The 72,089-nt window shown below is 37.9% G+C and overlaps 4 protein-coding genes and 1 long non-coding RNA gene across 6 annotated transcripts; all 5 read left to right on the forward strand.

Annotated features, from left to right (window-relative positions):
- Positions 1-1,589: 1,589 nt before the first annotated feature.
- On the forward strand, positions 1,590-6,309 carry LOC145047819 (Protein kinase superfamily protein). The gene is made up of 6 exons (XM_078996185.1): positions 1,590-2,027; positions 3,116-3,228; positions 3,334-3,544; positions 4,434-4,671; positions 5,178-5,328; positions 5,786-6,309. The coding sequence occupies exons 1-6, from the start codon at positions 1,940-1,942 to the stop codon at positions 6,155-6,157; spliced, it is 1,173 nt and encodes a 390-aa protein (XP_078852311.1). The 5' UTR covers positions 1,590-1,939; the 3' UTR covers positions 6,158-6,309.
- A 631-nt stretch (positions 6,310-6,940) lies between these two features.
- Positions 6,941-7,387, forward strand: LOC145046673 (uncharacterized). Its single transcript, XM_078994954.1, has one exon. It carries the CDS (start codon positions 6,941-6,943, stop codon positions 7,385-7,387), a length of 447 nt encoding a protein of 148 aa, XP_078851080.1.
- A 31,965-nt stretch (positions 7,388-39,352) lies between these two features.
- LOC145047820 (uncharacterized) lies at positions 39,353-41,204 on the forward strand. 2 transcript variants are annotated; one of them, XR_013682461.1, is made up of 2 exons: positions 39,353-39,945; positions 40,202-41,204. It is a non-coding gene; the product is annotated as an uncharacterized LOC145047820 (long non-coding RNA). The 2 variants fall into 2 exon arrangements; XR_013682460.1 differs by having other exon boundaries at positions 40,223-41,204.
- A 1,941-nt stretch (positions 41,205-43,145) lies between these two features.
- LOC145046674 (vacuolar-sorting receptor 1-like) lies at positions 43,146-44,721 on the forward strand. The gene is made up of 4 exons (XM_078994955.1): positions 43,146-43,446; positions 43,542-44,237; positions 44,320-44,408; positions 44,503-44,721. The coding sequence occupies exons 1-4, from the start codon at positions 43,146-43,148 to the stop codon at positions 44,719-44,721; spliced, it is 1,305 nt and encodes a 434-aa protein (XP_078851081.1).
- Positions 44,722-56,508: 11,787 nt separating this feature from the next.
- LOC145047821 (laccase-4-like) lies at positions 56,509-59,171 on the forward strand. The gene is made up of 5 exons (XM_078996186.1): positions 56,509-56,668; positions 57,038-57,189; positions 57,390-57,634; positions 57,725-57,853; positions 57,956-59,171. Exons 1-5 carry the CDS (start codon positions 56,579-56,581, stop codon positions 59,014-59,016), a joined length of 1,677 nt encoding a protein of 558 aa, XP_078852312.1. The 5' UTR covers positions 56,509-56,578; the 3' UTR covers positions 59,017-59,171.
- Positions 59,172-72,089: the final 12,918 nt, after the last annotated feature.

Raw genomic sequence — 72,089 nt, forward strand, 5'->3', positions numbered from 1 at the left:
TAGGGTTCAAAATGGAGGTTGAGAGGTGAGAAGAGTTAGAGGTCATAAGGTTTTTAAATAGGGTCCAAACCCTAAAAATTAGGGTTTGTCTCCTGCTTGTGTACGCCCAACGTACATGCACGTACAATCACCATACGTGAGAGGCTCCCGATCACATGCAAGGTTCCTAAGCCCGACGTACCTGACTCATACACCCAACGTAAGGACCAATTTGCCAATAAAATTATTTTTTTATAGTACATGTGTTTAATTTTCATAAGATAAAATCTGTTTTCGCGTTTTCGCAGGATATTTATATTTTCGCATGAACTTACTTCTATATATATATATATATATATATATATATATATATATATATATATATATATATATATATATATATATATATATATATATATATATATATATATATGGATGCATTTTGCTTTTTGCATAGGGCCTTTAGAATCAATGTACTGACTTCGATGAATCTAATAGAGGTAGGGATGAGCATATGGACCGAGGAACCGGTCGGAACCGGAACCAGCACTGGAACCGGAACCCGATGGAACCGGTCGGGCCGGGACCGGGATATTATTTTTGTGAATTTTTGGAACCGGGAATCGGTAGGAACCGGAACCGGTAGAACTGGCAAAAACCGGTAGAACCGGCAAGAACCGGAACCGTATGATGCTATTTTTCAAGGATCGGTTCCAATATTTGAAGACACGACAAGAACCGGTAGGAACCGTGAACCGGTAGAACCGTTGGGCCGGTTCGGTTCTTGATTTTGGCCGAAGCCGGTTCCCGGTTCCAGTCCGGTTCGGTCCTTTTGCTCATCCCTAAATAGAGGTTTCCCCCTCTGCTGGCATGAGGAGTGACGATTTCACTGTGATGACAGATTGTTTTGAAAATGGATTATTGCAACGTGAGAAAACACAAAAAAAACATGCATGAGTAATCAACATGTATTAATGGCATTTGTTTTTATACTTTTGGTTTCTTTGTACTAAAGGTTATAAAGTTTTCCAATAGAGTTAAACTGGTTATGTATAGTAATGTTGTGATCCCTAATATCCATAGACGTAGATTATAAAAGAATTAATTTTTTTATTTGGAAAGATTAGCAACAAAACTTGTTGACTGTATGGCGTTTGCCTTTAATATATGTTTTAATATGATTTTTAATAACGTGTTGTTGACATATGAAAAAATTTGTGATGTTAAAAAGTCAATATTTCTATGTATTTTTTGATGTTAAGACTTGGCCGAGTCATTATATGAATTTTTCTAATTTTATAACATTACTAGTTATCTTTTCTTCCATGTTGGTCGTAATACAGATGAATGGGATACAAAAGTTGGCTTTCAACCTTATATTTTCACAAAAAGAAAAAGATTTTGTTGAAAAATTCAAAGTTTTCTCGTGTGAAAATAGTTCCCGAGTGCTTGATTCTAAGACCATATAACGTTCCACTTAAATTTTACCCACAAAAAAGAAACATAATCACAAGTCAAAAAGCAAAACATTAAAAAGACAAAGGGAAAAGTAACCAGTCCCTTTCATAATTAATCCTTCTTCTTCGTTAGGTGACCATTCCTACTTTGTGTTACCATATCTAATTCAAGATCGCTTTCCCCTCTCATTATCAAATTCCCCTTCCCATAAGAAACCGCTTCCTATTCGTTTGTATCAATAATTCATCATTAAAAAACTGTCCCATTGTTTCATCCTACTTGAATACTCTTTCATGGCTCCTTTTGCCGTTTCATGTATTCTGTGCACAAGATCTTTCATGTCTTCTTGATCGATCGTCTGTTTTTTACTGTAACTTCGTTGACTCTTGTAATTGGTATAAAACTATAACCAGTTATGGCATACCCATGTCTTAATTTGTAGATCAATTGTGGGTTTTGTTGAAGAATCGATGTTGCAAGTTAAGAATTTAGTGGAAATCAGATGTGGGTGATTCGTAGTGGAGCAATGCGTATGGGTTGTTTCGGTGCTTTTGATGCATGTAAAGCAAGAAATAAAAAGCTTCCAGATGGTAAGATTATTTCACTCTCTTTTTTTTTTGTAATATTTTTTTTATTCATATAATTATACAAATACACAACATGTATAGATATGTTTTTGTCTCTGTGTTAGTTTGTTTGCTTGCATATGATTATATCTTGAGCTTTTAGCCTTTTAGTGGTATTTATCGTAACTGGAAACAATAGTTTGTATATACTAATATTTATTGATATGTGGCGTCTTATTTTCATATATTTGTATTAGAATATTGTTTTGAAAAAATCATTGAATTATAATAACCTTTCGTCCAAATAGAAAGCAATTTCAGCGTCATAAGATACTTTTACAGATAATATTCTAATTGGAAAAAATGAAAATAAAATGTTATAATTGAATAGATTTTCCGAACTATATACTCTTGGTTAATCCCCGGTGGTTAATCTTCGAAATATTTATTAACAATCTCTATTTTATTAAAATCTATTATAAAAAAGCTAAAAATTCATTCTAATAGTTTTAACTTTTACAAAGCCTTTTTCTTTTATCCTCATCTATCTTTAATGTCTCTAAAAGCCTTTCATGTAATTTTTCGTTTTCCATCACATGTTAAATTTCTCAAATTAATATTATGTTATTATTTGTAAGGGCAAAATGTACTCAACATAGAAGAAATAAGTGGCTGAAAACCTCCACAAAATCTCACCTCTCCAAGGATAAAAAAATACTATCATTGAAAATGTTCTAAGTAAGAAAAAAAATTAAAAATATGATGTTCTATGTATTTAATAAAATAGATTATTTACTAAAAATAATAAAATTTTGATATTTGAATACAAAGTAAGGTTTCAAATAAAATGTTATTATTTGTAAGGGCAAAATGTACTCTAACATAGAAGATATAAGTGGCTGAAAACCTCCACAAAATCTCACCTCTCCAACGGTAAAAAAATAATACCATTGAAAATGCTCTAAGTAAGAAAAAAATAAAAAATATGATGTTATAATAGAAATAAATGAAAGCAGAATGCTATAATATTTTTTTAGCATTTAACGAGCCCTTCTATGAAGAATTTCCGTTTTATGTGCTTGCTAATGTTAAGCTGTTTTTTGGTTGGTTAGATATTTCTACTGACAACGTTAAACAGTTCTCATATAATTCATTGAGATCGGCTACAAGGGACTTTCATCCATCAAATAGAATTGGTGGAGGTGGTTTTGGAGTTGTTTATAAGGTAAAATCCCGCTAACATACACACTCCTGAATTTCCTATGATTTACTAATATTTGATAATTTCTAAATTAGTTTAATAAAATTAATTTAAATGTTTATATTGTAGGGGATTTTGAGGGACGACACTCATATTGCAGTCAAGTCGCTTTCTGCTGAATCAAAACAAGGGACACTTGAATTCTTGACAGAGATCAAAACGATTTCAGGCATCCGACATCCAAATCTTGTTCAACTTATAGGTTGTTGTGTGGAGGATGGTCACCGAATTTTGGTATATGAGTACCTCAAAAACAACAGTCTTGCTAGTGCTTTACATGGTATTGTAATTCTTTCTACTAAGATCATGTTACTTTTTTTCTTTCTAATTAAGTGGTGTCCAAGATAAATGATGTTTCAATAATATCTTGGGATTATGACGACAACTTGAGAATGGAAGGAAAAAAAAAAAAAAAAAAAAGAGGAAAGCTTTCATTTACTAAGTTTGGACTTAAGGTGGAAAGTTTTATCTATTAAGTCGTTCTTTTTTGTATTAAGTAAAAAAACACCATATATGGCTTATCGGATTAAGGTTATATTTATTTTCTTCCCCCCCCCCCCCCCCCCAAAGTGTCATCTAGACTAACGTCGTTTAAAATTATTTGAAAAAATGATTGCACATTTGTGATCAACTCAAGTCTTAGACATTCAAACTTAACTTGTTTATTCCATACGGACAAAGGCCCTATTTATAGGCTCAAAAGAGCCGGTTACATAATTGAGTTGCTATCGTCTAATTGCAATACGACATACATATTTACAATATAGCCCCCCTAAACTATTGAGGGTTACACACTTTATTTCATATCCTAAACACTACTTTATATCACATTTTCTACCAACAATAATGACTGCACACTTGAGACTTAATGGGAAAGGTCTTCTTTCCATAACGTTATTTATGAAAGTAAAAAGTAAAGGAAAGAAAATTATAAAAAGTTTGGACTTAATGGGAAAGGTCTTCTTTTCATAACTTTATTTATTAAATCGTTCTTCTTGCATTAAGTGAAAAAGAAACAAATTGGTATAGTTTAGTGGATCAAGTTTTTTTTCTATACTAAGTCAAAAAGAAATATGCATATATAACCAACCAGATTAAATTTTTTCTTGAGTCCATCAAGTGAAAAGAAACAACACCTAACTTTCGTATTTTGTCTGGTTCAATGATAGGCTCAAGAGGCAAACACTTGGACCTTGATTGGGCTACACGAGCTCATATATGCAAGGGCACTGCATCAGGTCTTGCATTTCTCCACGAGGAAGCGGAACCACATATTGTCCATAGAGACATAAAGGCAAGTAATGTACTTCTTGATGGAAGTTTTGATCCCAAAATAGGAGATTTTGGACTCGCAAAACTTTTCCCCGACAATGTCACTCACGTTAGCACTCGAGTTGCTGGAACAGTGTAAGAAATGTTCAACCACATTCTCGTTTTCTTTTCAATAAATTGCATGAAATATCAATTAGCAACGCACTTTACTCTTTTTTTTGTGTATATAGTCAGTATACTTTATCTCTTACCCATAATAACAATGTACTTAAATCTTTTTCCCATAATAGCAACATACACATGTTTTTCACTGATAATATCAATATGTAACTCACAACAACATATGTATAATTTCGTTACAGATATAACAACTAACAATTTCTTACCCATAATAGAAACGCACACATAATTCTTTACTAATTATAGCATTATGTACCAGATAAGTACAATGTTCATATTAGTAATGACATGTATGTATGTTGCTTTTATAGGTAAAAGGTAAAGTACGTTGATATTATCGGTAAAGAAATGTAAAAACACTGTTATCATAGGTGAAAATAAAGTACATTGACCATATTGGTAGCGAGAGTAAAGTACATTGATTTGAGTTTTTTCTTACTGCTTGGATCTGATTTTAATAGGGGATACTTGGCTCCAGAGTACGCTTTATTGGGTCAACTTACAAAGAAAGTGGATGTATATAGTTTTGGAGTACTTATGCTTGAAATTATAAGTGGTAGAAGTAATAGTAAGGCGGCCTTTGGCGAGGATCTCCTGGGTCTCGTTGAGTGGGTATATTTTTTGACTACTATGAAAGTTAAAACACAATACAATACATATTTAAAACATATAATTCACACACACACACATACACACATAAACTATGTTGGTTATAATTTCTAATTGTCTAATATATAAAATTATAGTAATAAAAGGATACAATTAAGTTAGTAAAAAGCTAATAAATAAAAGGGTTGTATTTTAAAATATGTAAAAAGTATAACATATACATTTATGGTGTTATGGTTTGGAACGGGTCTTAATGATGATTTATCAATGTATTGTGAATTGTGATAGAAAGACTATGAAAATTAATGTATGACAAATAATATAAAATGAAAAGAGTTATTCGTATAACAACAGAAGGTCAAATATGAACTTTCTATTTCTGACACGGAGGCAACATGTGTCAAGAAATGTTAGTTTTTATTACATAGTTGTGGGTATCAAAATCTCTCTTATTTTGTAGGCATGGAAGCTAAAAGACGAAGAAAGACTTCTAGACATTGTGGACCCTGACCTAACAGAATGTCCAGATGACGAAATTATGCGATTTATTATAATTGCACTCTTTTGTACACAAGCGGTTTCAAACCAAAGACCATCAATGAGGCAAGTAGTTGAGATGCTCACCAAAAAAGTCAACCTCAACATTAGATTGTTGACCGAACCGGGGATATACAAGCCAAATTCATCATCTAGTCGTTCTAAAGGTGGTGTGTCACAAGCAACAACAAAAAGTGGAGCATTTAATGGTCAGAAATCAGTAAATCCTTTTATAACTACTTCACCACATGTTAGTAATTCTTTCAGTAGTATGTCACAAATGTTTCCTAGATAATCATTATATTCAAATTACTTAAACCAAAGGGTTTCTTAGGTTATGTATCATAGCTTTGTAGTTGTTTTTCCATATAGCGAGATCACAAGTCACTTTAAGATGTAAATGTAACACTTTCGTATAAGAAGTATGTGTTTGTATGTTGAAGGTCATCACTAGCCCAATAGAATCATGTTATTGTCTAGAAGAAGTTAGCATGTTCTAGAATGATCTGGAAGATTCTAGAACATTATGGAATACTATGGAGGAGTGTTGAAGATGCCGGAAGATTCTAGAATACTCTAGAACGAGATGGAAGACCCTGGAAGGCTATGGAACATTCTAGAACACTATGGAAGACACAAGAATGTCTATACTTATCTAGGACATTATAAAACATTCTAGAAACATATAAAAGCTTGTAATATATATAGAATATGGTAGATAGTTCTAGAATAGCCATGAATGTATGTAGATCTAGAAACTTCCTATAAGGAGGTGGAAACACCTATAAATAGGTGTGGAGCTCATTTGCTCCAAACAATCCCAACATCCAAGTATCCTAGAAAGCCTCAAAGAAAGCAAAGTGTGTAGTAGTCTCACAAAGTGTAAGTTCTTCTTAAGTGTCATAATAAAAGTCTTGTTGTTTCCCACACAAAGAGTCGTGTTCAACAATCTGGTATCAAAGCAAGGTTTCTTGATAGTGAGAACGAGTGATTCTCGTTGTATCGTGAGTAGTTTGTGACTCTGCAAGTTTAGTATCAAAACTAGCTTGTTTGGTATTACCGAGGTACTGCCAACACGATGGGTGATCTCCAAGTCATCGGAGGAATCAAGAAACTCAACAACAACAACTACCAAACATGGGAAACATGTATGAAGTCCTACTTACAAGGACAAGATCTATGGGAGGTCGTTGGTGGAAGCGAAACTACGCCACCAGAGGAAGACGTTAATGGTGCTTTACGCAAATGGAAAATCAAAGCAGGCAAAGCAATGTTTGCCTTGAAGACCACAATTGAAGAAGAGATGTTGGAGCATATTCGGGATGAGAACACCCCGAAAGAAGCTTGGGGCACGTTTGTGACGCTTTTCTCAAAGAAGAATGATACAAGACTACAACTTTTGGAGAACGAGCTATTATCAATCTCACAACGTGACATGACGATTGCTCAATATTTCCACAAGGTCAAGTCGATATGTCGGGAGATTACTGAACTAGATCCACAATCCGTCATTGCAGAAGCTTGAATGAAGAGAATCATTATCCATGGACTGAGGCCGGAATATAGAAGCTTTGTTACTGTTGTACAAGGATGGCCCGCTCAACCATCACTTGTAGAGTTTGAGAATTTGTTGGCCAGCCAAGAAGCTATGGCTAAGCAAATGGGAGGCATCACGCTGAAGAGTGAAGAAGAAGCACTCTACACAAGTAAAAGTCGGAGGAATTTCAAGCCACCTTCTAAAGAAGGATACAAAAATGCTGACAAAGGGAAGAGTCAGCAAGGAACCTCACAACCATGGAGATCTCAAAAGACCGACAATAAGAGTTCTCGGGGGAGGAGGTTCGAAGGCAACTGCAACAATTGTGGAAAGTGGGGCCACATGTACAAGGATTGTTGGTCAAAGAAAAAGTCTGTGGAAAGCAATATAGTAACTTCCAAAAAGGAAGTAGAGGATGAATGGGATGCTGAGGCACTATGTGCTATAGAAGATAATAAGACTAAAAGAGGAAGGCTAATGTTCGTGGATGTTAGGGTAAATGGAGGATACACCAAGGCTTTAGTAGATACAGGTGCATCCCATAATTTCCTTGCTAAAGATGAAGCTAAGAAGTTGGGCATCAAGTACACCAAAATGCCAGGCCGTTTGAAAGTCGTCAACTCTTTATCCAAGCCTATCATTGGTGTTGCATATGGAGTACCTCTTAAGATAGCAGAATGGGAAGGCACCATAGACTTGACAGTGGTGCATATGGATGACTATCGTATGGTATTGGGAATGGATTTTTTAGAAAATGTACGACCCTGGTCATTTGAGAGAGATGATACCATGCGTATCACCAAGGTTCAATAATTCACATTGTAACCTTGAAGAGAAATATGATTGGATCCCGCATGCTATCAACTATGCAACTCGACAAAGGTCTCAAGAAGAGTGAGACAGAGTTTATGACAACCTTGAAGGAGGAAGTTATTCCTTTGAAGATGGACATTCCAAAGGAGAATAAGAACATGACGTCACCAGAGTTGCATAAAAAGTCTCATCTTAGACGAAAAATGGAACATGTGATGGAGAAACTGGATAAGGCGAAAAAGAAGAAAAACACATTAATTCGTAAGAGCAAAGTAGAATTTCTCAACAGAGCAACATGTAAACGAGATGAGCAGATCAATAAGGGATCACGTCATAACATGTTAATATTGTGGGAATTTTCCAAAGCTTGTAAAAGGGACAACTCACATGCTTACAAGTTTCTCAAAGGGAGGCATAAGAAACTACACAAGACAGTTCAACAAAGTCAGGAACAATATTATGCTACAAGAAAATGCAACCACGAATGTCGTTGTCAACTATGGAAACAATATACGAAGCAACGACTGCAACAACTAAGGAAAAACAAAACATGTGGAAGAGAAAAAGTTCTCAAGGAAGAAGTCAATATGAAACATATCAAGACTAATGACCAAGTAGCAAATGGAGTTCATAAAGGGTTAAGTACTGACAAATATGAGGGCTTTAATTATCAGCTCAACATGGTACAACGAATAGGGGCTAGTGCTGAGGGGGAGTGTTGAAGGTCATCACTAGCCCAATAGAATCATGTTATTGTCTAGAAGAAGTTAGCATGTTCTAGAATGATCTGGAAGATTCTAGAACATTATGGAATACTATGGAGGAGTGTTGAAGATGCCGGAAGATTCTAGAATACTCTAGAACGAGATGGAAGACCCTGGAAGGCTATGGAACATTCTAGAACACTATGGAAGACACAAGAATGTCTATACTTATCTAGGACATTATAAAACATTCTAGAAACATATAAAAGCTTGTAATATATATAGAATATGGTAGATAGTTCTAGAATAGCCATGAATGTATGTAGATCTAGAAACTTCCTATAAGGAGGTGGAAACACCTATAAATAGGTGTGGAGCTCATTTGCTCCAAACAATCCCAACATCCAAGTATCCTAGAAAGCCTCAAAGAAAGCAAAGTGTGTAGTAGTCTCACAAAGTGTAAGTTCTTCTTAAGTGTCATAATAAAAGTCTTGTTGTTTCCCACACAAAGAGTCGTGTTCAACATTGTAGTGATGTAAATTGTAACACCCTTTGTATGAGAAATTTGAAATAGTCATTTAAAATAAAAAGTTCCAAAGTATTTTGTATTTTAATAAAACAATTTGTAGAAAAAAGATCGCAAATGATCAAGTCCTTAATATATTAAAGGTTCAAAGTGTTATGGCATACAACATGGTTACCATAAAATCAATTGAAAATTGTCTTTAAAGTAAACATTAACAATACATCCCAGTTCTAAATAAATTCTTCTAAATGTATAAATGATAAATTTGTTATTAAGTCTTTGATTAAGCCTCCTAAATTGAATACATGTAAATAAAGTATGTATGGTTTGAGAAGGTTAATGATCATTACTGGGGTTAGACATTGTTATGAGTAAGGAAGTTGCACATTCCATACACAATATCGCCTATCTCTTAGTATACACTAGCAACAAGAGAAGTCAAGATTGGTGCCCGTAAATCTACACAAAAAAAAAAAAAAAAAAAAAAAAAAAAAAAAAAAAACATTTTACCCAAATAGAATTGTGAACTCCCAAAAAGTTTTCAAAACTTAAAGGCTAGTATAAGTTCAATTTAAGGAAAAAGATGTAGTGTTTTACTTATGATGATTTAGGTGTATTGTAAGTTGTAAAAAATTTCATTAAAGGTGCTACAATATTACCTATAAAATGTCTTATTTTAACTATGTTGATTTATGTTTGTAGAAGGGGCAAGGGAAAAAGTTGTTTTGAAAGGTATTTTAAGAGTTCAATTCGAAGGTTGTTTTAAAAGTTGTTTGAAAGTTGAAATTACACATGTTAATTAGTATGGTATAACTCGGATGTAACTCACTAGGCATCCTAGCCAAACAAACTATGTTCACATATGGCACGAGTTGCAAGTGATTCGTGATTAGTAGAAAGTTGTCAAGGTAATTAGAGACTATTTGCAAAATATAGTTGAGGCCTTGGAAATAGATATAATTTACAACATTATTTTTAGGTATAAAGAATTTGAGATTACAATTTATTTATTTAAAAAGTTCGAATAAGATATTTCCAAATAGTCCTTCAAGGGGTGATATATATATATATATATATATATATATATATATATATATATATATATATATAAATATGAAAATACAAATAATTTGCAAAAATACAAAGAACCACTTATAAATTTACACATCATTCTTATTATCTTTTAATTATAAAACATTACAATAATGGTATAGGGTCAAATTCGTCAATTATGAAAGAAAAAAAATATTGGATTGGGTGTCTTAGCCCATAACTATAATTGGTATAAACTTGAATTGATAGTAGCACAGTCCTTTTGGGTTGCCCTCAAACCTAGTAATTGAATAAGATAACTTTTAGAGAGAAATACTAATTTATTAATTTATGATATTATTAATAAATTAATTAGAAATCAATATAAATAAGTTGTTAATATATTATGAGAATAATGTATTAACTAGAAATGATAATATTTAATTAAGAATTAATCATAAATTAATTGGAATTAATTTTAGGATTAATTGGATTAGTTAAAAGTATAGGGGTTAAAGTGTCGTTGTTCAATAATTGAACAAGAGGCATTCTAGAACCTTTAAAAGGCTTTTGACGTTTTCTGTAAGGATTTAGAGGACCTAGAATTATCCTTAGAGGATAATTAGGAAGCTGAATAATTACCAAAATGAAATAATATTATTTTATTTCTTTTAGGGTTATCTAGGGTTTCCTTGTTACACTATAAATAGGACCCTTATGATACAAATTCTGGTCATGACTTCCATAGAAGGGTTAGGCCAAAATTCTTACCTCTCTCTCTCTCTCTCTCTCTCCTTGGTTGCTAGGGTTTGGGTGTGGACCATTAGAGACACGACACTTGTGGTGCTTGCTTCCAAAAGTTCCTCAAGAAGGTTTTGATTAGTTAGTTACTACAATAACTAAAAGGTATGTAAACCCTACTTTGTTTTTGTTATATTCGAAATTACCTAGGGTTTATAGATTTTTGTTGTTCAATAGAATATTACTTCAATAGTGTTATGACATAGATCTTTAACTTGCATGCACCCTTAAGTGTTAAGGATTTATCCACGTTAATACATGTAAAACCCAACAAAAACTGCCCACCCTCTTTTTAAATCGGTTTCTCAATCTTTTAACCACTTAATTGTAACTTGTTTATTTCAATTAACTCTTACATATAAATTTTGGGGCGTTTAAAATACAGTGGATTTTCATTCTTTCTCGTTTGAATTACACTCCTAGAACCTAAAAATTATCTCATTTAAATGATTGATTGTCACTCATACTAAAACACCTCTACAATGAAACATAAACTTCTCAAAAAATTATGTAAGTGAATTACACATTGAAACTAAATCAGCAAAAATATATTAAAATCTTTTGGATTCAAAATTTTTATCAGAAAAACACACATAAAAAGCATTTTGATTCAGAGTTTTAACAAATAAACACACACATTACCAACTTCTATTCACATAAATTAATCGAATATTCATCACATATGTTAATAGCTCCCCGGCATGAACATGTAAACTATGGAAGTAACAACATGGTGAAAAGTGAAAACAAGTGTTATTTAAAAGGTAAGACTTCATTTAAAACCTCAAAGTTGATAAAGTCATGAGGCCAATTTGTGTGGTGCTGCTTGGATAGTTCCAAGCCAATAGACAATAAATTCAACAGGTTAATGTTGATGGTCAATGCTAACCAAGTAATCAGGAGAATAAAAGGGCACGTGGGCTACCTGCCCAGTAAAAAATCCGTTGAAAGAAAGGTGCATTTTGTATATTTCAATACTGTTTTCTTCTTTCTATTGAAAATGTTACTAACTTTGAAATCTAAGTTTCAAAGTGTTTGTTTATGCAGGCTGCTGCATTAAAAGGCGAGACACTCAGGAGTGGGGGCGGTTGTTGAATACGTAGTGTTGTCAATGTTTGATTGATTAATTGAAATGAAAATTATATAAGAGGAAGATAAATGTGTAATTTATAAAAATCTTTGAAGTAAATCAAGTTCGAAGTTAACTTATAGGATCATTGGACAATTAGAATTTATTATATGATACAAAATGACGTAGTATAATGAGTTTGGGTACCTGAGCTTATATACCCTTGAGGGTATATTCACTTTTTCCATATATATATATATATATATATATATATATATATATATATATATATATAATATAACTACAACAAAGAACAACAACATAATCAACCAGTGGAGGCTCACATAGTGTTAGTGTTAGATGAGACACGATTCATCCCATAGTTGAATAACCTTTAGCTATAAGCCCCAAGCCTATAATTGTCAATCTTAAGTGTGCGTGGAATATATGTATCGATTTATACGGAGTTGACACCTCCACCTGCAGTTGCTAGCTACAACACGACAACAGTCGGTGCATGCATAACTTTCTAAAAACGGACGACATCTAATTAAATGTTGGGAATTTGGGAGGATGACAACAACATTATGTTCACCTTTCAAACCAAATGTGTTGTACCTTTCAAACCAAATGTGTTGTACCCCGAAGGAAATGAGCAAAACCTCGGTGATGCAACAAGATGCCTATGTGTTATATTATTTTACTTTGCTCTCGTAATGTATTGTACCTTGAGCACCTATTTATCCTAAATTACCTAATTAATAAAAAGTAACGTTTGCATAATATTTGTGTACTATTCGATATTTTTGTATCCATGATCCAACATCTTAACGTTGCACAACCCAACATTTTCGCCACTGACCGAACGTGTGACATGTGTCCATCCGGCAATTATTTTATGATGTGTATATATTATTAGCAATGTTATTATTATTGTATCCTAACCATGTTAAAAATTCTTCAAAAAAACTTACAGTTTTATATATATATATATATATATATATATATATATATATATATATATATATATATATATATATATGTTTTTACTTTTTACCAACGATAAGGATAGATAAGAATATGTAATTTTGTCTATAAAGAATAAATTATTGAAATTATCCACCTGGTTTGATAAAATTACGAGTTCGGCCCCTAATTTATTTTCTTTTTTAAGCTAGACCATCTCTAACATACCATTTTGTTGCGTTTTTAATCATTTGTAGAGATAAAAAGTGTATGTTGCCTTTTGTATTTCATTTTTCAGTTTTTTATTATGTAATAATTAAAGAAAATAGAAAAAACAATTAAGTAATAAATACATGAGTCTCATTTCTAACCCTACCACAACTAACTCAACCTCTCATCTCTCACCTTATCTCTTACTCTCTCATCTTAGTTGAAGAAATAGAACCCTAAATCTATATCTCATCTCACCACCACTAGAGTGCCATCGGAGCCATTGGAATACCGTCGGAATCCACCGAAAACACCCATGGACCGATATCCACAATGCATTTCTCTATATCCTCGTTGCTTCTCTCCACTCTGTCTTGAAAATCGTCACGACCGCCATCGTTGGTACTGTAAAGGGTTTCCTGTTGACTTCACCTATAGATTTCTATTACGTCAACGCTTCTCTCTACCCCTCACCAACTTCATCTTCATCGGTGATAGATATGCTAGAAGGAGATATATATGAATACGATGGAAAAGGCAATGTCTCTAGCAACGTATCCGACAACTTTTCTGCCAACGGATCCAACAAAGTCTTCGACAATGGTTCTGGAAGACATATCCAAGATAATTAAGAAGTAGATCAGAAGAGAAAGGAAGAACAACCTAATGTAAAACAGCCCAAGGTTCTGATTCACGTCGTTGGGTGGCCTTCTACTTCAATTACTCCGGCAACGATGGCTTGAGATTTTCGTGTGAGAAGGTAGTAGATGGAAAATAGGGGAAATGGGGTTCGAGCAGCGGAGAGTCAGAGGAAGGTGGTTCTAGAAAGATGAGAAACATAACGAAGTGGTTATCAACAGTGGTAAGTGGTTTTTGGTGTTTTTAGGTGGTTTCCAACGGTGGTGGGTGGTTTCCAATCAAAGTGGATAATAAGGATGGCAAAAGAAACTGAACCCGGTGGTGAAAACTGAAAATCGACATATTAGGGTCGGGTTTGGGGTCGGTTAATTGGGGACAGGATCTGGTATGTTCTTACAAAATTTTTGCAGTTTAGTTATGGGATGGTAAACATAATACCTGCCCCGATTACCCGAAACCGAAACTTGTTATCTGAAACTGTTCATATATATATATATATATATATATATATATATATATATATATATATATATATATATATATATATATATATATATATATATATATATATATCATTGAGTTATCTTTTTTATTGTGAACGATTTGAAGATAATTTCTGGAGATAACTTCTTGTTTTATTTGTGATGTTAGTGTTTTGCTATTTTTTATTCATAGTACTTAGAGTAATAGTGATATTATGATTTATGAATACTAGTGTCTTTATTGTTTTTTTACCACTAATAACCACTTATGTATGACAACAAGTATGTCTCCTCTTAAAGGTTTTGTACAGTATCAAAATTGTTATGGATATGAATTTATTCTTGCATCACTAAGTCTAATGGTTTTGTATTCTCATTGCATGAAAATTATTCTTAAATTGAATGTTGAACGGGGATCTCTCACTACTAGAAAATAAGGCATAATCGATAGTTTTTTAGCGACGGAAAAAATCTGTCGGAAACAACAATGGAATACTGACGGACAGTGAATTAGGATATTAGTGATGGTATTTCGACGGTTTGGTAACAAAATCAACTTTGTCAGTAATCGGTTACAATATATCGACGGTTTACCGACGAAAATCAACAACTTTGCAATTTTGTTGCTAATTTGTTGGTAAAACATTTTTTTAATAATAATAATAATAATAATAATAATAATAATAATACTAATATTATTATTATTATTATTATTATTATTAAAATTCTTCATCCTTAACTACACAGTAAATTTGCTAAGGATGGGAAAAAATGGTCCTTTATTTATATCAATATGTTCATTTATGTTTATTTTTTGGTTTGTGGTCCTTTTCTGTCAATGTCTATATTTTAATGGCTACGTGTTGTTTTACTTTGCTTCACCGTTTTGTTGGCCAATCACGTTCGGATTAGTGTTCTTCTTCACCGTTTTTGTTACCATACAATACAATAAACCTACCGCCTTCATCTCGATCCTTCTTCAACCATCTGTGTGTGAGTGTTTCTTTGTAGACGCGATCCAACACCGCCATCTTCACCGTCTTCGTCTTGTGTTCAATGAGAGGACACGTATCCAAGACACGTGTTATATTTCTATGCTTTTCTACTAACCATCACCGCTTTCTCTTCTCCAAACCTCCTTCTATATCCCTTCTATAAACTATAATTCACCGATGTTCAACCCACGTTCACCGATTCACCGATCTTTTCCGCTTAAGAACCCAACCTAGTTTGGGTGTTTTCCGATTCTCACTGCGTTCTCACTTACGCATTTCTCTCTTTACTGTCTTCTCGCCTAACCGACAATCGATTCCCACTCAAACTTATGTTGTCGCTGTGGATTTCCGGATTTCGAAGCTACAATTGAAGTAAATTATTTCTCTCTTTTTTTCCCCATATTTTGCTCTATATTGTTAAAGAAAGTTGTAAATTGGCTCCAACGATACTCATGTCCATATATGACATTCGAATCTCTGCTGATCACCAATACATGCCTTCCGAATCATATCCAAAAATCAAGTTGCTTATGCGAGAATCAGCGAGAGGCCATGGAATCCAAATGAAGACTGTAACTATGTTGTTGCTGCTTGTGGTCAGTCACGGCGATGGAGATAAGGAGATTATTGCGTCTTCCTGTGTGAAAAAACTTGGGAAAAATTGAATTCTGATTTGCACATGCCTGAGAGTGTTACAGTTCCTACCTTTAGAGTGGTGTATACATTCACCACTAAAAGATACAGTTTTAACCTTATCTAAACTGTAAATTGCTTTCATTGATTGTTGTTCTGGTTTTATTTTTAAATAAAACTTTCACCTATTAGTGTTTACTTACTGTATTATGTTATAATTTGAATTATTGAATTGGTGGAGATGTAGGTAGGATTCGAGATGCTAAATCAGGAACTAAAGTAGTGTCTATTTGCCTTGCCTACCAGGTGTTGGATAGATTGCTTTTACAGTTAATTGTTGGTTAATCGTATTTGAAAATGAACCACCATACGTATAAGGCGTTTGAAGCCACCTCCTACCTTTTCCTAATTTCCTCATTCAATTCATACTTACAATTTCATTGAAAAGTCATACTTACATATGTTTTAATGTTTATTGTAATTTGAAAATAGGTACTAACTCCACTTGAGAAATTTAGTGCAGGTTGAATGTCCTTATATATGATTTGGCTAAAATATATATTCCGTTCATCATTCATGCATACAATGAACACCTTACACTAGTTGGTGGCTATTGATGAGATGATGAAGTGAGCAAAGGCATCAACTTTCCATCTCCCTTTCTTCACTTGGAAAACAAGTAATTATATTAGCATTTTACATACAACTACAACTGGATTTTTATTAAGCTCGTAGTTTCAGAAAATCGTTTTGGTTGCTTAAAAATGTCTAAAGTAACCTTTTGCTTACAAAATACAAGGGGAAGAGGAATTAAAACGCATGTAAGTATTTTCTTTATCCTTTTAGGATATATATTTTTGTATTAATCTTCATCTGCACCAACTGATATTAATTAAAACTTGGGGACCAATTCAAAATTATTGAGGTATAAGTGTATCACAAATGGATTTCTACAAATCCTTATGATCCAGCTTCAACAGGATATTGGTATACCCTATTAAATAAATTAGTATACATTATTAAATTATAAAAAATGATAATTCACTATAAACTATAATGAAAAACATCTTTTTTTGGATACAGGGACACGCATCTAGTGAACATATTGACAAAATGTAGCATAGAACATGAATGGTTCACAATCATTGTAAGCATGTTTTCCTTTATTGTTTGTTTAATTGTATAAAACATTCCTATTCTATTGTATTTTTTAAAACGTATTATAGACAAAGCATCTTTATTAACCATGCATTTTTAATTTGGCATAGGAACTTCAACAGATGAAAGGAACATTAAATACAAGATCGTTTTTGGATTTCAACTGATATTATTTTCGTGGAGATTTATACAGAGATTATTAACGACAAAGTTCTTTTTCAAGAAAAACAGCAAACAGTGACCAGCTAGGACCTACCAAGGTTATTTTAGTCTTTTCTCAACTCTTATTTGTTATTTCTCAAACATACACACACACACACACAAAGACACACATTATGCATAATTTTTGAATTTGTGATTTTTTGTTGATTTTATGAAATAGTTGAGACTTTTGAACAATATTTGAAATGATTGTGAGTTTTGAACAGTATCCTAAATGATTGTAATAATTTTAAGAATCGTAATCAATACCTTATCTAAAATAACAATGTCATTATTAACTTTTCATGATTTTTACCTATGTAGGAAAAGGTTGGGAAGAAGATCAATAAACCTCATACTTGAGAGATGAGAGATCAAAAAAGAGCTAATCAGGTAACACATCCATTATTTTTTGGTAGGGAAAATGACTTATTAAGGTAACTAACTATTTCAGTTGTCGATATATAGGTAATGTTCCTTTTTTTGTACACATTAAGGTAATTAACTTGTTCTGTTTGTTCACATTTAGATAATATGACCGGCTATCACCTGTTTCTGTTTATGTAGCATCCACCTGACATTTGACTTGAATACGTTGCACCTACGTTGAAACGACCCAAAAATTTCGTTTTTTTTTTCAATATAACCAAAACCATAATCTGAGTGTCATATCATAAAACCATACGTGATGTATCCCAAACATAATAAAAACACTGTGCGGAAAACTGTATCATACTATGTCAAATCAAAACAAACTAAATCAATTACCAGGATAAAAGCTAAAGCTGTGGTGTGTGCGATGTTATCACCCCGAGCTCTTCCCTTTGCTTGCGGAAGTACCTGAAACCAAAACTGAAACTGTAAGCACGAAGCTTAGTGAGCTCCCCCAAGCTACCACATACCATACAATATATAAATAAGCACATACTGGGCCTTGCCCACTGCATCAGACCGAGGTCTGGAACTAGCTGCATCGGACCGAAGTCCGGAACTGACTGGGACCTTGTCCCCTGCATCGGACCAAAGTCCGGAACTAACTGCATCGGACCGAAGTTCGGAACTGACTGGGACCTTGTCCCCTGCATCGGACCAAAGTCCGGAACTAACTGCATCGGACCGAAGTCCGGAACTGACTGGGACCTTGTCCCCTGCATCGGACCGAAGTCTGGGACTAGTTGCATCGGACCGAAGTCCGGAACTAACTGCATCGGACCGAAGTCCGGAACTGATTGGGCATAGCATAGCATAGCAAAACATATCATAACACACATGATCATAAACTCATATACTGCATACTACGTCAGGCTGTAGCCCATAACACGTAACACATAACTCCTGTCTGAGCCACGAAGGCATCAAACAAACTAACAACTGCATCGGACCAAAGTCCGGAAACTACTGCTACTAAACGGGCCGGCATTGTGGCCTTAGACCCGTTCCTACTGGAAGGAAACTCACCTCGTAAACTGGATGTTGAGTGTATGACTCTGGAATCTAATTGCTGCTGCTCCGGTATCTCCCTGGCTACAAGTCCATAAACACACTCAATCAAATACTAAACATTGCACTTGGGTAAAATGACTCTTTTACCCTTGGTCACAGTCAACTCTCATTTGACCTGACTAGCCGAGTTGGGCCGCCAACTCGCCGAGTCTCTACTCTCACACCTCAACCCTACTCGCTGCTACTCGTCGAGTATGGCATCGACTCGACGAGTACCCTCTCGATCCAAGAACTCAGACAATCTTCATCCAACTCGCCGAGTCATATGAACAACTCGACGAGTTGTTCTTGAACTTAAGAAGATTGCCTTGGACTCGCTGAGTTGTATGAACAACTCGCCGAGTCCCTCTATTACTGAGTCTACCCTCAACTCGCTGAGTCCGCCCTACTACTCACAGGTCCCACACGACAGACACTGCTCAAAAGGAAGGAATCGGGGACTCGCGACTCGACTCGCCGAGTCGTTCTTCCGACTCGCCGAGTCACCGCCATGCAACTATTCTACACTCGTTTCTGCTCGAATCCAAAACATACAAATGATATATCTGAGTCCAATAAGCTGGTTTACCACGTAAAGTTTCCAACTTTACGTGCACAAACACAAGAACAAGGGAATTAAGGCTAAAAGATGAATAAAAGGGGTAGATCTAGGGTTAATATGCAAAATAGCTCCAAAAAGGCAGTAGATCTGGGCTCTACAAATCCTAAATACACAGATCTAAAGATATCTCGGCATGATAAGGCTTCCATATCAACATAAGGCTTGAGAAAGGCATCAACTAGATCTAAAAAGGGCTTTTAAGCATAAAAAGGGAAAGAAACTAGAAGAATACCTCAAAGAGCTCTTGCTTTCCCTTGAAGCTCTGCTCTACACTCCTTCTCCTCGCTCCTTTCTTCTTCTCCTTCTTCAAACCTTCACAAATGCACACAAAATCACTTACAAACACTCAAGGACGAATTAGGGTTTTTCTCACAGCTCTGAGGGTGAAGGAGGCGAGAATGAGGGCCATAAGCTGGCTTAAATAGTGGGCAACCCGGGGATTTAGGGTTTCACCCAGACGGACAGACTCGCCGAGTCCGGAATATGGACTCGCCGAGTCTCCAGCTAACACGTGCTCGAAACCCTGACCCTACTCGGCGAGTCAGGCTATGAACTCGCCGAGTCCCTCTTGCAAAACTTCAAAACAAATACTAAGGAATTAACATACCGGAAACAGGTCGTTACAATTCTCCCCCACTCTCCTGAATCGGAATAAAATGGGCACTCTTCGTCAACCGATCCACTACTACCCATATCGAATCCACTCCACGTGCGGTCCTGGGGAGCTTGGTGACAAAATCCATGGTGATGTCCTCCCACTTCCACACGGGAATGTCTAACGGCTGCATCTTGCCGTGAGGTCTCTGGTGCTCCGCCTTGACCTTCCGGCAGGTTAAGCATCTCTCAACATACCAAGCGACGTCCCGCTTCATGCAGGGCCACCAATAATCAGATCGAAGATCTCGATACATTTTCGTCGCCCCTGGGTGGATAGAAAACCGAGACTTATGAGCCTCGTCCATCAATACCTGCCGTACTCCATCCCAGTACAGTACCCACACCCTCCCATGAAGCGTCAGCAAACCCCGACTGTCATAATCAAACGAAGCTACTCGGCCCACTATCCTCTCACACTTTTTCCTCTCCTCCTTGAGACCCTCCATCTGAGCCTCCTTGATCCGCTCCAACAACGGAGTGATCACTGTCATCCTCATACACAGATCTCTGATAGGGGCCGCCGACACTTTGCGGTTTAGGGAGTTGGCCACTACGTTGGCCTTCCCGGGATGATAAAGGATCTCACAATCATAATCCTTCAGCACGTCCAACCACCTCCTCTGCCTCATGTTCAGACTCGGCTGATCCATAAGATACCGCAAACTCTTGTGATCCGTGTAAATAGTACAACGGACCCCATAAAGGTAATGTCTCCAAATCTTGAGGGCAAACACAACTGCCCCCAGCTCCAAATCGTGGGTAGCATAATTAGCCTCGTGAGGCTTCAACTGTCTCGAGGCATAAGCTACCACATGGCCTCGCTGCATCAATACTGCCCCCATACCTGTGATCGAAGCGTCACAATAGACTATGAAGTCCTCTACTCCCTCTGGCAAGGTAAGGATCGGAGCCTCGCACAATTTCTGTCTAAGAGTCTCGAACGCCGCCTGCTGCTCAGGCCCCCAACGAAATACCACCGACTTCTTGGTTAGTCGGGTGAGCGGCACTGCTATCTTGGAGAAGTCCTGAATAAATCTCCGATAATACCCTGCCAACCCTAGGAAGCTCCGAATCTCAGATGGAGACTTCGGGACCTCCCACTGCATCACGGCCTCTATCTTGGCCAGATCTACCAAAATACCCTTCTGGTTGATGAGATGACCAAGAAACTGCACCTCGCGCAACCAGAACTCACACTTGGAGAACTTTGAGAAAAGTCTCTCCCTCCTCAAAGCCTCCAACACCTCCCGCAGGTGCTCCTCGTGCTGCCCCTGTGTCTTGGAATATACCAAGATATCATCTATGAATACTATCACTGACCGATCCAGCATCGGCCTGCACACGCGGTTCATGAGATCCATGAATGTAGCTGGGGCATTGGTAAGTCCAAATGGCATCACCACAAACTCATAATGACCATACCGGGTCCTGAAAGCAGTCTTCTGTACATCCTCATCTCTAACCCGCATCTGATGATAACCGGAGCGTAGATCGATCTTGGAGAACCAAGACGCTCCCTGAAGTTGATCAAACAAATCATCTATCCTCGGAAGTGGGTAACAGTTCTTCACCGTTACCTTATTCAACTCCCGATAATCAATGCACATACGATGCGACCCATCCTTCTTTCTCACAAACAGGATCGACGCTCCCCAAGGCGAACTGCTCGGCCGAATGAAACCCTTGTCTAACAGCTCCTGCAGCTGTGTAGACAATTCCTGCATCTCAGGGGGAGCTAGTCGGTACGGTGCTTTGGCTATCGGAGCCGCACCAGGAATTAGGTCGATCCTGAACTCAACCTGCCTCTCAGGAGGTATCCCCGGCAAATCCTCGGGAAACACATCCGGGTAGTCTCGAACAGTAGGGACATCATCAACTGTCGTCTTGCCCTTCTCCCGGGCATCCAAGACGTAAGCTACAAAACCGGTGCAACCCTGCTGAACATAGCGCCTCGCCCTTGCGGCGGAACAAAAGATCGGTCCTCGCTGTGGCCTCTCGCCCTGAATCACTAACTCTCCCCCACTGGGAGTGCGAACCCTCACTAGCTGAAGCTCACAATCAATCACCACCCCATTAGGGCTTAGCCAATCCATGCCCACAATAACTTTATTCCCTCGCAGGGGAATAAGTATCAGGTCCACTGAAAACTGCTCATCAAATATCTGAAGGGAACACCCTCTATGTACTCTGCCGACCCTCACGGTCCTATCATCTGCTATCTCAACCTCTAATGGACAATCCAGCTCCCCAGGAGCTCTACTAAATCTCTTGCTAAGCGCAAGCGATACGAATGATCGGGTAGCCCCCGAATCGAACAATACCAAAGCAGAAATGCCGTTCACCGAGAACGACCCTAAATAAAACATACCATCAAGTAATATTCAAACGATAATAATAATTAAAAGATGAAGGAAAGATACATACCCGTCACCACATCAGGAGTCGCTCGCGCCTCCTCTGCTGTCATCTGAAACGCCCTACTCTTCGCCACTGGCGCATCAGCTCGGCCCTGCCGGCCATCTGTAATCCTCAAGGTGGCAGGGGCAGGTGCAACCACCTTCCCTGCTGCAGCTAAACTTGGACACTGGGACTTTTTATGTCCCCTCTGATTGCACTAAAAGCAAATCAGATCTGATGCTGCAACAGCAGTAGCAGGGGCCGTACAATCCCTGCTCAAATGCCCAGTTCGACCGCACTTGTAGCAGCCAGAACTCCCTGCCTTGCACGTTCCCTCATGCAATCTCCCACACTTGCCACACCGACCATGGCTCTGCTGACTCCTAGACCTGTGATCTGAAACCTTGGGCTTTTTGCCCACACTGCCTGAACCCGAAACCGCCTCCGGTTTCCTCTTCTTCTCCATCTCGAGATCAATCTCCCTCTCCCGAGCTCTAGCAATCATGTCATCCAGCGTTTTACAACTAGACCGGCTCACAAACATGCGGATATCACTCCGCAACATCTCATGATAACGGGCTTTCTTCATCTCCTCATCGGCTGCATAATGAGGAACAAGAAGAGCCCTATCCCTGAACTTGGCGGTGATCTCCGCTACTGTCTCTGTAGTCTGGGTAAGGTCCTAAAACTCCCTAGCTAACTGCTGCACCTCAATGACCGGTGCAAACTCCACCCTGAACCTGGTAGAGAAATCAGTCCAGGTCATGGCGTCCAATGTTGCATCATCCCCGATGGCATGTCCGACCTCCTCCCACCAATCCCGTGCCCTGTCCTTCAGAAGACAGGACGCCAACCTGACTTTGTCCCCCTCGGGACACCTGCTAGTGCAGAAAGCGTTGGCCACATCCGCCAACCATCTGGTACTCGCTATGGGGTCCCGCGCCTCATGATAGTCTAGAGCTCCGCATGCCCTGAACTCCCTGAACGTAAGTGTGCGCGACCCCATCATGGCCGCCATCTCGGCACGGAAAATCCCCAATCTCTCATCCATCAGCTCTAAAATACCCTCCTTGATCGAACCGAAGATCACAAGAGTCTGCTCCAGTATGATGCGGGTAACCTCAGAAGAAAGGAACTCTCTGGTATGCTCATCCATCTGCCCGACCTCCGGGCCTGATCCTGATCCTGATCCCCCTCCGGCATCTGAGCTGCCGACTGCTGGTCTCGGACGCAAAACTACCATTCTGAAACATATCATAACAACATCAGAACACTGAAATATCTCCAGGGATCATGATACTTCTACTAGCTTCCTGGTCTTGTCTTGGCCTTCCTTGATTCGAGTACGGATCCTCTGCTTTCAGTAGTACGGGCCCATACTAACTTCCACATCTATCCGTACTTTCCTCAAGAACCGCCTTGACTCCACCAAGTCACTTCTACTACTGCTGCTCTCTGCTACTCTCATCCTAGGCTTGCCCTAGGGAAACCTCAGGCTCAACACAACTGGTCCTCAGCTGCTGAAGGTTTCCTCATAATGCCAATTAGCCACCACCTAAACACCATCACATGTGATGAGGATCAGATAATCTTTCAAGTAAAAGACCCATCCCTATAACGGTTGGACTCAAACAAGAGCTGCGCAATAGGGCCAGTTCCAGCACTTTGGGATTATTCAACCCTGATCACATGTGGTGTGACGTGTTCACCTAATGGCTAACTCCCATCACTCAGAACCCCACAAAGCACGAAGCAAGCAGCATTCGGATAAGGGAAACAGACTCAGGAAAAACTATTCTCATAACAAGAAACTGTACTAGCATAGGATGCTAAGCTCATACTACCAGGCATAACCTAAACAGACTATCCTACTGCTGTCTACTCCATACTAGCATGCATTACTCATAAAGCTGTAACACATAAAGCAGGCACATAAGGCATTCTCCTAGATCCTTAGTCCTATACTAGCATGTTGTTCTACTGAAACTGAAACTGAACAAATAACTTGTATGGGTAATTTGGGAGTACTTACTCGAGCTCAGCTGATCGCATGCACACACCTCTATCTCGTTAAAAATTTCTTTCTTTCTAAGTGCTTTCAAAATTCTTTTTAGAAGACGTTTTCTTTTAAAAATAAAAATCTTTTTATTTCCCTTTAGTTTGAGTTCAGATACACCCGGAAGTGTATCCGAATCCCTCAAACCAGGGCTTTGATACTAACTTGAAACGACCCAAAAATTTCATTTTTTTTTTCAATATAACCAAAACCATAATCTGAGTGTCATATCATAAAACCATACATGATGTATCCCAAACATAATAAAAACACTGTGCGGAAAACTGTATCATACTATGTCAAATCAAAACAAACTAAATCAATTCCCAGGTTAAAAGCTAAAGCTGTGGTGTGTGCGATGTTATCACCCCGAGCTCTTCCCTTTGCTTGCGGAAGTACCTGAAACCAAAACTGAAACTGTAAGCACGAAGCTTAGTGTCACAACTGGAAATTTTGTGTCATGTAATCCATACACTCAAACTAATGTGAATCAAAAACTTCAATCAAATACATTATACAAATACTACAAATAGTCATCAAACAATTGGAAGACCCTAGAAGTTCTTGTTAAGTCCATTTTGGACTAGAACTTCCTTATTGGATCCTAATGGACCAATAAGCTTCCAATTAGATTATCATGAGCTTAGAACCTTAATTGGGCTCTAATTGGACCCACATTCATTTATTTCAATATTTTGGACTAGGTGGAACCTAGAATGAAATAAATCACAAGCTTTGATCCATAAATTAACCTAACCTAGCTTAATGAAGCATAAAAATCACAATTTTATTTTATAAGGCCAATAAGCACCCCACACTACCTCTAATGTTGGGCTTAGGGGCAAAAAGCCCAAAAATCCTTTCTTCTCTCCACATTCTCGGCCCAAGCCCAAGGAAAAAGGGAGAGTTGACCTTGGGTTGCCACCTCATTTTTACCCATAGGATCTCCATGCAAAATCTCATTCATCCATGCAAGCATCACCTCAAGGTCTTTTCTTCCTTCTCTCTCTCCCTCCCCCTTCTTCTTGTTTCGGCCGAGGCTAACCAACACACACACACACCTCACAAATTCTCTCAAAATTCTCTCAAGAAACTCTCTCCTTCCTCTCCAAAAATTTCGAGAATTCCAAGAGGATTTCAAGGGGATTTTTGCAAGATTAACATCATCTAAGGTAAGATTATGCATGGATCTATGATTTATATTCTTTTTGTTATCAAATCCCTTTCTAATTCATGCAAAAACCGTGATTTTGCACCTTAGAAAGCTTCATACACTCGAAAACTTCATCAAGGGTGCTAAGGCCAAAAATCACCAAACTTTCTTCTATTCTTTCTTCAAAAACCGAACCAACACCCAAGGTGAGTTTCATATCCCCTTATTTTCGAATTTTTATGAGTTTTATGGGGGAGAATACAAAAAAATGTGAAGATCCATCATTATGTGTATGTTGTGGTTGATTTCTATGCTTACATGTATGTTTTGTATGATTTTATTGATAGATCTAGGGTGATATGCTAAAAACCGAGACATATATTTTATCATAGCACAAAATAAACTATCACATGCAAAGTATACTAAGAAAATGGCTAAATAGCTTAACACCACTTAACTTGGGCTAAAAACTCATTTTTTTGACAAAAAATGTTGGAAATACAAAGTTGAAGGGCCTAATATGAAACATTTCGAAATCTGATGGGTGAGATGAACCAAAACAGTTTACATAATGTATTTTTCTGAAAATATACTATTTAGAGGGTTAAAAACATAAATTCCAAGCTTATTGGGCTAAATATGACATTTTCGGCCCAATAAGGCCCAATATGCGAAATTTTCTAAATTGGAGGACCAAAACTGCATTTTTCTGTAAAACAGTGGGCTATAAGTGTTCCATATGCTTTTCAAAGGTTTAAAATGCTTTCCAAATTTAAAAGGGACCAAAATTGTAAATTTTTTCCAAATTGGGTATAAAATGTAAAAGTTGCGAAAAATAGGGGCTATAACCGAGAAAACTGAAGTTTCAAGGGCTTAAACTGTTTTCTATGATAAGTTTGCTGGAAAAATACTTATGTCAATAATTTTTGGTATAAAAATGTCAAGAAAATTGATTTAAGGACCAAACCGGAAAGTTTTTAAATAAAGGGGTAAAAAGAGTAAATTCTTCAATTAAGGAGGGGCTGAAGACAGAAAAATCTTCAAGGCTAGTTAATATATGCAATTTGACCAATTGATGGTAACACGCTTGTCGACGAAATACAATATACTACAATACCAAAAGTCGTCGTCAAACGAATTGGTTCGGTCTCGAACCAATAAAAATCCAAAATCACTAACACGACGAAGCTACGACATTTCGATTCATAACCATAACGATTACGATTACATGTGAGTGTGCACAGACGTCTACGCACCATCTTTGGGCCCCAAAAGTGTAAAATCTTGTCTGTTGAGCCTATCTAGCCCAACGACCTGATCTTAAGGCCCGAAGGTCTCTCTCTCTTACGAAGTGTTGGGTTTTACCGACTCGACATAACGTAAAAGGACTTTCAATGGCAAACATGCTGCTGGTCCCCAAGGGTCCTTCAGTGCTGCTAGTAAAGTCTATAACTCACGATTGCGAGTTGGGCTTCGGGCCCTTCGCAATTGCATTTGGTCTCGGACGACGCGGGGAAACCCCGAAGGTTTCGTACCTTCTCCCTTCCCTCCGGTCGTGGGACTTTACAAGTCCGGGAGGATCGAGTCGCGTGAAGATTTACGAGTGACGCCTAAAAGGATCACTTGTAAGGTTTTTTGACTTGATGTTTTCACTAACGCATGTCCCAACACTTCACCACTCTCGGTATTCTCGATGCCTCCGGAATACAACGATACAACGATAGGAAAACGTCGGGTTTTCCTAGGATTTCAATAACGATTACGAATTTCCAGTCGAATTTCACAACTCTTACGCTTACATCTATAGAATTCAAACAAGCATACTCATGGATCATTACCTATTTTTATTACACCATTCCATTTCTAGAAAATATCGGATTTTCTAAAGGTTTTCAAACAACACACTGGATTTCAAACTCTACTTATGAACTCACCAACATTTCATATGTTGACGTTTTTCAAAATACTTGTATTCTCAGGTAACAGATAAAGTGAAGATGATTTGTACTCGCTGACGTTTTGCTGTGAATTAAGTAGTACCAAACAGTTATTTCTTTGAATGTAATTTTTGGAACAATGTAATGAATGTAAACATTACCAGTTGTATCATTTCCAAATGTTGGTGATGTATAATGTTATGTTTCATGTGTATGCATTGTTATGGTATTCAATGAGTCACGATAGCCCCCGGACGTTTCCGCCGTCTGGTTCGGGGGTGTGACAGGTTGGTATCAGAGCTTTGTTTATAGTGAACTAGCATATCTCACCGCACACGGATATGCAACTATAAACCAAAAGAGGGACTAACATAACTCTGAACAGAACAAGTAAATAAAATACGCTTGCTTGTACTAGGAATAAGAACACAACGCTGAATCAAACATAATAATGCTGGTGTCTCGGTTAAATTGGGACTGTTCTTAGTAATACCAAGGAGTGAATGTAGCCTGATCAACTACATTCTCTCCGAAGTAAAGCTAATACACGTCTCGATGAGATCGGGATAGCTAGGGAACCTAAAACTATACCCCTACCACCAAGAAAAGGATGTCGGTTTAGCTTGTTCCGTAGCATTAGAATCATAGGAAAGTGATAGCTTATTCGCATACTTTCTCTCAGTCGTCATGGAGGGAGAGCATCAGGGAATTCAGTTCTTCCAAGCCCCTGAGGCACACGGGGTACTCGAAGGCGAACCAGGAGAGAAACCAGTGGAGGCTGAGAAGAAGAAGGAAGGAGATGACAAGAGGGGAAGGAACAACAAGAGGAAGGGGCGTCAGGGCCCCGACACCTTCAAGAAACAGCAGACAGTAGCGGTAAATGCCGTTACTACATCGGCTCCAGCCGCACCACATGCTCCAACCTCAGCCACTTCAAATACTTCCAAACCTTATTCCGGTAATCTTCCCAAATGCAACAAGTGCGGTTTCCATCATTATGGAGAATGCAAGGATTTTCAGTGTACCAACTGCAACCGAAGGGGTCACACTGCAAGGTACTGCAAAGCTTACCCTCCCCATAACCAAAATCAGGGAATCAACAACAATAACCCTCGCAACAACAACAACCCCCATGTCAGCGGCAGCAGCACAGGACCTAGCTACACCTGCTACGGATGCGGGAAAACTGGACACGTCCGTCGAGACTGTCCCAACAACAACAATTCAAGAAATGGAGGAACAGGAAGGATGATGACCGTGGGTCAGGGGGAAGCTATTCAGGATCCCTCTGTTGTTACCGGTATGTTTCTCTTAAACCACGCTTATGCATGCATCTTATTTGACTCCGGAGCGGAGCGAAGCTTCGTAAGCAATAAGTTTAAATACTTACTAAAACAACCTCCCCAAAAGCTAAATGAAGCCTATACGGTGGAAATGGCCAATGGAAAAACTGAATCCACTGGGGAAATCTACGTCGGATGTACCCTAACTCTTAATCAACACATCTTCCGAATAGACCTAATGCCAGTGTCAATTAGGAGTTTCGACGTGATCATCGGTATGGACTGGTTAAGCCCCCACCATGATGACATTATGTGCCACGAGAAGGCCGTCCGTCTTCGTCTTCCAAATCACGAAACCCTAGTGGTCTACGGAGACAAATCTAGCATGAACCTTCGTCTCGTTTCGTGTGTCAAGGCACAAAAATATCTACGTCGGAACAATCTGGCGTTCCTGGCTCATGTGGTGGACAAGACCAAGGGGGAGATTAACGTTCGAGACATTCCAGTGGCATGTGAATTTGCGGATGTATTTCCTGAAGATCTTCCGGGAGTGCCCCTAGAGAGACAGGTCGAATTTCGAATTGACCTTATCCCAGGAGCAACTCCTCTTGCTAAATCACCCTATCGGTTGGCTCCTGCCGAAATGCAGGAATTATCCAGCCAACTCAGCGAACTTTTGGATAAGGGATTTATTCGACCTAGTTATTCGCCATGGGGAGCTCCGGTGCTCTTTGTCAAAAAGAAAGACGGATCTTTTAGAATGTGTATCGATTACAGAGAGTTAAACAAACTCACAATCAAAAACCGCTACCCACTCCCACGAATCGATGACCTATTTGACCAGCTCCAAGGGGCTAGTTATTTTTCTAAAATAGATTTACGGTCCGGGTATCACCAACTCAGAGTCCGGGAAGAGGATATTCCAAAAACCGCTTTCCGAACTCGTTACGGACATTATGAATTTGTCGTAATGCCCTTCGGTCTAACGAATGCCCCCGCCGCATTTATGGACCTAATGAATCGAATCTGCCGACCGTTTCTCGACAACTTTGTCATTGTTTTTATCGATGACATCCTCGTCTATTCTCGAAACAAGGAAGAGCATGGCCAACATCTCCGACAAGTCTTAGAAACTCTACGATCAGAAAAGCTATACGCCAAACTCTCCAAGTGTGAGTTCTGGCTGCGGAGCGTGAACTTCCTAGGCCATGTAGTCAGCCGAGATGGAATCCATGTGGATCCCTCTAAGGTCAAAGCGGTAGAAGGTTGGGCAATCCCGACAACGCCCACGGAAATTCGTCAATTCTTGGGATTAGCAGGCTACTATAGGAGATTCATTCAAAACTTCTCTAAGATCGCCAAGCCACTTACCTCGCTTACGCAAAAGGGCGTACCATTCAAATGGACAGACAAACAAGAAATCGCATTTCGAACCTTGAAGCAAGCTCTCTGTAGCGCACCTGTACTATCCCTACCTGTACTATCCCTACCTGAAGGAACGGAGAGTCATAGCCTATGCATCCCGCCAGCTAAAGACGCATGAAGTGAACTACACAACCCATGATCTAGAGTTGGGAGCTGTAGTCTTTGCCCTAAAAATTTGGAGGCATTACCTTTACGGTACAAAGTGCACCATCTTCACAGATCACAAGAGTCTCCAACACATCTTAAACCAAAAGGAGTTAAACATGAGGCAACGAAGATGGGTTGAGTTGCTAAATGACTATGAGTGCGAGATTAAGTACCACCCAGGCAAGGCCAACGTAGTAGCTGATGCATTAAGCCGGAAGGAGTACTCTAGCCATCGTACGAAAACTCTCTCAATCACCATTCAATCTCATCTAGTCACCCAAATCGCGTCGGCACAGGCAGAGGCCATGAGAATGAAAAATAGAGCTAGCGAGGCATTGCGCGGGATGGAAAAGAACCTAGAAACAAGGGAGAATGGGGTATACTACTTCATGAACCGTATTTGGGTCCCTAAACTGGGAGGGTTTAGAGATGTTGTCATGAAGGAAGCCCACAAGACGCGATACTCCATTCACCCCGGTTCTGATAAGATGTATTTGGATATTAAACAACACTATTGGTGGCCTAACATGAAGGCGGAAATCGCGACCTACGTCAGCAAGTGCCTTACATGCGCCAAAGTAAAGATGGAATACCAGAAACCATCAGGATTGTTGTAGCAACCGGAAATTCCCGAGTGGAAATGGGAGGGGATTTCAATGGATTTCGTCACCAAGCTACCCAAGACGTCGGACGGACTGGATACCATATGGGTAATAATCGATCGACTGACGAAATCTGCCCATTTCCTGCCAATCAAAGAATCTTACAAGATGGAGAGACTGACACGGTTGTACCTACGAGAAATCGTGAGACTCCATGGAGTTCCAAAATCCATTATCTCGGATAGGGACAGTAGGTTTACGTCCCGATTTTGGCAATCACTTCATAAGGCGATGGGAACAACCCTTGATATGAGCACCGCTTATCATCCTCAAACGGATGGTCAAAGTGAGCGAACTATCCAAACACTCGAAGATATGCTCCGTGCATGCGTGATAGACTTCGGAAAGTCTTGGGATACTCACCTACCATTAATCGAGTTCTCATACAACAATAGTTACCATTCGAGCATCAAGGTGGCTCCTTTCGAAGCACTTTACGGGCGTAAATGTAGATCACCGTTATGTTGGGCTGAAGTAGGTGACACCCAGCTAGCAAAAATGCATGCGTCGGACAAAACATTAACGGGACCTGAGATCATTCGCGAAACCACGGAAAAGATCGTTCAAATCAGGGCTCAACTGCAAGCATCGCGTGACCGACAAAAGAGCTACGCTGACAAACGACGAAAACCCTTAGAATTTCAGGTCGGTGATCGAGTACTGTTAAAAGTCTCGCCCTGGAAGGGGGTTATACGTTTCGGGAAAAGGGGAAAGCTGAATCCGCGATACATTGTACCTTTCGAAATCATCGCTCGAATTGGTCCGGTAGCATATAGACTACAACTACCTGCAGAGCTAAATGGTGTACACCCCGTGTTTCATGTCTCTAATCTGAAGAAGTGCCTATCAGATGAAACCCTTGTCATTCCTCTGGACGAAATCGAAATCAATGAGAATATCCTGTTCGTCGAAGAACCCATCGAAATCATGGACAGGGAGGTGAAGCGTACTAAGCAGAGTCGCATCCCGATTGTGAAGGTACGGTGGAACGCAAAGCGTGGGCCAGAATTCACATGGGAACGCGAAGACCAAATGAAACAGAAGTACCCTCACCTATTCTAACATTCTCAAATCTAGCTTTCAAACAGAATTTCGGGACGAAATTCCCTCTAACGGGGGGATGATGTCACAACTGGAAATTTTGTGTCATGTAATCCATACACTCAAACTAATGTGAATCAAAAACTTCAATCAAATACATTATACAAATACTACAAATAGTCATCAAACAATTGGAAGACCCTAGAAGTTCTTGTTAAGTCCATTTTGGACTAGAACTTCCTTATTGGATCCTAATGGACCAATAAGCTTCCAATTAGATTATCATGAGCTTAGAACCTTAATTGGGCTCTAATTGGACCCACATTCATTTATTTCAATATTTTGGACTAGGTGGAACCTAGAATGAAATAAATCACAAGCTTTGATCCATAAATTAACCTAACCTAGCTTAATGAAGCATAAAAATCACAATTTTATTTTATAAGGCCAATAAGCACCCCACACTACCTCTAATGTTGGGCTTAGGGGCAAAAAGCCCAAAAATCCTTTCTTCTCTCCCCATTCTCGGCCCAAGCCCAAGGAAAAAGGGAGAGTTGACCTTGGGTTGCCACCTCATTTTTACCCATAGGATCTCCATGCAAAATCTCATTCATCCATGCAAGCATCACCTCAAGGTCTTTTCTTCCTTCTCTCTCTCCCTCCCCCTTCTTCTTGTTTCGGCCGAGGCTAACCAACACACACACACCTCACAAATTCTCTCAAAATTCTCTCAAGAAACTCTCTCCTTCCTCTCCAAAAATTTCGAGAATTCCAAGAGGATTTCAAGGGGATTTTTGCAAGATTAACATCATCTAAGGTAAGATTATGCATGGATCTATGATTTATATTCTTTTTGTTATCAAATCCCTTTCTAATCCATGCAAAAATCGTGATTTTGCACCTTAGAAAGCTTCATACACTCGAAAACTTCATCAAGGGTGCTAAGGCCAAAAATCACCAAACTTTCTTCTATTCTTTCTTCAAAAACCGAACCAACACCCAAGGTGAGTTTCATATCCCCTTATTTTCGAATTTTTATGAGTTTTATGGGGGAGAATACAAGAAAATGTGAAGATCCATCATTATGTGTATGTTGTGGTTGATTTCTATGCTTACATGTATGTTTTGTATGATTTTATTGATAGATCTAGGGTGATATGCTAAAAACCGAGACATATATTTTATCATAGCACAAAATAGACTATCACATGCAAAGTATACTAAGAAAATGGCTAAATAGCTTAACACCACTTAACTTGGGCTAAAAACTCATTTTTTTGACAAGAAATGTTGGAAATACAAAGTTGAAGGGCCTAATATGAAACATTTCGAAATCTGATGGGTGAGATGAACCAAAACAGTTTACATAATGTATTTTTCTGAAAATATACTATTTAGAGGGTTAAAAACATAAATTCCAAGCTTATTGGGCTAAATATGACATTTTCGGCCCAATAAGGCCCAATATGCAAAATTTTCTAAATTGGAGGACCAAAACTGCATTTTTCTGTAAAACAGTGGGCTATAAGTGTTCCATATGCTTTTCAAAGGTTTAAAATGCTTTCCAAATTTAAAAGGGACCAAAATTGTAAAATTTTTCCAAATTGGGTCAAAAATGTAAAAGTTGCGAAAAATAGGGGCTATAACCGAGAAAACTGAAGTTTCAAGGGCTTAAACTGTTTTCTATGATAAGTTTGCTGGAAAAATACTTATGTCAATAATTTTTGGTATAAAAATGTCAAGAAAATTGATTTAAGGACCAAACCGGAAAGTTTTTAAATAAAGGGGTAAAAAGAGTAAATTCTTCAATTAAGGAGGGGCTGAAAACAGAAAAATCTTCAAGGCTAGTTAATATATGCAATTTGACCAATTGATGGTAACACGGTTGTCGACGAAATACAATATACTACAATACCAAAAGTCGTCGTCAAACGAATTGGTTCGGTCTCGAACCAATAAAAATCCAAAATCACTAACACGACGAAGCTACGACATTTCGATTCATAACCATAACGATTACGATTACATGTGAGTGTGCACAGACGTCTACGCACCATCTTTGGGCCCCAAAAGTGTAAAATCTTGTCTGTTGAGCCTATCTAGCCCAACGACCTGATCTTAAGGCCCGAAGGTCTCTCTCTCTTACGAAGTGTTGGGTTTTACCGACTCGACATAACGTAAAAGGACTTTCAATGGCAAACATGCTGCTGGTCCCCAAGGGTCCTTCAGTGCTGCTAGTAAAGTCTGTAACTCACGATTGCGAGTTGGGCTTCGGGCCCTTCGCAATTGCATTTGGTCTCGGACGACGCGGGGAAACCCCGAAGGTTTCGTACCTTCTCCCTTCCCTCCGGTCGTGGGACTTTACAAGTCCGGGAGGATCGAGTCGCGTGAAGATTTACGAGTGACGCCTAAAAGGATCACTTATAAGGTTTTTTGACTTGATGTTTTCACTAACGCATGTCCCAACACTTCACCACTCTCGGTATTCTCGATGCCTCCGGAATACAACGATACAACGATAGGAAAACGTCGGGTTTTCCTAGGATTTCAATAACGATTACGAATTTCCAGTCGAATTTCACAACTCTTACGCTTACATCTATAGAATTCAAACAAGCATACTCATGGATCATTACCTATTTTTATTACACCATTCCATTTCTAGAAAATATCGGATTTTCTAAAGGTTTTCAAACAACACACTGGATTTCAAACTCTACTTATGAACTCACCAACATTTCATATGTTGACGTTTTTCAAAATACTTGTATTCTCAGGTAACAGATAAAGTGAAGATGATTTGTACTCGCTGACGTTTTGCTGTGAATTAAGTAGTACCAAACAGTTATTTCTTTGAATGTAATTTTTGGAACAATGTAATGAATGTAAACGTTACCAGTTGTATCATTTCCAAATGTTGGTGATGTATAATGTTATGTTTCATGTGTATGCATTGTTATGGTATTCAATGAGTCACGATAGCCCCCGGACGTTTCCGCCGTCTGGTTCGGGGGTGTGACACTTAGTGAGCTCCCCCAAGCTACCACATACCATACAATATATAAATAAGCACATACTGGGCCTTGCCCACTGCATCAGACCGAGGTCTGGAACTAGCTGCATCAGACCGAAGTCTGGAACTGACTGGGACCTTGTCCCCTGCATCGGACCAAAGTCCGGAACTAACTGCATCGGACCGAAGTCCGGAACTGACTGGGACCTTGTCCTCTGCATCGGACCAAAGTCCGGAACTAACTGCATCGGACCGAAGTCCGAAACTGACTGGGACCTTGTCCTCTGCATCGGACCGAAGTCCGGGACTAGCTGTATCGTACCGAAGTCCGGAACTAACTGCATCGGACCGAAGTCCGGAACTAACTGCATCGGACCGAAGTCCGGAACTGATTGGGCATAGCATAGCATAGCAAAACATATCATAACACACATGATCATAAACTCATATACTGCATACTACGTCAGGCCGTAGCCCATAACACGTAACACATAACTCCTGTCTGAGCCACGAAGGCATCAAACAAACTAACAACTGCATCAGACCAAAGTCCGGAAACTACTGCTACTAAACGGGCCGGCATTGTGGCCTTAGACCCGTTCCTACTGGAAGGAAACTCACCTCGTAAACTGGATGCTGAGTGTATGACTCTGGAATCTAACTGCTTCTGCTCCGGTATCTCCCTGGCTACAAGTCCATAAACACACTCAATCAAATACTAAACACTGCACTTGGGTAAAATGACTCTTTTACCCTTGGTCACAGTCAACTCTCATTTGACCTGACTCGCCGAGTTGGGCCGCCAACTCGCCGAGTCTCTACTCTCACACCTCAACCCTACTCGCTGCTACTCGTCGAGTATGGCATCGACTCGACGAGTACCCTCTCGATCCAAGAACTCAGACAATCTTCATCCGACTCGCCGAGTCATATGAACAACTCGACGAGTTGTTCTTGAACTTAAGAAGATTGCCTTGAACTCGCCGAGTTGTATGAACAACTCGCCGAGTCCCTCCATTACTGAGTCTACCCTCAACTCGCTGAGTCCACCCTACTACTCACAGGTCCCACACGACAGACACTGCTCAAAAGGAAGGAATCGAGGACTCGCGACTTGACTCGCCGAGTCGTTCTTCCGACTCGCCGAGTCACCGCCATGCAACTATTCTACACTCGTTTCTGCCCGAATCCAAAACATACAAATGATAGATCTGAGTCCAATAAGCTGGTTTACCACGTAAAGTTTCCAACTTTATGTGCACAAACACAAGAACAAGGGAATTAAGGCTAAAAGATGCATAAAAGGGGTAGATCTAGGGTTAATATGCAAAATAGCTCCAAAAAGGCAGTAGATCTAGGCTCTACAAATCCTAAATACACAGATCTAAAGATATCTCGGCATGATAAGGCTTCCATATCAACATAAGGCTTGAGAAAGGCATCAACTAGATCTAAAAAGGGCTTTTAAGCATAAAAAGGGAAAGAAACTAGAAGAATACCTTAAAGAGCTCTTGCTTTCCCTTGAATCTCTGCTCTACACTCCTTCTCCTTGCTCCTTTCTTCTTCTCCTTCTTCAAACCTTCACAAATGCACACAAAATCACTTACAAACACTCAAGGACGAATTAGGGTTTTTCTCACAGCTCTGAGGGTGAAGGAGGCGAGAATGAGGGCCATAAGGTGGCTTAAATAGTGGGCAACCCGGGGATTTAGGGTTTCACCCAGACAGACAGACTCGCCGAGTCCGGAATATGGACTCGCCGAGTCTCCAGCTAACACGTGCTCGAAACCCCGACCCTACTCGGCGAGTCAGGCTATGAACTCGCCGAGTCCCTCTTGCAAAACTTCAAAACAAATACCAAGGAATTAACATACCGGAAACGGGTCATTACATACGTGACATGGTGCATATATAGGAAAATGACTTATTAAGGTAACTAACTATTGCAGTTATCCATATATAGGTAATGTTCTTTTTTTTCGTACACATTAAGGTAAATAACTTGTTTTGTTTGTTCACATTTAGGTAATACGAACGACTATCACCTGTTTTTGCTTATGTGGTATCCACTTGCTATATGACTTGAATACGTTGCACCTACGTGGCATCCACCTAGCATACGACTTGTTTTGTTTCTTCTTCCTCATCTTATTCTTTAAAACAACAAGATGAATTTCAAGCTGATCATCCATGTAATTGCGGCTTACCATCTCGTGTGAAGATTTCAAGAACCCCTGACAACCATAGAAGAAAATTTAGAGTTTGTCAAAACTCGATGGTAAATCAATATTGTTGAATATGTTGCAGGAGTTCTTGAAATATTCACACGAGATGGTAAACCACAATCACATGGATGATCAGCTTGAAATTCATCTTGTCATTTTGAAGAATAAGATGAGGAAGAAGAAGCCATCTTCAATCGATCTAGGGTTTAGAATTAGGGGTGGAATCGTATGACACAATTATAGTGTAATCGAATGAAGACAATATATGCACCATGCCACGTAGGTGCAACGTATTCAAGTCATATGCCAGGTGGATGCCGCATAAGCAAAAACATGAGATAGCCGGTCATATTACCTAAATGTGAACAAACAAAACAAGTTAGTTACCTTAATGTGTACAAAAAAAAATAACATTACCTATATACGGACAACTAAAATAGTTAGTTACCTTAATAAGTCATTTTCCCATATATGCACCATGCCACGTAGGTGCAACGTATTCAAGTCATATGGTAGGTGGATGCCACATAAGCAAAAACAGGTCATAACCGTTCATATTACCTAAATGCGAACAAACAAAACAAGTTAGTTACCTTAATGTGTACAAAAAAAAAGAACATTACCTATATATGGACAACTGAAATAGTTAGTTACCTTAATAAGTCATTTTCCCTTTTTTGGTGTTACACTTGGAAATTGTATGTTTCTTACATTTACTTTCACTCTTAACTCCGTTATTTTTATTTTTATTTTTTTTCTTTATGATTATAGGGACAACTGTTTGTTCATCAAATACAACCATTTTAGGGCTTTTCTTCTATCAATTTTAGGCGCTAATGAGGTAAATACTTCTGATCATTTAAAATTAGTAATTTTGGAATATCCCATGGAAGTAGTCAATGTATGATTTTTATCGCCCATTACAGGTCCGTTTTCCTCTACTGGTCCCTTTTTTTGGTATTGCATATTAAAAATTGTAAGACCGTAGAAAGTATGGTTCAAAAAACTCAGACATGTTTCTCAAGAAAGCTCAATTTTGCAAAATCTTCATTACTAAGTTTAAAACAATAAGTGACATCTATTTGTATAAAATTCACTATCATTAGGTTGCAATTTTGTCAATTCATTCATTGGAGCATGCTTGGTAATACATTTAAAGATCTTAACAAAAGGCCAACAGAAAACTTCAATTTTTTGTAATTTGTTTTCATTTTTTTTTACCAAAAACCAAAATACATGTCTATTTATTGCATTCGTTTTCATATATATATTTATGTGGTAAAAGCACTAAATAGCAATGTACTTTCAATTTACATTTTGTATTTGTTTTTATATAAAAAATATATCACTAATGAATTTGTTTTTTTTTAAAATGATTTGTTAGTTTTTTATATTCTCCATCAAATCATTCACACTTTCTTTGGATCTAAGGTTTAATTGATTTTTGTATAAGACTTGAAATAGAACAATGCTTCCTCCTTCTGTTATGATACACCTTATGAATTAACACCTTATGAATGTTGTATGTGGTTTGTGTATGTTTTGTAGTGAATGTATGGGTTTATTAGGTAGAAAAGCAATAGCAACTATAGACGACACACACCATTTCATTTACATTTACTTGAAAACTCTTGCTTCACTCCAAAGCTACAACTGTGAAAAAAGCTCCTTCCGACCCATACGAAGCATGGGTTCTTTTCTAGTTATTATTATTTTAATTGTAAGGGGGCAATCGGTAAATCAACAAATTAAAAGGGCTTAAAAGAGCTGCACGACTTAACCAAAAACCACCACCATCATTTGTTTGTAGATCGGTAGAACCCTAGTCGTTGTTCATGACCTCGCCGTAATCAAGGACGCCATCGCTCACCGACTCGATTGCACCGTCAATGCTCCCATCACTCGAATATGCCGCCGCCGACTGCTTCCTTTTCACCGACATTCATCTCCAACAACAGTCAATTTTACCATAACATCTAGGGTTAATACAAGTATTGTGCCCTCTCTTCTCTCCTTCCGCCCTCTCCTTTCTCGTACATCGTTGCCGTTACTGCCGGAGACGGCTGCTTAGTACCTTCCAGTGCTCAGCCTCCACAAAGTCGAAGACGGAGAAAGTCATTGGTATATTTGGTCCTTCCGGCGCTGGAAAAATCCGACTCACATTAGAGATTTCTAAAAAACTTAATGTCGAGATAATCATCACAAATTCTGTCTATGGTATATATAAATTTAGCTATATCTTATTCCATGAAAGATTGCAGTACTTCTTTTTAAGCTTCTTGGATTATTAGTGTATAAATCATTCTCAATCGTTAATCCTTTATGTTTGTTGAAGTTGATAAAGAAAATGAGTTTTTGATGAGAAAATGGTAGGAAAAAATGTTTGTTTCAGTTGGGAAGTGATTTTCATCACCAGAGCTTGAAGTGCCATTTGTATTTTGATCACCAGATAATTTATTACCATTATTACCAGATCCTCCTATTTCAAGTGCAGATGCAAGATCCAAAGTGTGATTTGAAGTCCATTGGCTCACCAAGAGCAGCTGCAGCAGAAGGTGCCTCCACTGGTACCACAACATCCTATTCACTGCAAAAAAAGTAATATAATTTGAGCCAAAAAAGTATTAAAACTGTTAAATCTTCATTTATAGTAGATGTTTATAAGGAAAAACAGATGCATATATTGTTCTAAAGAAGAAAAATTGGTGACAACTTAGCATACCCTGCCATTCTGCTCTGTTTGATCGAATCTTCTGTCAAACTGTTTCAAAAAGAAAGCTAAGTCATAAATATTATATCACATTTGTGATGTTTGTTCTACTATTTATTTTAGTTGACATAAATGCGAATGAAATCAAAACAGGGAAATTGAGTGCTTTTCTCCGAATGTGAAGGATGAACAGGCCAACCTTTAAAGGTCTCAATCAAGAAGCTCTTTTGGCTTTTATAGAGATGCACTCATTGAGTATTAGGTGTAATGAGTTCACATTCCTTAGTATCCTCAAAGCTTGCTCCATGAAGAAGGAAACAGATACATGGAATTGTGGTGGTGACCAGTTTGAAAATGATGTTTATGTTGCAAATATTATGCCCTATTGGTGTGTTCTCAGATTATTTTACTCTTTTGTTAAAGTTATGTAGATTTGAACAAACACCTCTTGAGCATGTGGATGGGGATGCAACTCTAGTAGGATCTCAATTAACTCCAAAAGAATTACAAGGATCAAAAGAGCTCATAATCAAAGAGTTATTATAAGCTCTTTTTCTGTTTTTACTAGTATATAGGTTTTCTTATTACACTTTGTTAACTTCTTAAACTTATTAATGAATTTGATGTAACTATATGTATATATACAAGAGATAAGTACACCTGTGACCAGACATGTATATAGTATTTTACATTGTAAGTGCTTGTTCTTTTGAGTTTTGACTTAATGTAATTAATGAGAACAAGACATAATATGTTTTTTTTTTTTCCTTTTTTACTTAATACATACAGCACATCTGAATGGGTTGATTGAAGGAGATAGCCTTTATATATTCTGACCCTCACTTGTTGGTCAAAATTGTTCAAATTGTTTTTGTCAGGTTAACATAATAAAATGTTTTTACTAATTTACACGAATGTCTTTTATATGTTTTAATTGATTTTTTTTTTTTTTTTGGTCGAGGTCTTTTCTGTGGATCTGCCAGATCAGCAAATCCCAAATAAAGTATACAAAATGTTTTAGGTAATCAGTATATCCTAAGTACATAAATACCCTTTAGTATGCTTGTTGTTCCTGAATTTGAAAAGGAAATTAAAATTTGATGGTGCTTACAAGACACTCATAAGGTAATTTTTAAAGATAATTTTATTAAGTTTATTTTTATTTTCATATCAATAACATGTATTGTCTTGTGCAACATCTTATATTGCTTAGGAATGAACGAAGTCCATTTTAAATGGTCCCTCCATTAAGAACTACCTCTTTTCTCTCTCTCTCTCACACACACACAATACTAAGTTACATGTGATTGAAGGTGTACTTGGTTGCAGGTGTGAGTGTATGAAATGGAAAAGATATCATCAAAGCTTTAGTAGTGATGGGAGAAAGATGGTGTCTACATCATGCGGGAGACACCTTATGGGTTTTTGTTATTTTGTATAAATATGTAAATTATTTTTAAACTGTCGATATGTATTTGAAATTTATGGTTTTAATGTTTATTGAATATTTGAAACTTTTTACTTTTTTTTTTTTTTTTTTTTTTATTGATTTTAAAATATGGATTTGATGTTATATTTTAAGATTCTTTTGTTTTGAATATATAAAAATTTTAGTTTTTTCATGAAATTTAATTATTTTTATAATGCTATGATCCGTTGATAATCTTATACCGGATCATTCCGTTGGTATTCCATTGCAAATAATCTGTTACAAGAAAATCCTTTATTGATTACCGATGGAAAAATCTGTTGTTAAAAATTTGTTGTAGCCGTCGGAAATCTGTTACAAACAATTAGCGACAATTACTGATAGATTTTAGTTTGTTACAATTCCGTCGGTAAAGAGTATTAGCGATGAATTACCGACAGTTTTGGCCATCACTATACTCTTTTTTGTAGTAGTGTCTACCTGCAGACCCGATAGTGCTTTGTAAATGACTACCCATCGGGGATTGGGCTGGGGATGGGATCAATTTTCATATTCGGGAATGGGGTTAGGAATTCCAAAAGTTGTCCCAAACCCGCCCCATTGCCATCCTTAGTGGGTAACATGGTGGAGAGAGAGGGAGAGAGAGATATTTTTATTTTATTTTAAAATTAAATAATAAAAAGTAAAAAAAAAAAAAAGTTTCAAATTATTTTAAAACCGCAACATTTCAAATTATAAGTACAGTCAAAGTATAAAAATGTTAAAGCACTGAACTTGCAAGTTTGACAAACTATAAGAAAGATTTCAACATTTGTTCTCTATAAAATACAATAGATATACCCTAAAACCCAAAAACCGCTGCAACCTGGAATTTATTAGCAGACATCTATTTCAAATTTCGTTATTTAACTAAAGAATTTATTTAAACGGCGGTTTAGTTTTCTCCGCTGCAACTTGGAGCTCTCTGTTGTCTGCTTTCCACTCGTAGAGAAAAGAGATCATCGTAGTCTCCGATGTTGTACAATGTGCATAGCATAAAGAACGCTCAAGTCGAAAGCCGCTTACCCACTTCTATTTTGATTATCTGTAGATTATTTGAAATTTGTGTTCAAATTGTCTTCAAAATCAACTCTTACCATTGGGTTTATACATTTGAGCTTGATCATATCATCTTGATCAAAATCTTTTGGCCAATTTCACTAACCTTAAGTTTTTGTTATTGAGTTTCTTTTAGTTTAAAGCTTTTGGAACGAGGGTCGTTCCATAAAAGTGAAAATTATGAAAGGTGAGAAGTTAGGGTTTGTAATTTACGTTTGGTTTTTGTTTATGTATGGATCTTGTTTGTGTAATTTTGTGGTCGAGAAGAACAGCTTGAAGGTAATTGCACCCGAAAATTTAAGAGATACATATGAATGTGCAATCGGTGATTTTGGCGTTCCTCGATATGAAGGAACATTAAGCGGCTTAGTTGTATATCCAAAATTCAATCAACTCGCTTGCAACAACTTCACTGATCATATCCCTTTGATATCAAAGAAACCCGGTAGCCTCCCCGTTTTTCTTCTTGCAGATCGTGGTGGTAATAATAATACTTTAAGTCTTTAATTAACCACATCATGCATGGTTTATCATGTTTTATTTTTCTTTATGTTCATCTGTTTCTTGAATTTTCAGATTGTTACTTAACGTTGAAGGCATGGAATGCACAAAACGCAGGGGCTTCAGCCATTCTAGTTGCAGATTACTGGCGTAGAGACTTGATCGCCATGGATTTTCCCAAAGATGAAGAAGGAGAAGAGCCTCCTTACGTACAAAACATAACCATCCCATCAATACTCATAAGCAACTCACTTGGGGTTTCAATCAAGAAAGCTTTAGAAAACAATGGTCTTGTTTTTGTAAATCTTGATCGGAGAGAAGCTCTCCCTTACGCTGATGAAAGGGTCGAATACGAGCTTTGGACAAATAGCAATGATGAGTGTGGGCCCAAGTGTGATACCCAAATAGATTTTGTTAAAAGCTTTAAAGGAGTTGCTCAAATACTTGAGAGAAAAGGGTACACTCGATTCACACCACATTATATCACATGGTTTTGCCCTGAGGAGTATGTTTCAAGCACAAAGTGCAAGTCTCAGTGTATCAACCATGGAAGATATTGTGCTCCAGATGTAGAGCATGAGTTTAGTAAAGGGTATGAAGGGAAAGATGTTGTTGTTCAAAATTTACGCCATGCTTGTTTTTATAAAGTAGTGAATGAAAGTGGAAAACCGTGGGTTTGGTGGGATTTTATGACAGATTTTGCTACAAATTGCTCAATGAAGGAGCATAAATTCACAAAAGATTGTGCGGATGAAGTTATCAAGTCACTTGGTGAGTTATATGATGAAAGTACATTTGTGTATTTGAATACTGCTTAATTCTTTGTCTAATTTTGAGTCCATGTGCTTCTTAGGAGTTGATCTCAAGAAAATTGATGAATGCATGGGTGATCCAGAAGCAGATGCTGAAAATGCAGTCCTCAAGGCTGAGCAACAAGCACAGGTGTGGTCTAAAAAAAAATATATATATTTTTTTTGGTGGATTTGTAGTTTGTATATGTGATGATATGATCTTTCATGTTGTTGTATATATAAAGATAGAGAAAGGTATTCGTGGGGATGTGATGATCCTTCCAACTCTTGTAATAAACAACAGAGAATATGGAGATAAACTTGATAAAAAAACAGTTCTGAAAGCCATCTGTTCAGGATTTGAAGAGACCACAGAGCCATTAATTTGTTTAAGTTATGGTGAGTACAAAGCTTCATCTTTTTCTCTCCATTATTTCCAACAAAATGCTCAAGTAAAACATTAACATTATTATATAAATTGGTAGAAAAGTGAAAGTTTGTTGAATAAATAAGCATTTAACATATGTGGCAAATAGGTAAAGATGTTGCTGGAAGCGCTGGGTGGAGTTTTGCATGGAGTGTTGTTTTTGGTGTGGCAGCTATTGGAATTGTTGGATATACGTTCTACAAATATAGAGTTCGAGTACAAATTTACCTTTTCCCTGTGTTTATTTATTTATTTATTTTTGACCATTTTTCCACTTTCATGAAACTAATTAATATATGTAATCTTGATGTAGAGATACATGGACTCGGAGATCAGAGCTATCATGTCACAGTATATGCCATTGGATGATGAAGGGGAGGTTCCTGTTCATGGATCTCATGGAGAAATCTAAGCAGCATACATGTGCTTTTGGTGTTCATTTGTATACTTTGATACCATCTCATGTATTTTATATAATAGTTTGTTATAAGATTGTATGTCAATCTTATATAGTTATATGTATATAATGGTGAACTGGATGACATTGCCATGGTTTAGTGATTTGTGAGTTATATAAACTACATTTTTCTCAAGAATCGATCAGTAAAGGATAATACATGAGGAAATTTAATTTGCAACAGCAAGCAAAACAATTATAAACTATCATTTTTGAAGCTAGGAAATAAATTATTTTGTTTCATTTAAACAAAATGGATCTGAACTCTTAAAACCTCCTACTTTTTCATACCGCACTTCCATTCTTTTTTTTTTTTTAATCTCATTTCTTAGTTTGTAGTTATTTTCCATACAGTGTAAATATTATTGTTAATATTTTATATTTTCTATAGTAAAGTCCCTAAAGTTTGGTTCCATTGATGCAAAACCATCCCTGATTTATTTATTTATTTATTTATTTTTGCATTTAGCCCAAAAAACTGTAAACACTTTTAAAAATAATCTTTGTTCCTGATTAATACCGATTTCTAGGGATTTTGTATCATCCCAAAAATCAAGGTAGAATTTTCATTTTTAAAAACCAAACTAAAAACCATAAATGTTCACAAAACATAGTTTCCAAGAATCAAGATCACAAATCAGTGTATCTCAAAATCATATCTCATAAATTCTGAAGGATAGATGTGCATGATCAAGCCTTCACCTTGTCCCAATCATCTGAAATACCTAAAACATAACACTTAAACTGTAAGTCAAAACTAAGTGAGTTCCCCCAAAATACCACACACAACCAAACCATTATACATATTGCATGTTGGATCCACAGTATCCCGACTGGATTACCTTGGAGAACAATCTCCTAATTGGATTGTCACTGGCCTACAATCTCCCGATTGAATTGTTCGGGTTTTTTGGCTGACAACACAAAGCAATACAACCTCAATGCACCCACAATATGTCGACATATCTAACATACATACACATAATATCATCCTATATACCATGATATATAATCTAGTGGGCTGACATTGGTGCCTTCGATCCACAAGTACAGTGAAGAGAAACTTACCTCACAGTCCGGAATGTAGTTGAACAGATCACAACTCTAACTATTGACTCTACCGGTTACCTATACAATAAATAGTTACCTAAACTCAATCTACCACCCAAAATACCCAAAATGCCCCTAAGTCAAACTTGGTTAAACCCCTTGTCAAAGGTCAATATCAGAAAGTCAAAGCAAATTGAGTAAGCCCTGCATACTCAGTCACTACGTTGGTGTAGTCGCGATCCATATAAGTTACAGGGTTCTTGGCTAGTACGCACAGCGTATTCCCTGGTATGCCAGTATACTCGGCCTGAATTTACTCTTTCTTGTTACGTGCTTAATCTATCAAGACTTAACATCTAAAGATCATATCAAGATCCAAAGAACATTCTATGTCATAAAGTTTCCAACTTTATGACTTTCCATGGCTAGAATGAGTCCAACAACCAAACCCCAACTTAATACACAACCAAAATCTCATAACTCATGCATGAAGAAAGGAAAGGGATCAAGATCACATTTTTATGGTTCTTAACACGTAAAAACATCTAAAATGACAACTCTTATGGTTAGAGTAAGTCGTACTCATGAACACTAACTTAAGAGACCAAAATGAACACAAACTCTAGGCTTGCAAGATCTAAGAAAATAACTCATCAAGTTTCAAACTTTATACCTTCAAAGGATGCTTAAGGGTGAGATACTTCTGGATCTTGGTTGCCTTGAGCTTCCAAAATTATTCCACTATCTCCTCCTTTCTTCAAGAACAAAACATATACATTCTCAATCTCAAAATGCTCACACAATGGATTAGGTTAGCAAAGGACTATTTTGGAGATGGCAGTTGATGAGGGAAAGGGTATTGAGGAGATAAGGTGTAACGCCCCATTTCTGGTATGCAATTAAATAAAGTATTTTCATTTCTTAATGGGTACTCGATGAGTCTGTAGCCAGACTCGTCGAGTAGATAGGGGATGATCACGCGATTTAAGTTGGCTACTCGACGAGTCCATATATTGGGACTCGGCGAGTTTGCCTGTTTGGATGAAGCCCTAATTTCAAGGGTTTGCACCCTATTTAAACACATTTATGCGCCCCAAACCAGCATCCATCACCCTTAGAGCGTCCCTTACTAAACCCTAGCCTCCCTTTAAGCTTTTTGGAGTATTTCTCATCTTGTGAAGGATTTTTGGTGCATTTTGAAGTTAGAAGAAGAAGAGAGAAGAGAGGTTTTCAAGAGGAGTAAAGGAGATATGAGTTTCTTGTGTCTTTCCAGCCTCCATTAAGGTATAAAGCTCGAATTTGACTTTTCATCATGTAGATCTTCTTAAAAGCTTGCTAGTGTTGCTTTTGAGCCATTTTCTAGACATTGAGGTCGATTTATGGGAAGTTAAGATGAATGGGTTTCAGATCTAAGCATTTCTGGACTCCTTGAGCTCAAGATTGCCACCTTTGTTGAGCTAAATACCCATTCCAAACCTAGATCTCCTCTTTTAGCTTCTTATTGGGCATTTTAGCTTCTTATGTGCATGCATGAACGTAAAGTTAGAAACTTTACGTGTGAAATCAGTCCTAGGAACCCAAATCTATGTATTGGATGCAATGGAATCAAGCAAAATCAACTGTATAGTAATGGCATGCTTGGGACACGGCGAGTTGTTCTTCAGACTCGACGAGTCGAGTCGCGAGTCCCCGTTTTTCCCCGATTTGAGAGTTTAGGGTGAATTAGTGAGTGGGAATGGACTCGGTGAATTAGAGTTCGGATCTTGTGAGGGAGGGACTCGACGAGTCTACGCCCTAACTCGGCGATTCCGGTCAACTGGAAGTTGACTTTGACCAAGGGTAAAATAGTTATTTTACCCTGAGGGCATTTATCTGTACATGATTTAGTGTTTTTGGGATTTGTAGCCGGGGAGTTTTGGAGCAGCAGTCAGCCAGTTTTAGAGTGAGTATCTCAGCAGACAGCGTTACGAGGTGAGTTTCCTCCAGTAGGAACGGTTCTACGACCATAATGCTGGCCCATCTAGTTAGCAGTAGTTCTGGACTTCGGTCCGATGTAGTAGTTCAGTGTGCTTGATGTCTTTGTGATTCAAGCATGTCTTTGTGTTATGTGTTCTGGAGTTCGGTCCAATGCAGTATGCAGTATATGTGTTCATGCTAGTTGATATGTTTATGCTATGCTATGTTTAGCTCGTTTCCGGACGTTAGTCCGATGCAGGGGACAAGGTCTCAGTCGGCTCCAGACTTCGGTCCGATGCAGTTAGTTCCGGACTTTAGTCGGATGCAGGGGACAAGGTCCCAATCAGTTCCAGACTTCGGTCTGATGCAGTTTCCGGACTTCGGTCCGATGCAGTTTCCGGACTTCGGTCTGATGTAGTGGGCAAGGCCCAATAGTTGTTTATTTGTTATTGTATGGTATGTGGTAGTTTGGGGGAGCTCACTAAGCTTTGCACTTACAATTTCAGTTTTGATTTCAGGTACTTCCGCAAACAAAGGGAAGAACTCGGGTTGATAGCATCGCACACACCACAGTTTTAGTTTTATCCTGGGGGTTTTATTCGGATATTTTGATATGATTGATACAGTTTGTTTTGACACAGTTGCTATGACTTTTGAGTTATTTATTCCATGGTTTTTATTATGATTGACATTTGATGATGTGATTTTTAGTAAAATTAAAACAAAAATTTTTGGGTTGTAAATTCTGGATGTTACATAAGGATGTTTAAATAAGGCTCAAACCCTAAAAGTTAATGTTTGATCAATCGTTACGTATGCCCAACATACTCGTGAGTGCACCTAACGTACTCACATGAATGGGCGACTTCATTAAACGAGCAATGCCATGCGTATGCCCCAAGTACGCATGGTGTAAGGAACTAACTTGCCACATAATTATACTTTTGGGTCAAAAAAGGAATTACCTGACTTCTGGGTGTTACAGATTTTTTGAAAATTTGAAGGACTTTTGTAACACCCATAATAATCAATCCAATTTAAAACTTTTTCGTACATTCAAAACCATTAAGTTATTACAAAGTGTTTTCAAAATAGTTTGAACATCATAGTATCCCAGAAATCCAAATCATAAAAATGTGAGGAGGTGCACGATCACGTATTCACCTTCCTGCGATCATGTGAAGTACCTTAAACAAAATCCAAAACTATAAGCTCGAAGTTTAGTGAGTTCCCCCAAAATACCCATACATACAACAATATACATATAATCACAAACAACATATTATGGGTCCAATCAACCGTCAGGTTGGAATACCACAAGCCCTCAACCATCGGGTTGGAATGTCAACATATTATGGGTCCAATCAACCATTCGGTCGGAATACTGTAACGCCCGTAGATCCGGGCTAGTCAATTTAGAGACGATAGGCATCAAAAATGAATTTTTTGATGAAATTATTTATAATGAATAATCTTAAATAAGTTATAGTATATGTTACAAGGTTTCTGTGCATATAAAGAACGTCGAAATCCGAGTTATAACGAAGTAGTTATGACCTGTCGAAGTTTCGCGACGATACCGACACGACGCTGAATGACGTAAAAAGTGAATTTACGTTAGAGTGATATTTAGCCTTATCAATCTAAACAAAATTCGTAGAGTTCGTTAAACCATGAGCGTGCATAAAAAGAACGTCCAAATCTAACTTCGTATGAGGAAGTTATGATTTTTCTAAGTTTGGACTTAGCGGTATGTAGCCCGAATACTCGATTTGAGATCGAGCGGTTTTTAGCCAAAACAATATAAACGAGAATTGAAGATCTCGTCAATTGTAGTGAAACGATAAAAAGATAGGCGAAAACGGACGTCGGATGAAGAAGTTATGAATTTATAACGGAGTTATCCTGTCCCGTCCTACTAAAAATAAATAGTAAAAATAAAGTCAAAATTAGCCGACGGAGTCTAAACGAAAGTTGTAGAGTGTAGTCTCACCTACACGGGGATATAAAGAACGTCGAAAACGAAGTTCGTATGAGGATGATATGAATTTTTGAAGTTTATTAAATATTTTCGGTATTTAATTTAAATAAATATTATCCGATATTATCCAGGGGGGGGGGGGGGGGGGGAGCCAGCGACCCTATCCTCATTACGCCCAACATAATTTCAATTTACGCCCAGCGTAAATCGAAGTTCCAACCCCTATAAAAGGAAGTCGAGGCTGCCGAGTTTCTTTGCTCATTTCTTCCCTTTCTCTCGTGTTTTTGCATCGTTTTTCGTGCAAGAATTATCCCGAAGCCCCGGTATCATTCCCGAGACCCGAAGCAAGTCTCGAAGCCCCGAATATCCCGAGAAGTGAAATTCCCGAGCTGAAGCTCTGCCCACGAGGAGCCCGGTTTTTGTGAAGATCTTCCAGATCTACTGAAGAATACTACTTCTACAAACCGTAGTGCTGTCTGATCATCTTCTAATCAAGTGAGTGTGTGATTACTTTCTTCTAACACATAAATACGAAGTATTTGTTATAAAATATGTGCTATGTGTTTATATATTGTTGTGTTTTATTTGAGATGAGTGTGGAATGGATGTTTTATATAGTTTTTAAATGAGTTAAACTGTATATGTATTTTATATCTACAAATATGTTGGGTAGAACATGGGTAGATGAGATAGTTGGTGTGTGATAAAAGGATGAGTTGGATAATGAGATCAAGAGGCTAGTTTTAGATCCGTGATTATGGATTAGACCAAGAGGTTAGTTTTAGATCCGGAAGTATGGATCAGGTAAAGAGATAAAACTTGTTATTAGTCCGGGAGTATGGATTAAGACTAAGTTAATTGTCCATAGTTCGGGAGTATGGATTGGGCACAATTATTGATCAGGGAGTATGGATCAGATCAGGATTAAGGTATTGTTAATTGTCTCTATTCCGGAAGTATGGATTGGGTACAATTATTGATCCGAGAGTATGGATCAGATCAGGAGGTTAGTTTTAGATCCGTGAGTATGGATCAGGGGAAAAGGTTAGTTTTAGATCCGTGAGTATGGATCAGGTGAAAAGGTTAGTTTTAGATCTGTGAGTATGGATCGGGTGAAGATAATAGTTTTAGATCCGTGAGTAGGGATCGGGTAAAGAGGAAAATTTTAGATACGAGAGTTTAGATCGTGTTGTTGTGAGGATCAATGGGGTGGGATAAGAGTTGCTTTTATATGGTAAAATTGTACAAGTTTGGATGTTCAATATTTATAAATATATGATATAATATTGTGGGATGAAAACCCTATATGCTCACCAAGTTCCCAAGCCTGACCCACTCAGTTTTCTTTGTATCACAGGTATTAATACGAAGACATATTTCAGAGAGAGATTTAAAGGAGATATAAATCATTAGTGTAATTAAATGTAAGTTTTGTTTATGCTTATATGTCTGTATCGGAACATGACATCCCGAGGTTTTATTATTAAATGAAAATACATTCTCTTTGAGAAATGTTTTGATAAGTTATTATCATATCTTGTTTTGGGAACAAATTCCGCAACTGTTTTCTTTAAAAGATTACTCTGATTTTAAAAACAAAGCATAAACAAATCGGACTTTTCTGGCCGTGAAATTTGGGGATGTCACAAATACCCCAGGCCCTTAACCATCGGGTTGGAATGTCAACATACTATGGGTTCAATCAACCATCGGGTTGGAATGCCAACATACTATGGTTCCAATTAAACCAACGAGTTTGAATGTCAATATACTATGGGTCCAATCAACCATCAGGTTGGAATACCTCAAGCCCTCAACCATCGGGTTGGAATACTGACATACTATGAGTCCAATCATCCTCGTGATGGAATACTTTCACTACCAATCAAACATGTGCTACTATATCAGATAATCATATAACAGTCTACAGAGACAACATACTAGGGTCCAATCATCCACAAGATGGAATACCCTAAACTACCAATCAAACATGTGCACACATAACAGGTAATCACATAATAGTCTACAGACAGTCAAATCGATCTATAGATCTCTAATCATAGCAACATCCTATCTACCAGGATACTGATCTCACTAATAACAAAGCAGGTTAACAATCCAAAAGGGTCGTCCTTGGTGCCTTTGACCCTTGAGTATAGTGATGAAAACTCACCTCGCAATGTCAAATTGTAGTGATAAGATCAAACTCCAGAATCACAGCCACGAACTCCACCACCTATATCCACCATAGGACCAAGTCCATCAAAATCTTAAATTACCAGAATGCCCTCGGGAGTCAATCTTGGTCAAACCTTGGTCAAAGTCAAAGTCAACGGTCAAGGTCAACAGTCCATGTTGACCCAACTCGTCGAGTGCAGCCTGCTGACTCGTCGAGTTCCTTTAGAACTTGGAAACCGTGAAAGCTCGAGTCAACTCGCCGAGTTGCCAACCAACTCGTCAAGTCCATGCAGTGTAGGGATGTCAACGGGGGCAAACAGGATGGGGATTGCATCCCCCGCCTCCGTCCCCAAAATTTTCCCGTTCCCCCATCCCCGCCCCCGCCCCCGAAATCTCCATCATTTCCACCCTCGCCCCCGAATTCCCCTTTGACCCCTGCCCCCACCCTCGTTCCCCCACCCCCGATTGATTTTGGGCTAACTTATTTGGACTAAAATAAGTTCTTTTTTGGGCTAAAAGAAACTATTTTTTGGGTAACAAATAGATATTTATAACATAATTTTACATGTTACAAACAATTTAAAAACATGTTTTTTGTTGAATTTTTGTACGTAAAAATCATTTTATTCTTTATTATATTTATATAATTAATATATGTCAATTTATATAATTTATTAACGGGGCCCCCATGGGGGATTCGAGACGGGACTACCAACCTCCACCCCGGAAATTAGAACGGGGGTTAACATTGCCCCCGCCCCCGATTTTTTTCAACAAATGCCCCCATACGGGACGGGGGCCCCACGGGATTGAGGTCTCACAAGACTTTTTGACATCCCTAATGCAGTGTCCAGAATATCGGGGAAAACCCTAACCACTCGTCGAGTCACCTCATTAACTCGTCGAGTTCATGTAGAATCCAGAAAACGGGGAAACCCGTCTAGAATTGTCGAGTTGGATTATCCAACTCGTCGAGTTCATGCAATCTACTACGTATCCAGACGATTTCAAGCTACTTCAAAGCTCCAAATTGTAGATCTAGCCTCCTAGAGCATGGTTTCCACGTAAAGTTGCAAACTTTAAGTACATGTAAGGTCCTAAATGCCAAAAATAAGCTAAGGGAGAGGTTTAAGGCAAAGATAAGGGCCCAATCTTGATAAATTCAATAACTTTATGGCTATAAGGACTTAGAGGATTCCATATTTGAAGTTACAACTTCATCATGCCCAATACCCGAAATGATCCACAAATATGCTAGAAATGGCCTTAGACCAAGAATGAGAAGATCTAACACTAGAATGATCAAGGTAACAGCTTGTTATTTTCAAATGGTAGTCAAAATGTTGTAGATGTTGGATCTACAAGCTCTTTCCTGCTCCAAGCTTCTCACTCTTCAAGTTTCCCTTCCAAAATCAACAAATAACACATTTCAAGCTCTCAACACACACAATGGGGGTTTAGGACACGATCTAGGGTTTCCTCTGGCTGTAATGACGATGAGGGAGGCTAGAAACGGCTCATAAGTTCTTTAAATAGGATGCAAACCCTAAAATTAGGGTTTCCTCATTCAGCTCCTACTTGTCGAGTTGGGGTCCTCCAACTCGTCGAGTAGACATCATAAATCACGGGTTGGCTGCTCCCTACACGACGAGTTGGGAGCCTCCAACTCGTCAAGTAGGCATACTTATTTACTTTAAAACCCCTAAAATCACACTCCTGGAAATCAGGATGTTACAACTTTTCTAAAACTAAACAATCAGAGATGGCTTTTTCGTTAATAGGGTTAAAGTTTAAGAATTTTTTTGAAAAGTTTTCTTTTATATATACTAAATTAATTTGAAGAAAACTCATGTTCATTTATTAAAAAACTCAAAATACAGATACTATGTATATATTTTTCACTAAAACTCATATTTGTTTATTAAAAACGACAACATATATATATATATATATATATATATATATATATATATATATATATATATATATATATATATATATATATATAAATTTTTTTGGGTTTTTTTTTAGGTTTTTTGTTTTTTGTTTTTTTTTTTTATTTTTATTTTTATTTTTATTTTTTATATTAAAGAATAAAGCCACATACGACAAATCAAACAAAAATCCTCTTAAATTATATATAATCTAAAAGGACTTTGTTAGTTTATCTTATGTAGCGTTATTCTATAACGCAAAAAAAAAAAAAAAAAAAAAAAACGAAAAAGAAAAAAACCCGAAAAATGATATATATATATATATATATATATATATATATATATATATATATATATATATATATATATTCCGTTAAAGTTTAGCCTATTAACAAAAATTCATCTCTAATGGTTTATTTTAAAAAAATTCTTCCAATTTTTAAAAAGTCTAGAGACGGGTAATACCTAGGAATAAAGGGTTTTTTTTGCAAGTATTTACCGAATTTTGAGCTAAATTGAAAAAAAAAAAAAAAATTACTTAAAAAAGTTTGGGGATGACTTTTGGGTAATTAAAGCCTAACTTCAAAAACTTTACTACATTTCCCAATAAAATATTTACTTATCTTAAAACTTTTCTATAGTATGTTTAGTAATAGGGAGAACTTTAAAGTTCTCTTCAATTTTATGATTCTTAACGAGTTAAGGTTTAATTAACCAAGATAATCATTGATAAATTACATTTGTTCGACTAAAATTCAATAATAATATATACTATTATACTTGATCTCAAGTCATCCTTGACTCAATTAAAATTGTTTTTATATGCTTTTGTTTTTAAGTTTTGGTTTTGCCCCCTAAGTCTACTGCTCGTATTCCGTCCCTAATAACGAAATTACAGAAATGATCTGTCTAAGAAAATAATTACAGTAATGTTTTTTTGTGTAAGACAATTGCAAAAATGATATCTGTGTAATAACGATATTATAGAGTTGGTCACTATAATAGCAATAATATAGAAATGATCTGTGTAATTCGTAAATTACATAAATTATATAAATGATTTACAAGTCCAATTAAGTTTTCAAACAGTTCAAAAAACCTCAATAATGTTTTATATGTTTACGAAAACTCAACGAATTTAACATTTTTCTAGAAAAACCTAACGAAGTTTACAAACCATTAAAAAATCTCAATCATTTTTTACCTTTTCAAAATGTTAAATTCATTGAGTTTTTTTTTAACAGACAAAACATGATTAAGGTTTTTCGAACAGATTTAAAACTTCGTTGGTCTTACAAGTCATTTTCCTAATATGGTGATTTCTATAGAACTGAATAAAAATGTAACATAGTTGAGCTTTTTAAAACAAATGTTAAGTTTGTTGAGTTATTCTGAACAGACAATATATGATTGAAGTTTTTTGAATGGTTTAAAATATTCGTTAGCCTTCTAAGTTATTTTTTCAAATAGTTTCTCAATAACATTATATTATATATAAATATGTCAAAGATATAAGACTTCACCCCAAAAGAATCATCCACGCTAGTTAAAAATACTTCCCAAATATATCTTTATCATTCAGATCCAAGCGTTTGATTTGACACTTGTAAGTTGTAACAACCAAATTTCAAGATTTACTTACTAAACCACCGTTAGGTGATAATTGTATGTGGTAAAATGGACCAATCCGATACCACAGGCCTCCAAACGAGTAAATAGTTAAATTGGGAGATTGTCTCAGTCACCAGCCTAATAGCCTTTTTTTTTTTAAATTTTTATTAGTGATTACTATATTAACTAAAACGAAAAAAAATCTATTTCCCAAATACTACAAAATTTTAAATGAATATAATTTTATTAGTGATTACTATATTATAAACATTTACGTATACTTTAAACGACTTTAACATCGTAGAACAAATGAGTTAGCTCACTTTTTAGTAACTCTCTAACTTCATTTCTATATTAAAAAAAATTAATATATATAATTGACTAGGGAAAAGACACAAAACAATCTCACCCACTAATTACTTTATGTGAAATGGAAGAAATTAGCTTGAACCAATTAAGCCTAACAATGCCTCCATAGAAACTTGCTTTGGATTAAAGAAATAAATCAAGTGTCTTCTCCCCCATCAAACTATACTACCAGCAGTTGCTGCTGCTCGTCCTCTTGCTGGGTGGCATGCACAACACCCACCTAAAACGACGTTCCAGCTATATAGCAATCAATCAGGTCATAATCCATATATAAGCTTGCGTTGGCTAGTCATCTCCCATCTCAATCTCACTGCAATTAACCATCTACCACACACACAATCAAACACAACTAATCAAGATGGAGGGTAGCTGGGTTCGAGCTTTAATGGTGATCGGGTTCTTCTTCCCATTGTTAGTTCAAGGTCGAATTCGACACTACAAGTTTAATGTGAGTAGTCTTTTTGTTTTCTTAAAAACAATCATTAAAAACTCACATCCTCATAGTCAAAAAATCTCAAGAATAACATATCCTGATATCCTGCATGCATGCATAGTAATTAATGCACTACAAGAAACTGACCTTTTCCAACGAGATCTTTAGCGATACACTGAATGTGACAACATTTCAGTCATTGATGATCATCAAAATATTCTGAAAATTCCAACTTTCTGCATCGACATGTCGGAGTTGTAGGTTGGGAGGATAAAAATTACAACCAAGATTTCATGTCCCGAGAATTTTGGATATAAAATAAAGAATTACATTCATATAACATAAAGAATTACAAAAAGGTTCATAATGTAAGATCTTATGTAGGTGGTTACAAAGAACGCAAACCGTTTATGCTCAAGCAAGCCAATCGTGACAGTTAATGGACGTTTCCCTGGACCTACTCTTTACGCTCGAGAGGGTGATAATGTGCTTGTAAAAGTTGTCAACCATGTCAAATATAACGTCTCCATCCACTGGTATATACAATATATATGCATGGTTTCATATATATATATATATATATATATATATATATATATATATATATATATATATATATATATATATATATATATATATATATATATATATATATATATATATATATATATATATATAAGTACTGAAAATGAGAATCATGGGGTTTTTGTTTATGCTTGATTGTTTTGAAATGAAGGCATGGAATACGACAACTACGTACAGGATGGGCCGATGGCCCAGCATATATAACACAATGCCCGATCCAGCCCGGGCAGAACTTCGTGTATAACTTCACCATTACCGGGCAACGAGGCACACTTCTTTGGCATGCTCATATTCTCTGGCTAAGAGCTACTGTCCATGGTGCCATTGTCATCTTACCTAAACTTGGTGTTCCTTATCCATTTCCCAAACCCCATATGGAACAAGTCGTGATTTTAGGTGAAACTTGAGTACAAAATTTGATCATTAGTTATAGCTTTGAATTATATTTATGATTCATTTGACCTTTGCGGGGTTTCATGGATATAGGTGAATGGTGGAAATCAGATACGGAAGCAGTGATTAACCAAGCATTGAAATCTGGCTTGGCGCCAAACATCTCAGATGCGCATACCATCAATGGTCATCCAGGACGAATCCATGGTTGTCAGACACAAGGTCCAATTTCTTTATTTTGATGCCTAATTTGATCTTATATATATAATCGATCTGCATGCATGTGTTTTAAAGCTGGTTTACGTACTTTGTTGTGTAATATAGGAGGGTTTCATTTGAGTGTTGAAAAAGGAAAATCTTACATGCTACGTATAATCAACGCTGCACTCAACGAAGAACTGTTCTTTAAGATCGCCGGCCACAAGCTTACGGTGGTGGAAGTGGACGCCGTCTACGTCAAACCATTCAAAACCAGTACAATAGTCATCGCACCAGGTCAAACCACCAACGTCATAGTCACCGCCGACCAGAACTCCGGTAAATACATGATGATTGCTTCCCCATTCATGGACTCACCTATTGCCGTTGACAACAAGACTGCCACCGCCACCATCCACTACACCGGCATCCCTTCCTCTTCCCCTACCACCCTAGCCACCCCACCACCGCAAAACGCCACCGCAGTAGCGAACAGCTTTATAGATTCCCTCCGTAGTTTGAATTCCAAAAAGTATCCAGCCAAAGTGCCATTGAAAATCGATCACTCCTTGTATTTCACAGTCGGTCTTGGCATCAACCCATGTCCGACATGCAAAGCAGGTAATGGAAGTCGAGTTGTGGCGGGTGTAAACAATGTTACATTCGTTATGCCAACTACAGCTCTTCTTCAAGCACATTACTTCAAAACGAAAGGAGTCTTCACTACTGATTTTCCATCTAATCCACCTACCGTTTTCAATTATACCGGAAGTACCCCGCCGGCGAACATGGCTACAAGTAATGGGACTAAGCTTTATCGGCTAAAGTACAACTCTACTATTCAATTAGTGCTACAAGACACGAGTATTATTGCTGCGGAGAATCACCCGATTCATCTTCATGGGTTCAACTTCTTTGCTGTGGGTAAGGGAATTGGGAATTATAACTCGAAGAAAGACCAGAAAAAGTTTAACCTTGTTGACCCTGTTGAGAGGAATACGATTGGTGTGCCTTCTGGTGGTTGGGTTGCTATTCGATTTCGAGCAGATAATCCAGGTGTTTGGTTCTTGCATTGTCACTTGGAAGTGCATACAACTTGGGGGTTAAAAATGGCGTTTCTGGTGGAGAATGGGAAGGGGCCAAATCAGTCGCTTTTGCCACCTCCAAAGGATCTACCAAAATGTTAGAGAGATTTAAGGGATTTATTTTTTAAGATTTACAACAATTTTTCTAAGTGAAATTATCGGTTATTTTAGAATTAAACATATAGCTTTTTTGTTTGAAAAGATTAAAAATGTGATATCCCGATTTTTGATATGTAAGAGCTTCTTAAATAATTACAAGTATTTGTTTTTTGAAAAATTGGTCAATAGAACTCATACTCTACATTTTATTTTATATAAATTGTAGTCAAAATGAACCAACAAACCCACAATCACACATAAAATCGTAATCAAATTTTCATAAATCTTAGTCAAAATGTTAGACTTTTATTGAAAAATAAAATACAAAATCGCAGGTGAGAGAGTAGGAAATCAAAGATGGCTATGTGCCATATGTGATTTGTTAGAAATTTAGGATAATAAAAGTCTTGAAAATTCTGAGAATCGTGTGTACACTTTCAGATTAAAGTATTTGGGTGATACTCCCAACCTTTAATCGGATAAGACTCGGAAGAGTTTCAAGAACAGAGAATATGAAGTTATGATTTTCATGATTGTTACTGTATCAGGAAAACGATGACCAAAATGATTAAGTATTCCATTTGTCTGAAAAACTGTCAAGACAGTTTTCTTTGTCCAAAAACTACTTCAACTTTCAAAACCAGTTTATAACATTCATAAACTGTCACTAAAACATGATCATTAATAAGGGTCAAAATGAAGTAAAAAACCAGATTCATTTACAGAAAATTTAGATTTCTAAGGTATTTTTTATATAGCTCTGCCCCTTGGACCCTAGTGGGATGTCAAGTCCACCAAGCAAATTACACCATTTATTTGCAAATAAAATGTACTATAATGGTAAAAATGGTATTAATTCTCGAGGAAATGGTTGTATTCAATCATCAATGTAATCCAATAGAATTAGTGTAAATAAACTAATAAACTACAATTAAACTAAAAAAAGGGGGGGGGGGGGTGATTGTTTGAAAACTAAAAGACTTGAATAACTAAAAAGCTTGCATTTAAGCAAGATGGTGAGATGCTCAAATATTGGAGAGAACTGGTTAACCAAAGCAATTCAACACAATGGACATTTGTGTGTTTATCATTGGGATTCAATATGAAGCTTATCATTCATTCCAAATTGGTTATAGCAATCATGAAACATGATATGCCAAGATTCCTCATAGGTAGTATGGAGGTTGGGGAAGTCCACTACACACCTTCGTAATCAAAATAAAGGTTTCAATTGAAGCAATTGAACCCAAGAAGTTGATTAGCCTTAAGAATGAAGGAATCCCCAATTCCTACAGGATGTCAATGCTTACACATCCATAAAGGAGTCATGATTCATAAGCTAAAGATGATTTCTACCATCATAAATCTCTTATTCTAAGTAAATTCAACGATTCAATGCTAAACCAAAGAAATAAACCAACAATTGTTCATTCAAGTACCAAGCTCATGATCAAAGTATTAAACAAGCATAAGAAATATGAACTAGAATCATAAACATAAGATAAATGACAATTAAGCATGAATTCTTCAAAACCCACAAATATCCAAGGGTTTTAGCCAAAGTTAACCAATATAGAGAAACCATCCACTCATGGAAACAAAATAACAATCACAAAAGTATAATTGCATCAAGAAACTTGAAACATCCCAAAAATACGACCCAAAAATTTTTGTTTTAATATTTCTAAAAATCACATTATCGAATGTCATATATAATAAGAACCATGAAATGAATAACTCAAAAGTCATAGTAACTATGTCAAAACAAAACTATATCAATCATTAAAAAAAATATATGAATAAAACTCCCAGGATAAAACTGAAGCTGTGGTGTGTGCGATGCCATCAACCCGAGCTCTTCCCTTTGCTAGAGGAAGTACCTTAAACCAAAACTGAAACTGTAAGCACGAAGCCTAGTGAGCTCCCCCAAACTACCACATACCATACAGTAACACATAAACAACTCTTGGGCCTTGCCCACTGCATCGGACCGTAGTTCGGAAACTACATCGGACCGAAGTTTGGAACTAACCAAGGCCTTAACCTCTGCATCGGATCGAAGACCGGAACTTGTTGGATTAGTGTCTAAGTCCATAACTATTTTGGTATGTACTTGACCCGATGGTGCATGGTCCTTTTGGGTTGCCTTCACCAAAGCAACTTGATTGGATTAGTGTCATTTTCTTGGGTAAATAGGGGTTTACGGCCTTAGAGCCATGCTAGGCCGTAAACTCCCATAAAAGGGGTCTATTTGATGTTTTGTAATCATTCAAAGTCCTTAAACCAAGTTTAGAAATTATCCCCTAAGTGTTGGAAGTCCAAATTGCACCATAAACCACCCATCATGAGTTTACGGCCGTAAACTCATGGGGATGGGTGTTTTGGCCGTAAACTCCCTAAAGGGGGGGTGTTCCTTTGATGTCCCAACTCATTTCCCAAGTCCCTTGTATCATTCATGTCCCTAAACGCCACCCGGGTCCTTCCAAACACTTGTATCAGAGTGTTATCGCGACCTGAAGCAAGTGTCCCTATCATATGAATAAACTAAGTCCTAATTAGATACAAATGTGTATCTTTACATAATAATTAGGAACCTCGTGTGTTTACAAGTTCCGGATCAACTCTTAGCATCCAAACCGTCTCGTATCTCGTCCGGTGAGTTCATACCTCTACGGCTTTTTCACTGTTTTCAATGTTTTCAGGGGGGAATACAAGCAAACTATAACTGTTTTCCAATCACAACATTGATGTGTTTCAAACAATATCTTACAAACCTATAAACTCTTTTACTCCTTATGTATTATGCTGAGCATAAGGAATGACTATTCGATTTCAACTAAATGGATTTTAGTTAAAGAAACAATCAAACTAATCAGATTATTATGGGAATAATTCGGGGGTCTTTACTATTCTTTCTATCGTATACTGATGTCTATATCAAGTTATTAGATAAACTATGTCTGATTCAGTTTATCTCCGTATCATTTTAATGTATTGTCAGATAATTTCAAGTATGTATCTATACTTTACTGTACTATGTTTCATAATCTTCTGTATATCGATATCTTACAAGAACCCTGTGAATAGTTTAGTACTAGTTTGTGAGATAGTCACTACCCTTTATGGATGATCAGTAAATCCTCCCCGGAAGTGTAACCAGAGTCTCCTGGAGGGAGAGCGTGGAATTTGTGAATAGATCTATTCGGGACTGACAATCCCACACCTTAACTGCTAGCTACAGTTAGGCGGGCACGCCTAGGGTGACAAATTTTTGGATATCGTTCGACGTCTGACAAACGTCAAGGAGGTCACGTTGTCGTATTAGTATGGTTACCCGACTCACAATATGTATTAATACCCGCTTATTCATAGTTTGGGTTCAGAAACTATATCTCGTTCGGGATAGTGATCCCATGGTTTTGCATCTATATTTTATATCTCTTTCGGGATTGTGATCCCATGATATTGTTTCTAGATCTCTTTCGGGATAGTGATCCCATGGTTTTATGCTTATAACTTGTACGGGATGTCTTTCCCCATGGTCTCTAACTATATCTTATACGGGATAGTGATCCCATGGTTTTCTAAATCTATATCTTATACGGGATAGTGATCCCATGGTTTTCTAAATCTATATCTTATACGGGATAATGATCCCAAGGTTTTGTATCTATATCTTATACGGAATAGTGATCCCATGGTTTTCTAAATCTGTATCTTATTCGGGATAGTGATCCCATGGTTTCAATCTACATTTACTTATATACATCAACTTATCTCGTGTTTAGTCCGGGATGATAGTCCCATGATCTTAAACCTGCACTTTCAGATGTGTCAAACTATCTTATATGTCTTTCGGGATAGTAATCCCAAGATTTTCATTATATAGTTTTGTGTGTTAAACTATACTTTGTGATATACAACCGATCTTATAATTAGGAAAATATGGGATTTTCCTGGGGTAAAATACAATACATAACCGAATTGGTAACAAATGATAACTTAACCAATTTCACATAAGAAAATATGGGATTTTCTTGGATAACAACTTTTTCGGGAACTAAAGGAAACCGATACATTTTCATAAACCAAAACCGCTTATGAACTCACCAGCTTTATGCTGATTTTCCAACCGCTTGTATTCTCAGGTCCAAGTTAGACAGGTACCCGGTGATCTCTTTTGATGAAGACGGAGTGCGTGGATGACTCGTCTCAACTTTTGTTTATATGATGCATATGTATAACATGTATAACTTTACTTTTGAACAAATGTAAACTTTCATATATATGTAATGTAATGTTTGTTTACTGTGATTACTATGTACATTGGATTTTATACACAACTTGGAGTCAACCCCGGGGACGTTTCCGCCTTTGGTTTTCGGGGTGTGACAGATTGGTATTAGAGCCCTTGTTTATAGTGAACAGAGTATACCAAACCTTACATGGTATAAAACTATAAACACTAAAGGGCCTCAGTGCTCTGAATTAAAAGTATCTTCAAAACTACAAGTATTTTCAAAAGTATACAAGTATACCGAACCGCCGAAATCCGTAACTACAAGTAGAACAAAACATAAGTAAATGGGTGTTGTACACTGCGGTTAAACCTGGGCAGTTATGTAGTCGTGTCTAGGGTCAATATAGCCTGGCCAACTATATTCATTCGAGACACGACCAACATGTGCTTGGGAGTGACTGTGGTACGTAGCATGCCTAAAACTTACCTAACATTCCAAACAACGAATCGTCGCTGCAGCGCAACCATGAAATACTATGGGAGTATTTCTCGAGCCAATACTTCGTAGAAAATCCTCGTATACGCGATGTTACTTGATCATTCCACTAGCGATAAAATGTTCTGTTTTGATAACTCCTTCCTGCTTTATCGCTTAGTATGATGCTATATCTGTCTTGATGAGATATCCCTTGTTCAATATCTCTTGATTCAATTCAGAGGACTTATAATCCTCTCTTTCCTGATCTTTTTAGATCAAGATGCCTCCGAGAAAGAGACCCAGCTCGAAGAACAACGATAATCCTCCTCCGCCACCATCTTCTCCTCAATTTGATCTCGCATCACTTCAAACAGTTCTGACTGCTGCAATGGTGGCAGCTATGTCTCAAATGAATCCCGGTGGCTCCGGAGGTGGTCCCCAACACCAAAATCCAGAAGACAGCCAGGAACACCGAAGATGGGGTTCCTACAAAGACTTCATGAACGTGAAGCCCACAACCTTTGATGGCACTGGAGGTGTCATTTCCTTGACTCGATGGTTCGAGAAAATCGAGTCAATCTTCGAAATATGTGCCTGTTCGAAGTCTGACAAAGTCAAGTTTGCCGCCTGCACTTTCCTTGATAAAGCCCTGATTTGGTGGAACGGCCGAGTCAAATCCTTAACCTTACCCGTAGCAAATGCCATGGGTTGGGAAGCTATGAAGGAGCTTCTGCTTGCAGAATACTATCCTCGAGGCGAAATTCAGAAACTGGAACACGAACTCTGGTACCTTAAGATGAAGGGTTCCAATATAACAGCTTCTACTTCAAGATTCGATGACCTGGCATTACTCTGTCCGGGAATGGTTACCCTAGAGAGTAAAAAGATCGAGAGATTCATCTGGGGATTGACCCAGCCAACAAAAGGGAATGTCTTGGCTGCGAAGCCAGACACGTACGACAGCGCTAAATGCCTTGCGAAAATCTTGATCGATCACGAAGACAATTCAGATGAGGAAACTACCACTCCCGAGTCAGACACAAGTGGAGGTGAAAGCAAAAAGAAATCTCGGAACAAGCGAAAGGCCCCGAGTACGAAAGGGTCTTCCAAGAAACAGCAAACGGTAGTAGTCCATGCTGCTACTGCCCCTATTGCTGTCTCAGCTGTCGGTTCTACAGCCCAAACTCCCACCAGTGGATACACTGGCAGTCTTCCTTGGTGTGGTAAGTGCAACTACCATCACCGCATTCCTGGTCCATGTCGCGAAAGGAGCTGCGACAACTGTGGCAAGAAGGGCCATCTGTCTCGAACCTGCAGAAAACCAACCAAATCAACAAACCAATCATCGGGAGCAGGAATCAGCCCAGCCTGCTACAATTGTGGTGAAGCAGGGCACTTCAAAAGGAATTGCCCCAAAGCAACTACCACCACTGATCCCTCTGTCGCTGCAGGTATACTTCTCTTTGATAACTCTTATACCTGCAACTTTTTTTCGATTCCCGTGTTTGGAAGGAAACCTGTTATCTATCTATTCGAATGTTTTCTAAGCTCAATTCCTCGTATGCGATCGAAATGTGCATCATCGAGACGACTAACCAATGAGATGGAGAACACTAACTTCGTACCTATAGATTGAATCCTCGGTCCAGAGGACTATTCTATTCCATTCGGTTAAATGGGAAACCTTTTGCGATAATACTTTGATGCTACGTTTAACATGGAATGACGGAGTCTCATTCATGTTGTTATCCTGGTTTCGAGAGGGTCGCCCGTCTATATCTCTTCCTCGACCTAACTCTCATGATCTTCGACATCGAACTTTCGTATTGTTTCATGCTTTAAAACTCAAGAGTTTTCCTGGTACGAATTACCACATTCCTCGTTTCTGTGATCATCGAGAAACGAGAAGTTAGTAGCTCTTTCTACTAAATGTTTGTCCCGAAGAGTTTCCGGGAATTTCATTCGAACGTCTAAAGTTTAATTCCACATCGTATGTTTCGAAATCTTCGTAGAGACCCGATTCCACTTGAGAAAGTGATGATCCAAAATATCGAATCCATTCAAGTTTCATTTCAAACTCATGATCTATATCCTATTCTTTGAATTTCGGGACGAAATTCCCCCTAACGAGGGGATAATGTAACAACCCGAAATTTGTTCGTCGCCAAAACCCGTTCTACCCGGAAAGTCGCCGTTATCGGATTCGTTCCGTTTTCTCTTTGGAGTTAATCGTATAAAATTATATGTTTATTTTATTCTAATGAGTGTCTAAATCATTCAGGAACTTATGTTATTAGCCCAAAAACATTTATTTCATGAGTTTTTATAATGTTCCCGTCGGGTGACGGAAACTCAATCGGGTGCGACCAAAAGCCACGTTTAGCGTCGGTATCGGGTAGAATTCCACCGCGTGCAAATTTTAGGAACTATATAAACGTGTTTCAGCTTTCATTTGAAGCTTTTCCTTCTCTCACTACTCTCTCTCTAACCTCTCTCCAAAAATCCAAAGATTAAGGGTCCAAAACTCAATTTTAAGGCTTAAAATCCTTAAGGTACCTTCCTAGCTTCAATCTATAGCATGTTTAGCTTCCAAATTAGACACTTAATCATGAAATGGGACACAATGTATGAGTTTACAGCCCAGGAAGATGCCTAGGCCGTAAACACCAAAAATGATGGGTTTTGAGCCCTTAAACCCCTCCTTGACTAGTTTGGACTTTAGATATGGCTATGGTACTTCAAGATATGGACTCTAAACATGTAAAACTTGAATTTTGTGATGTTTGAAGGAGTTTACGGCCAAGGATCATTCTTGGGCCGTAAACTCATATAATTAGGGTTTTCATGCCCTTAAACCCTTCCAAATCACTTCTATGGCCTAGATATGAATTATAGGACCTTAATTCTAGCATTTGAACACTTGAAACATGAATTTTGGGGGATTTAGATGAGTTCATGGCCAAGGAGAGTGCTTGGGCCGTAAACTCCCCAAAACTTGGCATAAATCCAATTCTAAGGTGTTAGAAAGCCATCCAACACCACCAAAAGCCTTGGAATAAATCAAGGGACCAACCAAAAATACTTTGAGGGCCTAAAACACATCATTTGTGGGATTTCTAAGGGTTTATGGCCAAGGCTTGTTCTTGGGCCGTAAACTCCAATATTTTTGGTGTTAGAATGCAAACTAAACACCCCTAAGGCTCTTAGATGAATTTTAGAAGTCCTTCCATGCAAGTTTTAGACCTTGAAACACTTTGTAGCACCCTATATTAGAGTTTACGGCCATGAAGGGGGTTTCATGGGCCGTAAACTCCATAAACACCCCAAAAGTCCCCCTGCAAACTCATGATAGGCCTTGGATAAATTCTACCAATCACATGTGATTTGTTCTAGCACCATTTAACATCATTTTCTTGGGTAAGTAGGGGTTTACGGCCTTGGAGCCATGCTAGGCCGTAAACTCCCATAAAAGGGGTCTATTTGATGTTTTGTAATCATTCAAAGTCCTTAAACCAAGTTTAGAAAATATCCCCTAAGTGTTGGAAGTCCAAATTGCACCATAAACCACCCATCATGAGTTTACGGCCGTAAACTCATGGGGATGGGTGTTTTGGCCGTAAACTCCCTAAAGGGGGGGTGTTCCTTTGATGTCCCAACTCATTTCCCAAGTCCCTTGTATCATTCATGTCCCTAAACGCCACCCGGGTCCTTCCAAACACTTGTATCGGAGTGTTATCGCGACCTGAAGCAAGTGTCCCTATCATATGAATAAACTAAGTCCTAATTAGATACAAATGTGTATCTTTACATAATAATTAGGAACCTCGTGTGTTTACAAGTTCCGGATCAACTCTTAGCATCCAAACCGTCTCGTATCTCGTCCGGTGAGTTCATACCTCTACGGCTTTTTCACTGTTTTCAATGTTTTCAGGGGGGAATACAAGCAAACTATAACTGTTTTCCAATCACAACATTGATGTGTTTCAAACAATATCTTACAAACCTATAAACTCTTTTACTCCTTATGTATTATGCTGAGCATAAGGAATGACTATTCGATTTCAACTAAATGGATTTTAGTTAAAGAAACAATCAAACTAATCAGATTATTATGGGAATAATTCGGGGGTCTTTACTATTCTTTCTATCGTATACTGATGTCTATATCAAGTTATTAGATAAACTATGTCTGATTCAGTTTATCTCCGTATCATTTTAATGTATTGTCAGATAATTTCAAGTATGTATCTATACTTTACTGTACTATGTTTCATAATCTTTTGTATATCGATATCTTACAAGAACCCTGTGAATAGTTTAGTACTAGTTTGTGAGATAGTCACTACCCTTTATGGATGATCAGTAAATCCTCCCCGAAAGTGTAACCAGAGTCTCCTGGAGGGAGAGCGCGGAATTTGTGAATAGATCTATTCGGGACTGACAATCCCACACCTTAACTGCTAGCTACAGTTAGGCGGGCACGCCTAGGGTGACAAATTTTTGGATATCGTTCGACGTCTGACAAACGTCAAGGAGGTCACGTTGTCGTATTAGTATGGTTACCCGACTCACAATATGTATTAATACCCGCTTATTCACAGTTTGGGTTCAGAAACTATATCTCGTTCGGGATAGTGATCCCATGGTTTTGCATCTATATTTTATATCTCTTTCGGGATTGTGATCCCATGATATTGTTTCTAGATCTCTTTCGGGATAGTGATCCCATGGTTTTATGCTTATAACTTGTACGGGATGTCTTTCCCCATGGTCTCTAACTATATCTTATATGGGATAGTGATCCCATGGTTTTCTAAATCTATATCTTATACGGGATAGTGATCCCATGGTTTTCTAAATCTATATCTTATACGGGATAATGATCCCAAGGTTTTGTATCTATATCTTATACGGAATAGTGATCCCATGGTTTTCCAAATCTGTATCTTATTCGGGATAGTGATCCCATGGTTTCAATCTACATTTACTTATATACATCAACTTATCTCGTGTTTAGTCCGGGATGATAGTCCCATGATCTTAAACCTGCACTTTCAGATGTGTCAAACTATCTTATATGTCTTTCGGGATAGTAATCCCAAGATTTTCATTATATAGTTTTGTGTGTTAAACTATACTTTGTGATATACAACCGATCTTATAATTAGGAAAATATGGGATTTTCTTGGGGTAAAATACAATACATAACCGAATTGGTAACAAATGATAACTTAACCAATTTCACATAAGAAAATATGGGATTTTCTTGGATAACAACTTTTTCGGGAACTAAAGGAAACCGATACATTTTCATAAACCAAAACCGCTTATGAACTCACCAGCTTTATGCTGATTTTCCAACCGCTTGTATTCTCAGGTCCAAGTTAGACAGGTACCCGGTGATCTCTTTTGATGAAGACGGAGTGCGTGGATGACTCGTCTCAACTTTTGTTTATATGATGCATATGTATAACATGTATAACTTTACTTTTGAACAAATGTAAACTTTCATATATATGTAATGTAATGTTTGTTTACTGTGATTACTATGTACATTGGATTTTATACACAACTTGGAGTCAACCCCGGGGACGTTTCCGCCTTTGGTTTTCGGGGTGTGACAGATTGGTATTAGAGCCCTTGTTTATAGTGAACAGAGTATACCAAACCTTACATGGTATAAAACTATAAACACTAAAGGGCCTCAGTGCTCTGAATTAAAAGTATCTTCAAAACTACAAGTATTTTCAAAAGTATACAAGTATACCGAACCGCCGAAATCCGTAACTACAAGTAGAACAAAACATAAGTAAATGGGTGTTGTACACTGCGGTTAAACCTGGGCAGTTATGTAGTCGTGTCTAGGGTCAATATAGCCTGGCCAACTATATTCATTCGAGACACGACCAACATGTGCTTGGGAGTGACTGTGGTACGCAGCATGCCTAAAACTTACCTAACATTCCAAACAACGAATCGTCGCTGCAGCGCAACCATGAAATACTATGGGAGTATTTCTCGAGCCAATACTTCGTAGAAAATCCTCGTATACGCGATGTTACTTGATCATTCCACTAGTGATAAAATGTTCTGTTTTGGTAACTCCTTCCTGCTTTATCGCTTAGTATGATGCTATATCTGTCTTGATGAGATATCCCTTGTTCAATATCTCTTGATTCAATTCAGAGGACTTATAATCCTCTCTTTCCTGATCTTTTTAGATCAAGATGCCTCCGAGAAAGAGACCCAGCTCGAAGAACAACGATAATCCTCCTCCGCCACCATCTTCTCCTCAATTTGATCTCGCATCACTTCAAACAGTTCTGACTGCTGCAATGGTGGCAGCTATGTCTCAAATGAATCCCGGTGGCTCCGGAGGTGGTCCCCAACACCAAAATCCAGAAGACAGCCAGGAACACCGAAGATGGGGTTCCTACAAAGACTTCATGAACGTGAAGCCCACAACCTTTGATGGCACTGGAGGTGTCATTTCCTTGACTCGATGGTTCGAGAAAATCGAGTCAATCTTCGAAATATGTGCCTGTTCGAAGTCTGACAAAGTCAAGTTTGCCGCCTGCACTTTCCTTGATAAAGCCCTAACTTGGTGGAACGGCCGAGTCAAATCCTTAACCTTACCCGTAGCAAATGTCATGGGTTGGGAAGCTATGAAGGAGCTTCTGCTTGCAGAATACTATCCTCGAGGCGAAATTCAGAAACTGGAACACGAACTCTGGTACCTTAAGATGAAGGGTTCCAATATAACAGCTTATACTTCAAGATTCGATGACCTGGCATTACTCTGTCCGGGAATGGTTACCCTAGAGAGTAAAAAGATCGAGAGATTCATCTGGGGATTGACCCAGCCAACAAAAGGGAATGTCTTGGCTGCGAAGCCAGACACGTACGACAGCGCTAAATGCCTTGCGAAAATCTTGATCGATCACGAAGACAATTCAGATGAGGAAACTACCACTCCCGAGTCAGACACAAGTGGAGGTGAAAGCAAAAAGAAATCTCGGAACAAGCGAAAGGCCCCGAGTACGAAAGGGTCTTCCAAGAAACAGCAAACGGTAGTAGTCCATGCTGCTACTGCCCCTATTGCTATCTCAGCTGTCGGTTCTACAGCCCAAACTCCCACCAGTGGATACACTGGCAGTCTTCCTTGGTGTGGTAAGTGCAACTACCATCACCGCATTCCTGGTCCATGTCGCGAAAGGAGCTGCGACAACTGTGGCAAGAAGGGCCATCTGTCTCGAACCTGCAGAAACCAGCCAAATCAACAAACCAATCATCGGGAGCAGGAATCAGCCCAGCCTGCTACAATTGTGGTGAAGCAGGGCACTTCAAAAGGAATTGCCCCAAAGCAACTACCACCACTGATCCCTCTGTCGCTGCAGGTATACTTCTCTTTGATAACTCTTATACCTGCAACTTTTTTTCGATTCCCGTGTTTGGAAGGAAACCTGTTATCTATCTATTCGAATGTTTTCTAAGCTCAATTCCTCGTATGCGATCGAAATGTGCATCATCGAGACGACTAACCAATGAGATGGAGAACACTAACTTCGTACCTATAGATTGAATCCTCGGTCCAGAGGACTATTCTATTCCATTCGGTTAAATGGGAAACCTTTTGCGATAATACTTTGATGCTACGTTTAACATGGAATGACGGAGTCTCATTCATGTTGTTATCCTGGTTTCGAGAGGGTCGCCCGTCTATATCTCTTCCTCGACCTAACTCTCATGATCTTCGACATCGAACTTTCGTATTGTTTCATGCTTTAAAACTCAAGAGTTTTCCTGGTACGAATTACCACATTCCTCGTTTCTGTGATCATCGAGAAACGAGAAGTTAGTAGCTCTTTCTACTAAATGTTTGTCCCGAAGAGTTTCCGGGAATTTCATTCGAACGTCTAAAGTTTAATTCCACATCGTATGTTTCGAAATCTTCGTAGAGACCCGATTCCACTTGAGAAAGTGATGATCCAAAATATCGAATCCATTCAAGTTTCATTTCAAACTCATGATCTATATCCTATTCTTTGAATTTCGGGACGAAATTCCCCCTAACGAGGGGATAATGTAACAACCCGAAATTTGTTCGTCGCCAAAACCCGTTCTACCCGGAAAGTCGCCGTTATCGGATTCGTTCCGTTTTCTCTTTGGAGTTAATCGTATAAAATTATATGTTTATTTTATTCTAATGAGTGTCTAAATCATTCAGGAACTTATGTTATTAGCCCAAAAACATTTATTTCATGAGTTTTTATAATGTTCCCGTCGGGTGACGGAAACTCAATCGGGTGCGACCAAAAGCCACGTTTAGCGTCGGTATCGGGTAGAATTCCACCGCGT

Source organism: Lactuca saligna, chromosome 5 (assembly GCF_052625555.1).
Source record: "Lactuca saligna cultivar CGN05327 chromosome 5, ASM5262555v1, whole genome shotgun sequence".
In the NCBI taxonomy this organism is placed as follows: Eukaryota; Viridiplantae; Streptophyta; class Magnoliopsida; order Asterales; family Asteraceae; genus Lactuca; species Lactuca saligna.

Bases quoted from the DNA above. Each gene is read 5' to 3' on its own strand.
- LOC145047821 (XM_078996186.1), top strand. From the start codon at position 56,579: ATGGAGGGTAGCTGGGTTCGAGCTTTAATGGTGATCGGGTTCTTCTTC. The intron at 56,669-57,037 runs GTGAGTAGTCTT...GATCTTATGTAG, and splicing joins TTCGACACTACAAGTTTAAT to GTGGTTACAAAGAACGCAAA. The intron at 57,190-57,389 runs GTATATACAATA...TTTGAAATGAAG, and splicing joins TATAACGTCTCCATCCACTG to GCATGGAATACGACAACTAC.
- LOC145046673 (XM_078994954.1), top strand. From the start codon at position 6,941: ATGGGTGATCTCCAAGTCATCGGAGGAATCAAGAAACTCAACAACAAC.
- LOC145046674 (XM_078994955.1), top strand. From the start codon at position 43,146: ATGAAAGGTGAGAAGTTAGGGTTTGTAATTTACGTTTGGTTTTTGTTT. The intron at 43,447-43,541 runs GTAATAATAATA...TTGAATTTTCAG, and splicing joins TCTTCTTGCAGATCGTGGTG to ATTGTTACTTAACGTTGAAG. The intron at 44,409-44,502 runs GTGTGGTCTAAA...GTATATATAAAG, and splicing joins AGGCTGAGCAACAAGCACAG to ATAGAGAAAGGTATTCGTGG.
- LOC145047819 (XM_078996185.1), top strand. From the start codon at position 1,940: ATGTGGGTGATTCGTAGTGGAGCAATGCGTATGGGTTGTTTCGGTGCT. The intron at 2,028-3,115 runs GTAAGATTATTT...TTGGTTGGTTAG, and splicing joins AAATAAAAAGCTTCCAGATG to ATATTTCTACTGACAACGTT. The intron at 4,672-5,177 runs GTAAGAAATGTT...TGATTTTAATAG, and splicing joins ACTCGAGTTGCTGGAACAGT to GGGATACTTGGCTCCAGAGT.